Source organism: Pseudopipra pipra, chromosome 1 (genome assembly GCF_036250125.1).
Source record: "Pseudopipra pipra isolate bDixPip1 chromosome 1, bDixPip1.hap1, whole genome shotgun sequence".
NCBI classification, from domain to species: domain Eukaryota; kingdom Metazoa; phylum Chordata; class Aves; order Passeriformes; family Pipridae; genus Pseudopipra; species Pseudopipra pipra.
The window spans coordinates 20,503,712-20,571,367 of NC_087549.1; the positions used below are offsets into that span (position 1 = coordinate 20,503,712).

The following is a 67,656-nucleotide window of genomic DNA, read 5'->3' on the forward strand; positions in this document are numbered from 1 at the left end:
TTTGTGCCTGGGCTTGTTCCATAGCAGAGACAGGAAGAAGACATCACACCACCCGAACTTGATCCACTATGTAGACAAAGATCAGTGGCATTTTTTTTCCTCTTCATTTTTATAAACTTTGATGAGCTTTCACTCCACTAAACTGAGCTCACAATTCTTCTTGTTCAATAAAGGTGTCAGGATAGACCTTTTCTTAACAAATACACTGGCTTGTAACTTTTCCATATGCTGATGATCATATTAAAGCAAAATAAACTGCTTTAATATTTTCTTCCTACTTGCTTCTCACAGGAATAATTTAAACAGTTTTTTTCCCATTTTCCATAACACACTGGCAGGTCACACTGGAATGCTCAGCCAGAGATAACCACTACTTTAACAGAAGAATGTTACTTCTGGACAGAGAAAAGGCAGCAGCTGTTTGACTACCCTGTATTTTAAACTGAGCCTTTCCACTGCATCTCAGATAGAAAAGGAACAGACAAAGCAGAAGGAAAAAACAAAAAAAGCAAAACAAAACAGTCAAACTATCATCTCAGTACTCAGATCACAAGTTTCCATTTTTCTTCCCCAACTAACTGCTAGCAGCATAAGATCATCCGTGGAAAAACTGCTGTATTAGCTGAAAGAACTCAGGCTGCTGAACCTTTAAAACATACAGAATGAGCAAAGTTCACAAAAAAGGTAACTGTTGTCTCAATTATTTTTTGAGATCCACACATAAACATCAAAAGAAGTCAGCTGTACTCCCTAAAGCATCTGCAAGTACTCCTCACCTGCAGTTTTAGTCTAGAAAAACAAAGATGATGCAAAACAAACACACTTCTTAGGAGATGACACAGGGTTTACATACCTTCAAGTCCGGAATGTTGAACTTTGAATTAGTAGAAAGATTGTTGTGTTTTGTAGTTGCTGCATGCAGTTTCTCCCACGTCTGTTGACAGGTTTTTTCCCCAGGAGCAGAAATCAGCCAAAACTCGGTCATTTTTCTGCCTTTATCTTGATGCTTTCTGCTTCTGAAGATAAAGGCAGGACACTAGTAGAAGGAAAGCAAGGGAGAGAAGAAAAAATATCTGCCATTAATGCAGCATTCAAAGCTTGGCCTGAAGAAAAATATCTCATTCCATGTCACTAAAGTGCAGTTCCAATCACTCTAGGAGATTTTACCCAAGAGTACTATGTGGTTTCAAATTCATTTTTCCTATCTTCCAAATCACATCTGCACAGTTGGAAAGTCTTTTTAAACTGCCCATGCTGCAAGTTAAGGTGGGCTGAGTTTGCAACATTAGCATCTTTCAACTGTACTTTCACAGAGAGATTACAAGCAAACAATCTAACTGAAAATAAATCCAAAAAACAGGACCCAAATCATATTTTCACAGCTGCATGTATTTTCCAGCTTCTGTACAACAACTCTTTCAGAACGTATCAGAGAGGAAAAAAAGGAAAAACCAAACAAATTTCAACTCTGACATTATATCTTTTCCAATAATTTTTCAGATTAGGACAGTTTTTTAAAGTAAGTAAATGCCAAAAATTACTTAAGTGCAAAAAAATTTAGTCTATTCTTTCATGCAACTAAGGTTCTCCTGGCAGCTAAAAATTTCAATGAAAAGGGGAACACTTCCTAGCCTTGATGTCTCTGTTGCTATTGTAGACCATCAATAAAGTAACACGTACTGTCATTAGTCAAGAGAGTGTTGGTACTAAACATAAATGATGTTGAGTTACTTTGCAGACAAGTTCAAGAAGTTAGGAGCATATATGTTCTGTGACTAAGAAACATAGGTTGCTGGTTGGCAGCTGCTGGATTTTTTTTAGTAAGGGAGTGAAGAACAAAATCAAAGTGCACCTTGACAGAATCTAAATGTCAAATTTTGATATCTGCAATGTCTTCTGTAGCAGCTTTGAATGAGTGGAGATTAACCTACCTTTCGTGAGCACAGACTACAGCACTCAATCTTTTTGAGGAAGAACAAATCACATATTGCATTTTTAAGAATTAGAATGTGGTAGCAAACTTTGCCCAAAACACCACACATAGGTCTTTCATCCGTGTAATCATTGTAGGGGCAACAAGTTACCAAGTAAAAGGCAGAAGAGCCATAACACAGAAATCCAGAATCCTATTCAGTAAGAGAGATGGAACACTGCATTCTCATGTTTTCCTCAAACATAAATACCCTCTAAAGAATATGTATAAAGTTTCCAGAGATTATACTGGCTAAGGAAACAATTATGTATTTACAATGACACAGTCTCACTCCCTGCATTACAGATTGGGAAAATCAGCTCACCATTAAAATTTTAAATGTCTTTTCCCATGAAAAAAAAAAAAAATAAATTAATAGACCCATTGCAAAGAAAAATTGCTTTCAATAAGTAAAGTTTTCCAACCTTTCAAAGTTAGCTTTCCAAGACCAACTGTTCAGACTTCATATGACTCCAAATCTACCATAAACAAGCCTTAAGTTACAAACACCTAATAGACTTGCAGCAAATCTTTTTTTTATGCTAACATCCCAATGAATTATAGCATTTTATGATTTCTTAATATGTGAGGCAAAAATTAATTGTTCATCTGAATAACCAGGGTCCTTCTCTCCTGCTTAAAGTCACATGGCACAGGTGTAACAGTCGTAGCTCCCAGGAATCATTAACCCAATGAAGTTCCCTTCCTCACCATTTCTGCGTCATTGGTTTTCCTGAAGTTCTGCTCCATTTCTAATAGGCATGGAAAGGAAGATGATTTCCCATTCGAGGTACTTACTCAATGGAGTTTTATCAAATACATACGAAGAAAAAAAGCTTGATAGAAGAGTTTTAAGTGTTTGTTTTATGTGAGAGGGCTTGAAATCAGAACTATGGGGAATACCAAACAAGAAGTGAAGAAAGGAGAAGTGCTACGGAATGGTTAGAAAAACAGAAACAAATGCTGGTTGGACAAAGAATATATATAGACCCAGTATAAAATGAAAGCCAAGAAATTTAAAGAAAGGGACCACAGGATAAAGCAGGAAATACAGAAAAGAATGGATAAGTGAGCTGTTGCTCACACCATGCAACTCTATGACCAGCACTTTTTTGTAACGTACTGAGCAGAACGTGTCATAGCACAGTTCCACCGTCGCTCTTCGCTATTTTTGCTGTTTCAATTGTTTCAGCCATACACACTTTAGAAATATTCACAAATGGATATCCCCACACATAAATGGAATGGCCCACAACACATATATTTCTCAGTTTTAAAACATTCAATATCACAGTACAAGTACAGATAATCAAGCTGATGCTTTCAAGGTGGTGTTTTTTTCCTAAACATTGTCCATTCCATACCCTACCACACTAAAATATTTTGAGTACAAACCATGGTCCTACTTCTGCTGAATGTGGGTAAAGCCACCCATTAATGGGTGCAACTGCTTCCAAGAGGCCACTGTAAGCAATTTCTGGCCAACACCAGCAAAATGAGTTTGCTATATAACCAAAAAAAAAGTTAGGAAAATGAGAAACAAAGTTTACAAGAATCTCTCTACAGACCATGCTGATCCAAAGTTCAGGCCTTCCAGGGACAGGTTCTAGAATTCCAACTTTATGGACAGCACGGAGATAGCTATCTTGATATTTACAGTTCTGCAGGTCATTGAACTATTTTAACACTGAATGATGAAAACTTTCATATCTCAAAACCAAAAATAAATTCAACCTTGCAAGACCAGCAGTGCTCTAACCCATCTCTATCTCATTCAGTACTATTAAAGAATGCAAGTTGTCACTTATAAGGGCTTAAGAAATTGATTACAATACTCTTTTATCATTTTAGATTCAAAAATTAGGCACCATCCCTTGGGGGAGTTTCCCTTGACACTTTCTCAAAAGCATACCCATAAAGTAGCACTGAAGTGTTAACAATTCTTCCATATGCAGTTACAAAGAGACTTCAGTAACATAAACACATCACCAAGATGTTCTACTAGTCAAATAAGCACTACTTGTCTCCAAAATGCTTGCAATGTTTCATCCCTTGAACTTTTCCTCTAAAGTACCTGGCTCTGAATCTTCACTACTCTAATGCCTGAAATGAGTTTGAAATATTATTTAAAATGTATTTTGCATTACTACCCATCATTTATACTGCTTCAGCCCTACGTTATTAGGAAAAATGGACTTCCAAAGAAAAATCTTCCACACAGTATACTACAATCTAAAAGAAAACCTCTCAACAGCTTTTTCAGTGCCGTTACTGGAAAAACATAGTGATGTCAAAACAGAATCTCAGCTAAGGTCCCCAGGGTGAAGCTCGCTCTCAGAAATCACTTCTGACGCTCGGCCTCCACGTTTCACAAACAGAAGCGGCCACAACGAGGAAGCCGGGGAGATTTCGAGATTTCACAAGGAGTCGTCCCCCCGCTCGTGCGGAGGCGATCTGGGCCGGCCTGTGGGCGCTGCCCTCGCTGCCCACGGAGCCGCCGACCTCGATCACCGGGATTAGGTGTCAGCTCCCTTGGCCCCGCAGCCGCCGGTGCTCCCGTGTCACTTGGCCCTGCCCGAGGTGAACCCCCGCAGAGCCGCGGCCGGGCGGCCCCAGGCCCGGCACAGCCCCGGGGGCCGCGGGACCGCCGGGCCCGGCCGGCGCTGCCCTTCGCGCCAGGCCCGGCGCCGGGGGAGGCCGGGGCGCTGCGGCAGCCGCTCAGGGCAGCGTAGGCACCCGTCCTTCCCTCCTTCCCCATTCCCCTTCCGCTCCCGGCCTCGCCCCGCCGTTACCGTCACTGCTCCATCCTCGGCCCGGCCCGGCCCGGCCCCCCCGTTACCGTCACCGCCCCATCCCCCGTCCCCATTCCCGGCCCCCCCGTTACCGTCACTGCCCCACCCCATTCCCCATCCCCTTCCATCCCATTGCCCATCCCATTCCCGGCTCCCCCGTTACCGTCACTGCCCCATGCCCGGCCCGGCCGCGCCGCCCGCACACCCGCCGGCGGGTCACGTGACCCGCGGTCAGCTGACGCCGCCGCAGCGCCGAGCGCGCGCGGGCGGAGCAGCGGGCGGGGCTGTGACGCGGCCGCGCGGGGACTGACGGGCGCGCGGGGGCCGCGGCTCCGAGGCGCGGCTCGGTGTCATCGGCGCTTCCCTTCTGTGCGCCGCGGGCAGCGACTGCCTCAGGGCCCGGCGGGCCCCGCCCGCTTCTGATAAATAAATATGGGCTCGATGAAGGAATTCGTGTAAAAACCGCGTACGGCTGAGGGCGGCCCTGCGGGGAGATGTTGTTGGGGAGGCTCTGTACGATTCTGCAGAGAAGGATGGTCGGGTTTGAAAGAGTGTGTTTGTTCTTGGCTGCGGTCAGTAGATTTTCTTCAGATCACAGAACCACAGAATCGATTAGGTTGGAAAAGACCTCTGAGATCATCGAGTCCAGCCTATGACTGAACACCACCATGTCAACTAGACCATGGCACGAAGTGCCACGTCCAGTCCTTCCTGAAACGCTTCCAGGGATGGTGACTCCACCACCTCCCTGGGCAGCCCATTCCAGTATCTAATCACCCTTCCTGTGAAGAAATTCCTCCTAATGTGCAACCTAAACCTCCCACAGCACAGCTGGAGGCTGTATCCTCTTGTTCTATCACTTGTTAGCTGGGAGAATGCACCAGCCCCACCTGGCTACATCCTCCTTTGAGGGAGTTGTAGAGAGCGGTAAGGTCTCTTCTCTAGGCTAAACAACCCCAGCTTCACACCTTCTCTGGGCCCCCTCCAACACCTCAGTGTCCTTTCTCAACTGAGGGGCCCAGAACTGGACACGGAACTCAAGGTATGGTCTCACCAGTGCCAAGTACAGGGGGAAAGATCACCTCTTGGAAAACACACAGTGTTGGAATATACAGGGGTAGTTCAGGGATCACAACTACGGGAACACGTGTGCTGCAATGCTTTACTGCTGCCAGTCTGCAGTAAAAGGCTTGGGAAAGAAGGACACCTGCGTGCAGGTGACGAGTGGGAAAACATGGACTTGGAAAGAAACTGTTGCGGTGCTATTTTGGCACCAAACCCCATTTGTCTTACTTTGCACTATAAGTGCTGAGTGAAAAAGAGCGGTTGTAAATTGCTCTATTACTAACAAAGTCAGTTGTTTTTATTGTGTGAAACTGCCTGTCATCTTAATTCACAACATTATCTGGAGAAAGCAGGAAATGTACACAAAAAGCAAACTATTTTGGTTTGCTGGTTTTAGGGAACCAAATGGTTTGTTCCTATTTTTCTTAGTTGTTTGATGTTTCTTTTTTGGGGGGAGTGGTTTCAAATATGCAAGAGTTGGGGCCCTCCTGTAGCTGCAGGCAGCTAGTGGGGAACTGTAGCACAGAGGAGGAACAAATGTCATCAGGGATACCAGAAAGGTGGCTTCATATAATTCCAGCCCTGCAAAGAAAGGGGCTTTAGGTCTCTGGGAGCAACTCCAGGCCTCTACTCCAGTGCTTTTCTCCCCCTTAAGTATTTTTAGGTTTAGAAGCTCTGAACTCTGCTTAGTCAAGTTCAAAGTATGAATGTTGTTAAACAACGCCTGATGGGACAGGTTAGTCTTCCTTCAGCCATTTATGTTGTCCTTCAACCACCAGGGGCTGCTGAAAATGTTCCCATTGCTGAACTGCCCACAGCCATTTTTAATACTCTTGACATGCTCCTACTGGTACAATTTTGTTAGAGAAACTTTTCTCATATCAGTATAAAAAAGCTTACCCCAAAAGAATTCAGTAAAATAGAAACTTGCCTACCTTAAAAGTGGGCAAACTTATTTTTAAATACTCACATTAACAATTCCATCAAGAATAATTTCTTAATAGAGGAATTACTAAGTAAGTTTTCAATGAAAATTCTTATAAAACTTCACAATGGGCACATTTTCTCATTATTATTGCAAGCTATTTCCTCCAAATGTGGCAATATATGCCATATGCCAACACTAACCAGCAAATGAAAGACATTATCTATGTTATTTTTGGAACAAGAGAAGATTTTTTTGAGTCATCGTAGCTCCAAGCTATCAGACAGAAATTTGGCATCAACCTCTATAAATAAACAGAGTGGTTAGTAAATGATACTATAAAAGCAGTACTTAAGAGAAGAACAACAAGCATTTCTAACCTGCACAATGACAACAGGCTTGTAGAACTGCAGCAGGGGCTTCTGAGAACAAGGACCTATGAACTGCCATTTAAAGTCCATTGCCTAATGTGGTTGGTTTTGTAATGATATTTGCCATTTGGTTAACTGAGATCAATGAGGTACAAATCAGGCCTGTAGGCAATCTATAACTCTTCACTAGAAAATAGAAAACAACAAACAAACAAAACACCACAAAACAAACAAACAAACAAAAATAACCCCCCGTACATACAAATCAAATAACTGGGATATAAATGTACAGTAACAGTGAGCTGCAACATGGTCTTTAAGCGAGCAGTTGGTGAGAAACTCAAGCCAGGTGTGCAGTAACAATAAATGCTGTCAAGGAGAAAACTGTAAACAGTAACACCTAAAACCACAGCTGCTACAATAGGAGTGGGTATATGGTAGATTAAGCAAATATGTTCACTAATATTTTTATAAATATGCTTTTCTGTACCATTGCCCCATTTGGCCTGACAGGGATATTTTTGTTAAGACTCTGAAGCCTGAAAGAAAAATAGTATATGCTTTTTTTTTTTTCTATATCTTCAGAAATCTATTTGTTAAAATTCCATTCAGGGAGGAGAGAACTGTAATGTGTCTTTTTTATCTCAATTATTTTCTGTTGTAATTTTTGAAAAATAATTGTCTCAAAATCATTGCACAGAAGTTTCATTCTACAATCCGAATATATGTCAAAGATGACTTTTGATCAGCTCTCCACATAGGCCTGAATAGCTTTGAATATCTGAATGACTCATCTTTCTTGATGAATACTCTTCTGCACAGGCTAAACACAGATTGACTTGAGTGTACACTGGGGTGCACAGAGGTGTTTGAGGTAAAACTACTTAGGATTGAGAAAGCTTATGTAGGAGTTAGGAAGAGGTGGCAGGGCGTAGAGTTTTCCTTGGATATGATCTTTTACCAGCTGCATGAAGTGGTTGCTCTTTTAAATTTGGAGAGCGAAACTAAGAACATATGAGATGGGCTATGGAGTATCTGCTGCTGTTTGAAAATCCTGGTGATGAAAGTAACTCTACCCAGGCCTAGAAGGGTCCCACAGGGTTTATATGACCCCAGGCATGTGTGCTGCCCCAGGCAGCAATGGGGAGTCCCCAGTGAGGGAATCCACGCCTGCTGCACAGGAACCTTGGCCAAAAAACCTATTGCAGGCTGCTGTCAGGAGCCATCCAAGGACTGTCCCATGGAGTCCCTCTCCTTGTGAGCCAAGACTGCCATTCCACATTCTTTCACAGCAACAAATGTTTCCAAAATGAACATGGGGAAAGGATTTTAGTTTTTCATTCTAATGCAGTGGCTCTTGACATCTCTGAGCATTTCTGAGGGAAATAGAGATTTTATTTGAATTCTGGTGATTCACCCATTCTATATTTATATAATTGATTTGTAGCCAAATTTTCTTCGACAGTCTCTGCAGAGCTATGTGTTCTTCTTTGACATGTGGATGACATATACAACAGTGTCCTAGTTAGAACAGCTGGGACCAGTTCATCACTGTATGGGTGTAACCCAAAACTGTGTATTCTATAGCCTTCCATGCCATTTCCCAGAAACTGTTATCAATAGACCATTTACACCATCTGCCCAGAGCAGCCCGACTCCTCAGGCTATAAACTGGGTGTTAAGAGGCCTGCAAGATAAGAGGATGCTCCTGTCCTCATACCCATTGTGGAACTCCTCACCCTGGGGGAGGTACTGGGAATTCCTGCCTGAACTGGAGGATATATAATCTTGGGGTCTTGGGACTTTTTAACCACTCGTGAGATCCAGAGGAAGACTGCAGACCACCACTCTCAACCGGACTGCAATCACCACTCTCGACCGGACTGCAATCACCACTCTTGACCGGACTGCACCAGCACTCTCACCAACAGGTTTTCCCCTCTCCTTTTACTTTGGACTCAGGGGGCCCAATGAACACTACTCTGTTCATGCCCCAGGGTGCTGGGTTATACATTTGGGTTTTGTGGGTTAAAACCAATTGTTTGTCTGTATAGTCGTACTTATTGTATTATTTTATTAAATTGTTATTCTAACTTACACTCTTCTCTTTTGAGTTGGGTTCATTTCCCCTGCCAGTTTACCTTTAAACTAGCACAAACAGAGATTGGCAGAGAGGGTACAGATTTCCCTCAATTTTTGGCATCCTCTGAGGCTGTGTTCCTCATATCATCATCATCATGGCTGGGCTTTGCGAACGAAGATTTGGGGAGGGCTCTACCCACGTTTGTTGCAAGCACGTTGGTGGCTAAAAAGGCCAATACGAGATAGACATGACCGGTTGCAGTTCCTCAGATACTATACAAACAAAAGCTGACAAACTGACTTGCTGAAAACAATGGGTATATTATTATTAGTTTTAACATGATCATAATTTTACTCACAGTTTTATTAGTATGTCAATGGGATTTTTTTTATTCTGGTGATAAAGGCTCTAAAATAAAGATTCTATACAATTTGCAGAACTAAAGCCCTAAAATTGGAAAGATATAATTTCTAAAGCTGGAAAATATCTGTAAATCAAAAGAAAGGAAAGAATAATATTGCTATATATATATCCCAGTATCATGTTGCACAGTATTCAAATATCTTAAAAATAAATACAATTAGGTAAGATCATGATGTTCTGTGTAACATGGGTAAACTGCAATATAAGACCCCATCCTGCAGCCTCCATCGGTTTGGATGATAGGAAAATGAGAGAAAAAATATTGTCGTTTACCCAAAGTTATTCAAAGAAAGTGGAGTGAAAAATGAACTTATATTACTTTGTTATTTATTTTTATTTTCCCTGGCAGCTTTTTGGAAGCATTTTAATAAAAGATACCTATCAAAACACATTGCACTTTAATCTTCCTTGATGTTGCCTAGGAGACACAAGCCTTAAGATTGAAATGTAAGTCTTTGAAAAAAAGTGTTTGCAAACTGTAACAAAAATTTTTTTCTTCAGGTGAAGCTTTGTGAAGGAGACAGAATGTTTCTTTCCTAGCTGCTTTTCTGTTTCAAAACTGCATCTCTGACTTTCAACTTCACTTCAAGGACTTGAGGCAAACAATAAATTCGAATTTTACAAAATTTTTTGAATTCCTAAATTACTGCAGTTGACATTGAAGTCCCCATTTGTATGTATTTATGCATATGAGCATTTAATTATTCTATACAATATGGGCGACATGTTCAGGACAGGTGCAGAAAGACTTAAACCATCATGCCTAAAAAGCTTTGGGGCAGGCTGTACTCTGACAGACTTGAAATCCATGTCCAAAGCCTTGTTCTAAATCAAGCTGAGAGAAATCATGAGCAGCATTTGTGATCCCAATTGCACACTCCACATGGACAGCAGAGATCACGGCCTCCACCGTTCCAAACATGACAGGGAGTCCTCAAGTACCCTACTGAGCTGAGCCAAGATATTTGGAAGAGCACCTAATTTATGGAAGGGGGCTCTGGGAAGCTCAGTGTTCTCATGAATCTGTGTTTCAGAGACCCTGATTTAGAGTTCTGATGTAGAGATAAGGCCATGGGGGCTTCCTGTGGGACTCTAGTCCCAGGCTTGCACTGCTCAGAAGGGGCTGGGAAGGCTGTAGCCTGTACAGTCAGCAACACCTGGGGACACATTCAGCCTTGTAGCTGCACAGCACTTCCATCCACGTGCTGCAGTATCCAGGTCTCATGTTAGTCTCACTCTCAAATAACACAAAGTCAGGCAACACAACACACCTGATTCTAAAGCACCTGATTTGGCCAGCACATCTGATTCTAAAGCAGAGCCCAGCTGGCCTGGCTATGACAGCAGAACTTCACAGGGTGCACAGCGAAGCAGTGCACGGTTATGAATTTGTCCAGTGGAAGAAATCTCAAAGTCCAGAGGGGTCTGTCAGGAGAATGGCTAGATGCTTTGGGAGCTGTGGGAGAAGCTATGAATAAGATCTGGGGACACCAGCAATGACAGATGTCACTTTACTGGAGTTAAATGCCTGAACCTCACTGCGAATTCTCACCAAATTAAAATTCAATTTAGTCAATTTCAGTATCATAGAGTAGAATTTAATTGAGTTATATGTCTGTAAATTCTGAAAAAAAGGAAGAAATATATAATCACATCATTAACAGCAATAATGTATTGGCAGCTTAAATTTTATAGCAGATTTTGAAGATGTAGTGACAATAAAGAACCAACTGTTATATTTGGTACCCGGTTCAGGAAGCACTCATTTAACTTAGCATGATGTTCCTTATGCCTTTGTAGATGACACTTTGGAACAGAGAATTTACTGGCTAAAGAAGAGATAATGCAGGATACCACCACAGTGATTTTGACAGGAAAAGGAATATCCCTGTCTCAATCCTGTATAAATTCCGAGACATTTATCCTTTAAAATTATTTTTAAAAAATCAATTTGAATAATTTACTGTATTATCATAAATCCATAGTTTCCTGTCAGTCAAATCCTTTGGTTATAATCCTGGCCAAATATTTTCCTCGTCACAGCATTATATTAGAAAAGGCTTTAGGGCATATTCTGGTAAGATACTACTTGATGTCAGATTACAAAAGTGACTTATAATGTCATCATCTCCCATCTATGTCCTTGCCTGCTGGTCCTGCTCTTCATTACCTCCCCTTTTGCCCAGCACAAGCAGTCTGTGACCACAGTGGACTCACGTGGCTGAAAAAAGACCTTTTTTTCTATCCCCTCTGTTATTTTTCAGCCAAATCAGTTCTTTAACCTAATCTACTCAGTGGCTGAAAATATGTCAGTGCTTGAAGGAGAGACCTGGTGGGAGAGCAAGGGGCTCAGAAGGTACAAGAGCTGTACAGAGCTGTACAGCAGATCCATGCTGCACTTCCACTGAATCTTGGTGTCACATAAATAAAATTATGTATATGTTTATGGTTTATGTGATATGTTTCTTTTGCTAACAACAAAAATAACATCTGCTAAATACAAAACTCATAAATCATGTCAATTTTGTCTTTACTTAAAATTTCTGATAGAGGGCAATGTTAGAACAGCTTATCTTCTGCCCTGGTTTCTCACAGTCTAAAAAGGACGGTATGTCTGGCTCTGCACAGACGTGCAGCAAAGCTAATATTGCACTCAAGGTTCCTGGGAGCTGAAGTCTCACTTTGTCACACGTACCTCCAAGGCAACCACATGGACTATGTGACACATATCACTGCCTATTTATTTTTAATTTGCCAAAAGGGCAGTGATTTACCTGCTGGTAAATTTAGATCTTTGAATATATTCCCTATTTCTTTACCAAAATGAAATGATCTCACAGGAGGCACTGGAGTTTATTGTAGCACTTACTCCTTATTTATGAAGATAAGTGACCAGCTAGAAGTGGCATTTTGGATATTTTATTTTTGAGTCTATTCTACAATTGTATTCCAAAGTTCAGACAAGGAGTACATTTTATTCTCTCTGACACTTGGAATACAGAAACACAATAAACATTTTTCAGTTAATTCCATCACCATCCTTTGCATCTTTTTGCCCTTTGTTTGTTCTGCAGCTAAAAGTATTCAAGGTCTCTCCTTTTACCAGGGCCTTCTGGACTTAGGCTAAATAAGGTACTAGATTCTTCCATGTCAAATTCCTTTGAATCACATTTATTCTACTTGGGTGAATTAGTAATGGGATCAACTGTGTTTCAATTAAACAATGAAGATAGACATGAACTTGCATTGAGTTCCCTGAATTTGGAAAATACAATGTGAAACATGACCTTCTTAAGATAAGGCATGCATTGGGAACAAGAGAGATAGCTGGAAGAACTGTTGATGCTTGTTATGGGATTTTGAAGCTGCGGTAAGATAAGGAGGCATCTTTTCTTGCCTAAAGCACAACTTAGATGGCAAACAACCAAATTTGGTAGATGCAGTTGCAAGTTTCACTTAAGGTAATGCCTAACATATTGCAGGTGAGAAGGAAGATATAAAAGTGTGAATAGTAATGGTAACAACAGCAGCAATATCTCTTTAATACTACTTTCACTCATAAATCTCAAATATATGTCACTCGTATCTTAATTTTATGGATGAGGAGAACAGAGCACTGGGAAGGGATCTGACTTGCTCCCATTAAAGCAGTGTTAGAGCAGAGATTGAACCCAGGCTTCCAGCCCCTAGCCCAGGGTGAGAATGGCCCCACTGTGGCAATTGCTGCCTTCTCCAGGCTTTTCTCATCAACAGCAGAAATCTAGATCTGTATTTGAAATGCACCTCTACTGCTAGGACTGCTGTTTCTTACCATGCAAAGGCTGTCTGAAAGGATGCACTTCCCAGTAAAGAAAGTGAGCACAGTAGAGCTTCAAAAAGGACAAGCTCGGTACAGTTCAGCTTGGGATCATTATATTTGAAATCAACTGTATAAGTGCTGTATTTTACCTGTGTTTCAGGTAAAAATGTGTTCAGAAAGGACATAAATTGCCTATGGGAAATAAATAGCCTTGTCTTTGGCCATGATGTAGGGGAAGGACATCCAGCTGGACAATAATTCTATTGAAAGCCTTTATTCTTCACATTATATATGTGGGAAAAAAGAGACATTTTGGCAGACAGTACTTCTGGCAATGCAGAGCACACCTTGCTCACAGAAGTGTTTGGTGGATCACTTCCCTTCCTCTGCAACTGAATGAGATCCCTATGCTAACTGCAACAACTGCTTTATTTTTTAACTATTATTAGGAAAGTAGCTATTTTTTCCTTTCTTTTATGCATGTTTTATTTCTTCAAGAGCAAGTTAATTGCTCTTGACTTCTTCACTCTCATCTGCCTTTCTTCTTTTTGATATGCTTTTCCTGTTTGCTGGTTCTTCCTCCCATGCTGCACACCAATCTGCTCCTCTCCACCATGAGCCCTCCAAGGCAATGCTGTCCTCTTGTTGCTGTGATGTGGTAGCCCTGATTTGGAGAGGGCTCTTGAGTTTCTTTCACCCCTCCTCTTTGATAGCAACAACTCCTGGGAGCTTTTGGCCCAGAGGCTCACAGGTTTCCAGGGTACTATGAGCAAGAGTTGAGCTTATCCTGATCTGATCTTCTGGTTGCATCGCTGGGTTTAGAGGAGTTACCTGTTAATACCTGGAATCGTATTTATCCAGTAGTTTAGTAGGAGCTACTATATGCTATGGCCATGAGGACAGAGTGTGTTGGGAAAGCCTGGATGTGCCTATAGGTCATCCGTGGATGAGGTGCCGCAGTTGTGTTTCACAGGGGCCAGACCTGCACTGAAACCCCTGGCAAGAACAGGGCAGCCTCACTTTGAGTCCACCTTAACCTCACAGACCAAAGTGCTCAGCATGGACCTACCTCCACTCCTGGTTTCTGAATCCCACTCAGTTATCCAGAGGGAAACACTGAACAATTTAGGTTGGATGAGACCTCTGTGTATCCCTGGTCTGACTCCTCCTCAAACCCAGCATGGGGTGAGATGCAACAGAAGTGAGAGGTCTGGGGATCGGGGCTGGAGGTCTGCAACCCAAGAGTGGGAATTGGAATGCAGTGGCCCTTCAGCAACCTGCACAAATAATTTAGGAAGCACCGTTGTAAAAAACACAGCAGGAACACTTGGGTCTCAGTGCCCTTCATCCAGGGGCTTCACACACAATTAGGCCTGTTTAATAGAAACAATTCTTTTTACGGATATGGTAGAGACAGGGAAAATGAGGCCTTGTCTGAATTACTTAAGTTGCAAAAATCTCACTATTAAAATCTCACATTTTCAAATCAATCTAATTAAAGTAGGGCAGTTTTTCCATTATAGGTGCCCTAGGACAGGGAGGGATTAACATCGCACTTCCCAATGTCTGGAGCATCCATGGCTCCCATTTCCATATTTAGGAATATGAATGCTTAACACGCATGAAAATCTGGCCCTCAGCAATGGGCCTGAGGAGATGTATATTTTCTGCAGCAAACTAGTGTTAGGAAGGAGAGTAGAAATTTGGGATTCAGCAGGGAAGTGGCCAAGGAAAACCATCAAGTGTTTCTGTAGGATGGCTCTTCTCTCCTACCTTCCCTATCCTCCACAGACAGCCACTGCTGGTCATATAAATAGGTATAGCTATACCTCCTAGGGGTGATCAGCTTTGCAGTGCCCTGCTCATGAGTGCAGCAGCATCAGGAGGTATCCAGGAGGCCAGGATTGCTGTCTGGAGTACACACAGCACATCAGCTTGCTTTGCCATGTTGGTTTGCTTCTGATAAAAGCTGTGAAATAAGTAATTTTTAAAAAACCTGTATTATTGCATCTTAGAGATATTCACTCCTTTCTGATGCCACTAACAGTCCACACCTTTGAGTTTTTCTACACAGCCCATGATTTCTTTCCTTTAAAGGACGTGCAGATCCCTTTACTGCAGCATTTGGGCAGAAACCAAAGTAACATCAGGGGCTCTCGCAATCCCTTAGCAAGCGTTGCAACACTGTGTCTGTCTCACCACGTTTGCAGAGGGACCTTTTGCCTTGGTAGCTTGTGTATCCTGTTGGTCTTAATGTCACACTGCCGGTCTGATGGATTAATCCAGACTTTGTGATCTGATAAGAGCTGGTGTTTGTAGGGAAACTGGGGTATTGGAGTGAGATCTAATACTTGATATGTCCTTTGCTGTGTTGGAGATGTGCACAGACTGCTGGCTATTTCTGCTAGTGTGATTATATTTTAAATTTGACTTCTTACTCAAAGTAGGCTGTTTTTACAGAGTCATATATGTAGAAATAGATTTCTTAGAAGTGCCCATTTGTGGAAAGGAAGTGTGCAGAGCTAATTATGATTGAGAATTAGCATATATCTAAGGCCATAACATACCTGTAATCTAAGATATGTATCTGTGTTTTAGGGGAAATGAACAAACACTCCTGGGAACCTTTGTCTCCCACCCAGTCACTAGGTAGTTTGTTCTCTAGATTTGACATTTTTGGGATTTTCATTTTCAAGTTATTAATGAATTTATACAAGAAGTAAAATACACAAATGGCTGAGAAACTCCATAAAAGGAATGCCACTGTCGCCAAGGCTATAAGTATTACAAAGTCACACCGCTCTTTAATGCCACATTCATGTGCATGTCACACCAGCTGTTTTGCTGAGCCATAGGGCTCACATGGTCCTATATACTTTCTCTGACACTATTCAGCAGAGGAAGGGGCAAGAAATGTTCTAATCTTAGTCATTTGAGGATTGGGGTAAACCCTGACTGCTTTCAAAATTGCAAAGTGTTGCAACTCTAAACACTGGTGTTAGTGTCCCTGCCCTTACTGACTCCTACAGAGTTCTAGCCATCAGTAACATCAAGCATCTGGGAGTCCACAGGTGAACTATCCATCATGAGAAAACAACCTAACTCCACATTACTTCCGAATGGGTCACATTTTAATTTCTTCAACTGCCCATTTCTCCTTGCATCAGGAGGAAGAATGGAAATCCATACTACACATTTTCTCTGCCTGGAAATAAGCTGTTGTCAAGCAAGTGTGAAATTGAAGGTCAACACCATTTTGCACAAGCTTTTTGTGTGGCCATCCCTGCTCTGCACTTGGAGGGCTTTTTAAACTGTGTTCCAGATTACTTCTACTGCACACAAGGAGCATGTTGCAAAAGTGCCAGCTTACTCCCTACAGGTCAGATCCTTTCCCACCATACCTCCACAAGCAGGGCAGATGTGCTGAGTGAAGTGCAACTGCACAGCAGTACCATCTGGGCAGGACAACAGTGTCCCCTGGCAAGCTTCACTGCAATTCTTGTGCAAGCAGCCTCTCCGGGAAGTTGTTGATTACCTCCCCCAAAGCCTCCTTTAAGCCCTTCTGACTCTATAGTTCCTCAAATAGGGTGAAGTGCTGTCATTATGTGCGTAGGCATGGCTGGGCACAGTGCAAAAGGAAGAGCAGAGAGGGTTGTAGATAGATCACTTGGCCGCAATTTCACAAATTCTGGGAAATATGATAGATTAGATTTAAAGCAATAAAAAGGAGAAGGTAGGACAGAAGTGTCCCTCCATTTTTCATATCTGCATTTGCTGTGCAGCTACAAACTCTTTGGTGTTCTGGTTCAAGGGGGATTTTATCGTATGGGTGAGTTTGGAGGGAAGCTGGGTGTAATTTCTTAGCTTTTAGAGCAGTAGTATGTCCCAGGTGGGACTCTGCAGAACTATCTGTTTTATTTGTTTGTTGTTGTGTTTTTTGTAATTTACAGATTATCTGAACATTTGAGCTACAAGAGAATGTAGAAATCATTTATTCTGTAAGGACTTTTCCCTTAAAGGCAAGCTCACAGCGCAAAAGGTCTCCCAGGCTCTGTGGAGGGCTGGCAGGAGTTTCTGAGTGACAGCCAAAAATATGTTCTTGCAGCAGTGTTTCCAAGTTGATGGCACTACAACAGAGGCAGCTCCACTAGAGACGAAGCAAGCAAACCCACGCTTTGGCAGGATGGGGAGTTCTGCCTGCCTAGACCTAAGGGTAGCTGTCATCTTTGCAGTTTTATTTGTCTTTGCCTAAGGCAGTGAGAGGAATTAGGTTCGTATGGTAAATAAAAATAGTCTTAGTAAAAATATCCTGGGTCTTTATCCTCTCACTTTTATCTTACCCAAAAGTTATCTGCATCACTTTGGAAAGCTGATACTCTCTGAACACAGCACAAGCCCTATATAGTGTTGGGTGCTGCAACTAATTACTGGGTAGTTGCAAGTGCTGAAAGAGGGTAGAAGAAGACAAACCCCCTGAACTTTCCACTATTTCAGTCTTGCTTTAGCTGCCATGGGTTTAACACTCCTTTCAGCTGGGGCCAAGAAAAGGTTTCAAATGACTTGTGCAAATGGACTAAAATTTCAGGGTAGCACATGCCTGGGAGGACATTCTCTTCTACCTAGCTAATTCCCAAAATATAATCAGCAGGCATCGGCTGAGCTGAGAGAGCCTCTCACATGTACAGTGCTTTACCCTGCTGGTTGACCTAGTTGTTGATGCAGGGATTCACACACAATGCCAAGTCTGTTAGGTGACTGCAGATTTCTTCCACAAACAAGCAAAGAAGAAATTAAAGAAAAGCTTCAGCCATGATGATAAGCTTGTAGAGGCACTTAGAGCTTGTTTGTTTGGTTTGGTATTCAGCTTGGCCTTTCTTTGAACCCAGCTAAGATGGAAAGCTGTAGTAAGCTTCAGTGCAGCACACGAGGCCCGAGGAGGCCAGAGATGGCTGCAGCTCCCTGGCCATTTGGGACTTGCAAGAACCTACACAGAATCAGTCCTGCTCTGTGTCACATTCCCCAATGCCCTGGAAGTGTTTCCTCTGTCATGCTGGTGTCAGAGAGATAAAAGGAAAGACTGAAACTATCTGTGCTGTAACACCCCCAGTCAAAGGCGTCACAAGGTTTCTGCAAGATGAGCAGCTTCAGTGACGTTTCCATGTCTGCCTACCCGTGATTACCATATCACTGAACATTAAAGACACTTTGAGGAACATTGAAGGGACCTGAATTTCAGAGGAAAAGTGCGTAGCAGTTTGTGAGCAGCTGCTCTGTAAGGACTACATTGTCCTTAAAGAATCAGCAATGAACTTACAACTGCTGGTCTAAATCCTTTTCACTCTTAAAAGCACACCAATACAGAAATGCACATGCAGTTTGTACTAGCCACACATGTTTTAGGATTATATTTAGATGTCATGTAAGTATTTTGGGATAGCATTTAAAAATAATTTCAGTAATATTCAGAAAATTATTTTCAGTAATAATTTTTGTTTTCAGCACCCAGCATGGTCCATGAAGGGTAAGAGATTATGGTAATTTATGGTGATGCTGGAGAAGTGAAACTGGCTTCTGGAGGAAGCCCTTGTTTGTAGCCTATAACATGAATATGCAGGAACTGGTTTTATGTTCTATTTTGAAAGATTATTTGTGAACATTTTAAGAACTGAAGACAGGATTTATGATGCACAGTGAGAAGACAGTTCTTTGCTCAGCAGTATTACTGCCCAAAGAGCCAGGCACTTTACTGGGTCATTTGTTGCTCTGACATTTTTCAGAATATTTTCATCAGGTTGTTTTCTTACTTTTAATATACCAGGGCAGGGGGAAGTGACATCATAATTTTGTTTTATTAAAACGTAGGACCATGAATTTTCCTTCTCAGTTTGGCTATACCTATGAGGTTAGTGCTGTGTATGCCCTGTAGAACTGGGTAGAAGACTACAATATATGGATAACATTCAGGGCTGTGATGCTTTAGATGTATAACTGTGATAAGCCAGAGGCAAATTCAGCTGATCTGCATACAAAATATTCTCTTAATGAAAAAACAGATGAAGGAAAGCAGATCTTGCTGTTACAGCTACATTTTTAGTATCCTAAAGAAGATCACAGGCTTTTTCAGCAACATTTTTCATGAGACATGAATGGTCTAGAAACCATTCTTCCTATAAAAGATGCCAGCATGGATGAAACTGTGGAAGTAACCTCCTCATCACCAGCAGTATAAAGGACCCCCAGAGAACTGCTTTTCATTTGACATACATTACACTGCATAAACATTAATGGGCCACAGGTGCTGGAGCCAAACCTTTTGGACCAGATCCAGTGACCAAAGGTGTTACCATGGTAGTGTCTCTACCAGCTTCTAAGCAGACTTCTGCTTGAGCAGCTCCACCATGCTGGCTCATGTTCAGAGCCTGGGGCCTCAGCTCAGTCCCGCAGACTACTTTTCCTACACAACTAATTATTATGGTCTCATACCCTTGCAACACAGTTGCACAACCATAGCAAAGGTTTGCACTCTCCATGACAGTGCTGTCAACAAAAGGTCTCTTTATACGACTTTTGGGCTGAATGCTCAGAGATCTGTACTGGAGCAAGTTCCCAGGGATGTGGACATGGCCCCAGGCCTGTCAGTGGTCACGAAGACTTTGCACAATGCTTTCAGATATGTGGTTTACCTTCTAGGTTGCCCTGTGTGGAGTCAGGAGTTGGATTTAATGATCTTCTAGAGTCCCTCCCAACTCAGCATACTGTGTGATTCTATGTTTCTAGTGTTTTCTACTTTTCCCACTTCCTGATTTGTGACTACAACAATGTTGGGACAACAGTTTGGTGAAAACTCTAAGATCACTGGCTGCAAGAAATAAGAATATAAGAGGATTTAGCCTTTTTTTCTTAGCTTTTAATTATACACAGAATATGAAATAGTGCTGCTCATTTACTATGCAACAGAAGTATTGTCTGTTGGAGAAGGACAAAGAAAGAAGCTACTACGCAAACTCAAGCTGTCCTGAAGTGTGTATTACAATGACTGTAGGATTTTTACAGTCTGCCTCCGCTGCTACTGTCACTTCATCCTGCCATGGAAGTCTCTACTCAGCTGAAAGTGTTAGGAACTGATCAATGGCCTGCTAGAACCTGGATGTGAACCATTTGCAGGATGAGCCCAAAGTGCCAGCAGCAGCAGCTGGCCAAGGGTTTGCAGTAGGAAGAGGTGTCCCTCCATCTGTAAAGAAAATCCTAAGGCATGAATGAATCAAACCAGAGCTATTACACTATATTATGCAATATTTTTAAAGCGGTATTTATTCTAATATGTTGTGAACATGGAAATCTCTTTTTCTCTCCCCATCCCCGAAGATGTGTACTAAAACATATAAAAAAATGGTGGCAGCTTGTATTTTTTTATTTGCAGAGTTCATTCCTAGTGCAGAGTGATTCTCTTCAGTACAAGATCTAACTAGAGGCTACATAACTCTCTGCCTCTAGTGCCAACGAAGGCACTGTTTGATTTATGGGAGGAGGCAATTGCAAGGCTTGGGTTTCTTCCTAACAGCTCAGTAGCCACTTTACAAAAGATCACCACTTATACTGCCCATATTTCCATAGTCTAAACATCACCAAAGTATGTAGGCTGAAAGAATCTGCGCCCAACGGTGTAAGAGAATTTCCTCTGTTTCACTTTTTGCAATGAATAAGAAAAACTCAGTCACGGTAAAATGCTCATTGCTGCAAATTGCATTTTAAGCACAATTAACGTTCCAGGCTCAAATCTGGAAAAAAATTCAAGGAAGGATTTCTGTCCTGGGGTTCTCTGAATTAATCCTTTGTGCTGGTTATCATCATAACCATTAAGTCCTTAGTATTGGTCTTGTATATATATGAAGTTGTGATTGCCTCATTGTGAATCAAAGCAATGTTTTCACACAACATAGAGGATTGAGATGATACTCATTATCACATTGGTAGTGATTGTGGATAACACTGAAATATCTTTTATTAAATCAACCACTTCAGGGAAGAGGTAATATGTCACTGGACTTACCAAAATCATTTATTTATTCAGGGTCTATTTGAAACCTGTTGATTTGCAAGAGATGAAGCTGAAAAATTAGACAAATGTATCTGCAACTAACACCACACCTCTGAAGCATACCTTGTGCTTGGGCTGCCATTATACCTGGAGTTGTTATGACAAGTTTAAAGGATGTGAAGCCTTTTGGGCCAAATCTTATCTTGATAATGTTGATAGTAAAATGAATATACCTGAAGCTTCTGTAAAATTATTCTGCTGAATTTGGGCAGCTAGGATCACCTAAGCTTGAGCAAGAATTTTTTTGGAAAATGTTTCTCTCTCTCCAGGAGCACAAGTATTCCCATTAAATCCAATTGCAAACTTTTCTGTTTGATATTTTTCTCCTAGTGAGCTGTAACTCTCATCTAACTGAATTAACAGGTCTGTGTTTGCAGAGGTCTGGACAGCTTATACCCAATGTTTAGGACTTCTTAACCTAAATCATTGCAAAAGAGAAATTTAAATGTTTCTAGTGTCATCAATTCCAACTGTAATTTCAGATTCAACTGTAATTTCTTTCTCAGCCTACCAAAACATTATGTAGTTCCTTGAAACCTGGTGTGCTTTTTTCCGAAGAGCCCAGCTGGTTGTAAAGGGATATGAATGACTGCTAATGCATTCTCTGCTACATATTTTTTTCTCCTGAAATACTGCATATAATTTGTTGATTTTGCAGTTATTGCAGTGGAGACTAAATACTGTGGTGCTGTGTGTATTATTATTTAAATCATATTATTTTTAATAGTGTTCCAACATATCAAATTCCAAGCACATTCCTGGCAAGGAGCCTCTGTAGTTCATAGCTCCTCCTCTCGAAGCTTAGCTGCTTCAGTTGATGCTGTGACTGCCATTGCAGTGACACTTACAGAGCATCACTCAAACACATTAATACAGCTTTAATTACTGTTATGGTTACTCAGCTGCTATACAAGCACCACTGTATCAACCAGATAATTCTTTGTGGGCATTTATGTTTATGTGTTCACTCACAGACTAAAATCACTTACCCTTTAATAAAGTTTGTTGCTTTATCTCTCTGTACCATGCTCCACACAGTCCTCTCAAAATTTATTCCTCTCAGGTTTAGAAGTCATCACTTCCACTGTCTTATTATGAAAACCTGAACTTCTTATCTGGGCTCGGGGTTGACTTTTTCCTTTTTATTTCCCCCTGCAGCTTTTTTGGAACATCAGGACTCTGATCTGCCTGCAAACCCAAAGGAGTTAAATAAAACTTTGGGCAGCTTTTCTACATAAGGGCATGATTTCGGGTTGCTTGTTATGATAGCCTTGCAATACCAGTTGTTACCTGGCATGGGCGGATGTATAACTCTGTATTTTCATTGGAATCACACTCATGTATTCTCTGCTCAGTGAGTTCTGGAGTACTGGAGGTTTAACATGTCCTTTGCATTCTCTGTGGTATTTCGAAAAATATCAGCTGAATCATTGTAACCCAAGGAAAATAGTTACCTCCCAGATTTGTCTCAAGTTCCCCTCCTATTAGGGCATCCAAACTATGTGAAAACTTCGGTTTTGGCTTGAGCCAAGAGCAGTCGCACATAGAGCTGAACATTAGTGCAAACTAATTACACCATCCTCAGCTTCCCGGCAGTGAAAGAAAAGAGGAGTTATCAGAGGATGAGCCAAGAGAATGACCTGGTTTCCCAACGTTGTGCACAGAGAGAGACATAAGCTGCGGCTGATGAGGAATGCTAATGGCATCGTGCAGCTGGCATCCCGCGCTGGAGGGAGAAGCCGCAGTGACAGCCTGGTACTGCCATCAGAGGAAATCAGCGCCTGTCTAGCGGGAAGCAGAGCTGCATGCTTTCTCATCACTGTCCTGAGGGATTTCACTGCAGCACTTTATTATTACCTTTATTTTATACTTCGCTCATGCGGTCATGAAGAATGACATGTGATTCAAATCTCCCTTATGGGACTCTGGCAAATGGTAACAGTATGTGGGCCCCATGGCTTTGTGGTGTCACCGTCCCACGGAAGCTCCTCTGAGGTGTGGTAGGAGGAGACAATTTGCCCCACGGACAGCAGCAGTAACCACGTCTGCTTCCCATGATTTCTGCCTTATTTTTTGCACTGCAGAAACCCTATCTCACCTTATCCCATCCCCATCTCTCTCCTTCTCTGCAGCCCCAGGTTCCCTCCATATCCCCTTGCCCAGAGTAGCCTGCCAAGGGCTGGCCAGGGAGGAGGCAGTGCGTGCTGAGGCTGGTCCAGGCCATTGCTGTTTGGCTGAACAGAGCAGATGATCACTGAACTCCTGCTGACACTTCATCTCGGTACAAGTAGCCACCCTGCTGCAGAAAAAAATGATAAGCAGAATGTGAGTTTTACCCAGTGCCCTCCCCCAAAAGAAGACAATTCTAGTTACTAAATAAATCCTTTTTACTTGGAAGAAAAAGCAGAAGACAAGACCTGCTGCAGGTGGGTCATTTTAACATGACTCCCTAGAAAAAGTTGACTGCTGCCCTGGAGAATGCAGAAATTTTGGAGTGCTAAAATCACAGAGCTGTGTCTGACCAGAGATGAGTGGAAGGTATAGCAAGTGTGATGGATTGACTTTGCTGCAAGGATAGACTGCTATTATTGGTATCTGCAGTCTTCCCTCAAACTGAAAAAGAAGTAGCATTCTGCCACTTTCTGATATTTCTGTTGGAAAACCAAAGTTTAGAAGCCATGTATCATCTGTCAAAAATCTTTATGAATCTTGCTGTGATAAATGCAGGGGTGATGAATATGTACTCTGGGGTTTTGCGGGGGAGAAGCAGAGCTTGCTGTTTCAGGCAGCCTTAGCCCAGTCATGCAGATTTTGTTGAGGGCTCTTTTATCTACACGGAAAACCTCAAGGGAATGTTATCCCAGCCAAAAGGTTGGCAAGGGACAGGATGTAATCTGGATGATGGGAATATTCTTCTGATCAGAATTTAGAAACCAGACAGTTTACAGTGAAAATAATGAGGCAGACCCTTAGAGAAAAGGGTACCAAACACAGCAGCATCTTAGCTGTGGTCCTGCAAGTGGAATTTCCCATATCTCTCTGTTGTAGCTGCTTTTATTCAAGATTGACAGATTTATGGTGACATCATATGGACAGCAAAATAAGAAGGATGATTTGAATGTCTAGTGTATTTCTTCTTCTCCTCAGGGAAAATGCTAAGATGCTCTCACCTCTCCATTTCTACATAATCCTTGGCAGAAGAGACAATCCATGGTTGTTAATTTTTAAGACTTTACTGAGAATAGTATGATATTTCATGAAACACTGGTATGTTTTCTGAGTTTGCCTTTATCCCTAGTGATCACCTCTTCCTATCATCTTCAGGGAGACTGAGCTGCTGAGAGGAATCCCCTGCACAACAAGGAGCAAGAAAACATGGAGCTCAGAAAATGTGGGAAGGGGGACTAGGATGAGAAAAAAAATCCCTGAGGAATTAGATAAATAGAAAGGAAAAAAAACAGTAGGGAAATGGCAGAAGAGTGTAAGATTTAGAGCTGTGCCTAGTGGGGCTGTAGCCAGGTGCAGGTGGATGGGAAGGGAGGAAGGACTGGGAGAGCAAGGAAGGTTTGGGAGGGGGCAAACAAGTGTGTGGGGAGTGACTGTGGCAGACCACCCTGGCTTGCTGTTATTAAGGTAGCCACAGAAAGGGGAAATAATTGCTTACTTATGTAACCACTGATGTTATGAAAGAATTTTCTCTAATAAAACCCAGAATTTACTGTGCCTGCATTATTTTGAAACCTGGAATAAAAGCAATCAAGGTGTACAGACCTGTCCTTTGATGATAAGAGAAAATTTGAATACAGGTGAAAAATTAGGAAATTGCTTTTGTCTTCTCAAGGACCACACTCTGTTCATTGGTTTTTCAATTACCGTGGTAAGATCCTAATAAGTTCTGGAGGTTAAAAAAAAAAAAATTGTCTTGTTAACAATTAGAAGATGCATTTTGTCAAAAATGCCACAAGAATATTTAAATCTTGACATTTTCCTTAACATTAAATATTCATTAAGTGACTGTATATCACTAAGAGGCAGCATAATTATTTTTTTATTTGTGTAATTATGAGAAATACATACAAAATTCTTACAGTTTAAGATTTCTTTCTGAAAATTATTACTTGGGCATTGACAAGGATTTATTAGATGAAACTCATTCAGGGGATGACTTTTTTTCCAGACTGTACAATCTCAATTTGAAACTTATCAGTTTGCCACTTGTTAACTGGAAGAGTATAATCATTAGCTTTGGATAATAAATGGTCTGTTGTAAGAAATAATTTAGCATATCATCAAAGGAAATAGTAGAACTAATTGCATTCCATTTATCATTGGCCATGTCAAATCTGGTGTGGTGTTTAAAAGCAAACTTTGTCTGAGAATTAAATGGAAGTCATTGACATTGATTACACTTATGATTGTGTTTACATGTGGTAAGACCTGAGAAACACACTCCCCAGATATTATTATAATCATTCCTTTAAACTCTGCTGCTATTACAGAAAATGGTAAACATGCGTTTGGTTTCTCACCGTAAACCTAAGCCCAAAGCCCTGCTCCATAACTAATAACATATTAGGATGTTCTGAGTAAAGGACCATCTGGGAGGTGGTAACCTTAAGTACATGCTGCTTTAGGCATTTCTTTCCCATGATGGATGACACAGGGGCAGCCATCTCTCCCACCAACTCCAGTGGCACCTGAGCTGGTGTGGGCATCCTGCTCAGCCTGGGGACTGCAGCAGCTTCCCAGATGCTGTGTTGGGTCCCCGCCCCACACCTTCTAGCAGCAGAGAAGAAGGGAAACAAATTCTAAATTATGCAAGAAAATTATATATGACAAGAAAGTTGCTTGAGGTTTTTTGGTTTGTTCGTTTTAATTTCAAGATGGAACAGCAATTATCTGCCCCTTTGGAAAACTGTCTTTTATCAAAAAAAACAAATCGCAGTCTAGGAACACCAGGCAAAGTTAATGGCCCAAGTTTACTTTTTCATGAGTAGGTGCAGGGTAAGTAGGCAGGGAGTGGCCACTGCAGTGTGTTTACTGGTACCAGTAATAGCTCCTCAAATAAGACCACCTCCCTGCTCCTTGCAGTGATTGATCTTGCAGGGGTGGGCAGTTTGCTGTCCCCTGGCCTGGGAGCTCTCTATGGAGAGGTGAACAGCAAAGGCACAGGCATGGGAGAACACCATGGCAAGGAGAGGGCTGGGACGCCTGAGCACTGCCCAGAGCTGAAGGCTCAGCTCAGCTCAGAAGCTCTTTGCCCCTTGGCCTTCCTGCTCTGCAGCCACCCTGTGGGACCCCAGCTGCAGCCCCCACTGTCCTGGTGGCTTCCTGACTGCTTGATCCCACTGTCCTGCACAATGTCGTCCTTGGGGTCTAGTCCTGCGGCTTTGGAGGTGTTAAAACTAGATGAGATCTTCTGGGTTAGCACTTTGTCTTCTGATTTGAGTGTGCACACTGGGCCAGTTGCCCTTGCTGCTGAAATGGGGCATGACAAAGGGAATCAGGTGCTAAACATAAGACACTTGCCCCAGCCTTGCCTGATGCTCACCTCAAGTTCAGCTTTCACTTGAATTTCTATCTGGTCAGTTTGGAAGGTACTGACTATTTTGACCAGCTGTGAGGACTGTAATAAAAATAATCCAGCCCTGTTTGCTTTGCTCTGCTAACTTTCCTCTTGCCTCTGCAAATCTGGTTGGAAACATCAAAGCCAGGGGATAGCATTGATACAATATCCTGAGCAGATGATATCCATAGCTCCTGTTTCATGTCCAACAATGTTACATCTGATCCAGGACACGGCCCCACATTCTTGATAACAACAGTGTCTAAAGTGCTAAGCAAGATCAGAGTTCTTAAAGGCGGCAAAATTAAAAAGGGATTTCCTTCCTCATTTTTGAGGAACACAGAAGCCTGAGCCTGGAAAAAGAAATTGCAAGCTACAAATCTTAGCATTAAGGCCTAGTCCCTAGAGAGAAAGAGTGGCAGGTACATGAACACAGTTTCCTCGAGCTGGAGATTAAACTTGATTGAGTGCAATATAGGGACTCAAAAGCATGTTGACAAACAACTTGTTTGGAGGCTCTGAGTACCAGCAGCATCACTACTGCAGTGGTCTGACTACCAAATGCACAGGTCCAGAGCCTGTTTCTTCCTGTATGTAGGTGATGTTGCAGATCCTTCTGTATGGTCTTAACAGTGTTAGAGGGGTAATTATTCCATGCTGGTCACTACTGCCAGCCTGTATCTCTGGGTTTTCTGTTTTTCATGGGGAAGAAAAAAACCCACTTTTTTTAAAAAGTCAACTTCTAAGTGAAAAATGCATGCGTTAAAGAACATTCAAATGCAGAGGGAAGTGAGTAATGCCACATGCTACTCATCTTCCTCTTGTTAACATTAGCAACTCTAATCATGCAAGCAAAGTAAATAGGAGTTACAGGATTCATATAAAATGGGTCAATTTTTCTTTTCAAACCTGTTATTATTTGCTTTTAAAGCAGTGGAAGAGTTTGCTAGGGTTTTGTCTGTCTAGTAATCCTGCCCCTTTCACCCTGGTGGGAAAGGCCTCTGCATTGACTTGTGGTTCTTTCAGCTCCAAAATGTGTGAGGCAACATTGTCAATGAGAGAGAAAATGCAGACACACATTTTGAGGCATCTCTGATGGTGAGGGAGTGCAATCTCAAGAGACCACTTCCCTTCTCACTGCTCTTGGATGACAAGGAGGAGATCATCACCACCTCTTAGAGCCAGGAGGGTGATGAAAGACATTGACAAGTGGGAAGTGCTTCCCCAGGGGTTAGCTGGAAATCTTTCTCCTGAAGACTGTGAGTCTTCACTCTTGACAAAATGCCCTACCAGTCATGAGAAGATCAGCAAAACTGGAGGCTGCCAGGGAACACTGTGTCTAAAAATCACGAGAGGAACATGTGCATGTTCAGAAAACGGGAAGGTGACTGACAAGAACAACTAGCAAGCCGAGCAGCCTGAAAACACTCTTAATCATTGCATAAAGTCAGGACCACATTTGGGGAAGACTACTTACACAAGAACTACAGTGCTGAGAATAAACATCTGGGAACAAAAACGTCTTGGAAATGCAACCAACAACAACAGAGGGAGTATTCATTCCAAAAGAGTTAATAAAAAAGAATTTCCCCATTCAGTAACCACCAGTCACAGCACATGCATATTTTTAACCTCCTTGCATGGTACGCAGACCACTTTTTCCTGCTTTAGTGTTTGGACTGTGTGTTTAGAAGTTGATTTATCGTTCCTGATTAGTTCACTTTTCTGGGAACAACTGCCTCCTGTTCATCCACAGAGGGGAACCCCATGCGCTTCTCTGATCCAGAGATATTTGTAATGAAAAATGATAAATTCCACAGAGACATAAACTTTGGTCTCCAGCTGACCCTTCAGGTATTAGTGATGATCCATGGCACCTGGATAACAGGAACTAGAATGGGTGTAATTAATACACGACTCAATATTTATCACATAAAGAGCCCAAGTAACTTCTAACCTGAACTGGATTTGGACACATTTCCTAAAAGTCCGTATCCTGTTGTAGATACTTAAAACTTTTGAGTTTTCTTTACTAGTTAATGTGTAGTAGGCATGCAGGTAGGTAGACTCTCAAGTAATGCTCATAGCTGAATATTCTCTTAAATAGTCCTTATTTAGTAGCTTAGGTATTGTGCTGGTTTTGGCTGGGGTAGAGTTAATTTTCTCCACAGTGGCTGGTATGGGACTGTGTTTTGGATTTGTGCTGAACACAGGGTTGGTAATATAGTGATGCTTTTGTTATTGCTGAACAGTGCTTCCACAGAGCCAGGGCCTTTTCTGCTTTTCCTACTGCCATGCTGGCGAGGAAGTTGTGGGTGCATGGGAGTCTGAGAGGAGACACAACCAGGACACGTGATTCAAACTGACCAAAAGGATATTCCATATCATATTACATCATGGTCAGTATACAAAGTAGGGGGAAGAAAGAGGAAGAGGGAGATATCTGGAGTGATGGCATTTGTCTTCCCAAGTAACTGTTACACATGTCGGGGCCCTGCTCTCCTGGAGATGGCTGAACACCTGCCTGCCCATGGGACACAGTGAATTAATTCCTTGTTTTGATTTGCTTGTATGTGTGGCTTTTGATTTTCCTATTAAATTGTCTTTATCTCAACGCATGAGTTTTCTAGCTTTTACACTTCTGATTCTCTCCCCAGTCCCATTAGTGGGGGAATGAGTGAGCGGCTGCATGGGGCTTGGTGACTGGCTGAGGTTGAACCACAACAGACTTTCTTCACAGTTCTTTTAGTTTCTGCCAATTCAGTCTAGATTTTTTGGAGATGAAATCATTTTAGCATTGGACTGAAATGAGCTTATGGTATATTGTTGGATACTCCTAAACCAAGACTGACTTTTCTCTTGCTCTTTCCTCCTTTTTCTTTGACTTTGTAAAACAACCTCAATTTAATTTTACTTACCTGTGATGTCTTTATGAAGTATTTTGAGCTGATACTACCACTAACTTCATGTAAACAACTTGGCGTGAGTATGAGATCTAGTCTGTAACTATTCTCCCTAGAAATTACATTCTTCTGAAATGAAAGGAATCTACATTAGAAAGCTGGAATCTTATTTCTACCCCAGTTGTTTTGATCCAGCAAACCAGTGAGTAAATATAGGTGAGAGGTGACTGGTCCCTGTGAGTTAAGGGAGACACGTCTTTCCTACTGTCACCTCTGAGCTTTTAATAATTCTGAATCATCCTCCAGCCGGTTATCAGCATTTCTGTCAACTGGCCTGGAGCAGTCATAGCTCCCAAGTGTGCAGTGATGAAAAAGGTCTGAAGATCAGAGTATCAATTGGTTCTACTTCTACAAGGTCTTACTTATATAGGTTATTTTACTAAAAAGAGGGACTACTGGAGTTGTAGCATTTCTATGGCATTGTGGGCATGAGGGATCCAGAGCTGTCACAGCCTTCATTTCCTTTTGGTGTGCCTCTGCCCTTTGCACAGCCATTCCTGCCCTGAGCTGCACAGACGAAAATGTGGTTTGGACTGATTCTTTCCTCCCACCCCAACAGCCAAGTGCTGCAGCTAGATGGCTACAGATTATTAACTGTACTCAGTGTTATCACAGGTATAGTTAATATACCAATTGCCACTGCATGTAACAGGAGCCAGAACAGGGCTCCTTTTAATAAAAGGAGTTCAAGCATTAAGAAACTGAAGCAGCATTTTCCCTACATCAGAAGGTGGATCATTATTTTAATTTCTCTTCTGTTGTGCTGAGTTTTCAGTAGCTAGGAACATTTTATTCTCAATGGAAGACGAAATTCTTGTGTAATCACATAATTCCTGCACCTGAGGCTTTAAGAAAAAACACTAACCACTGCAAGAGTTGGCAGCAGTAGGGGAAGAGGAAGAGGAGATGGAGGAGGAAATAATCTCATTCTCTCACTGCAGGAGCGGAATCTGACTCCGCTGCTGATGCCTGGTGATAGAGGGTACATCCGAGAGGGAGAGGAAATTGAAGAACCAGAGGAGAAAAAAGGTAGCCTTTAGGAAGACATAAAGAGAAGGAAATACTTGGGATCAGCAAGGAAGGTCATTGGGCTGTGCAGCCTTTAGACATCTGGAGCTCCTGGCCACGGCGTTGCCTCACTAGCGAGTGTTTTTTGCACTCCAAAAGAGGAGGGGGGGAAGGGTGTCTTTCCTGCTCCAGTGTATCTGCGTCAGAGGGATAACACCTGATTTTGTCTACATCCAACTGTGAACCACGCTGAAAAAAAAGAGCGTGGAGGCAAAAAAAAATCCAAAAATGTGGTAGAAGTGCCTCACAGTTGGAAGGGGAACTCAGAGCTGGAGATGCATTTTGTGCTCTGTTGCTTTTCTATCTTTGGAGCAGAAAATGGGAGTTGTTACTCTAGTAATCTACAAAATGTGGGTATGGAGCCATACAAGGTTAGAAATCCAAATATTAAAACTGGATGAAACTAATGAGAGAAATGAGGCAGAAGGAAATTTGATGTTAGCTTTTTTACATTTTGCCTCTCCAGATGAAACAGGACTGCTGTTTTGTGTAGCACTGTACTAAATATATAGACATTGAGCCGCAGCATCAGTTTTCTGGTTCTGCATTAATATCACCTGTGGCAGCAGAAACACTGTATAAAGAATTCATCCATCATTTTTTCCTATTTTGTATAAAGTAACTACATCGTTCAGTCTTGTACTCTTCCAAACAGTGTGCCACTCCTTTTTTTTTTCCAGTAGATTTGAGAGGATGGAGTTTATGTTTCTGTTTTCAAGTGTTGCTTCCTCCATGAGCAGGAAATCCTCCCTCCCTCCATACATTTTAAAAAGAGTTGACAGTGCCTCCAGTTAATTGCATATCAGACTGAAGTTCTTTTTCCTGTCCTACGTGACTGTCCTCTTCTCTTAAATAGTCCATCTGTTTTCTAACTCCCAGTAAGAATATTAAAAACATCCCCTACCTACCACAAAACAAAAACTCTTCTGGGAAGATGAATGTAGATGAGGTGGCAGTAACTGATGTGCCATTTAGATCACCCATATATCACTGGGATATCTTCAGATATTACCATCAAGAGATATCTAAGAATATAGATTTAATGCATAGTAACACCCCCAAACTAGTCAAATCCTTTTCCTAGTTTATACCCCTTCCAAAGATGTGTTTTGAAAAATCTGCCTTTCCAAAGAATATAGCTTTCTGGATTGCTCTTCTGTATATATCACTGCAACCTTTGTCCTCCCCTCTATCCCTTCCTCCTTTCTTTGCCTGTTAATGATTCACATTTATTGTGCCATGACCAAGCTCCGTCTAAATTTCTCTTCCTATCTCTCTACAGTTTTTTCTGGTTTGGGTTTGTTTTGGTTTTGGGGTGTATGTTTGTTTTGTTTGTTTATTTTTTGTTTTTGTTTGGGGTTGTGGAGTTTCTTGTTGTTTTAATAGAATCTGATGACTCCTCCTCCACTTGTATTCTGAAATAGGAGCTCAAACAGGTAAGTCACCTACAAAGGATGTGACACTGAACACACCTGAAAAAACAGCAGTGTAAACCACTCCGTTTTTAGTCCGCAATACAGTGTTTGTTGAAAATGTATGGAAGGGGTCTTCTGACTTCCTAATCAATGTGCCTGCTTTTACTGACTGCATCCATAACTCACTAGCATTGTTATCAGGAAAGAAGAAGCACTGTAATGAGACTGCATATATTTGTCAGTTCACTTCTTCCTCGTTTAAAATTATTTGCTAAAAAGAAGGTGCTAGCAGATGAAAAGAGTAAACAAACTCCATCCTTTTTCTTGTGGTACCTCAGTCCCATTTTTTTCTAAAGAGATGACCAGTGTGTATCTATTCACTGCTTTTCTAAAATCTCTCTGGTATAAAACTAAACAACCCCAAATTTCCTTTGGAAAAAAATATCCAAACTGTACTAACATACCTTTTAAAAAGAAAATAAATGTGCCCTGAGAGGAAGAAGTACTTTCCAGAACAAGTATATCTTTTGGTGGGTCTCAGTGAACTGCATAACTACATATTTTAGTGTTTGGAAAGAATTGTGACTACTGGAATGAGCTTTTAAAAAAGAATCCCTGTGCGATTTGGTAAAATTGACACAGCAGAGCCATGCTGGCAGATCAGGGTTCCTCCTCAGCTCCACTATGGAACAGTTTTGTGACCTTTAACTGAGGGACCTCATCTCCAAATGGCTCTTTTCCACTTGCAGCTGAGCAGCGCTTCCTCACAAGGGTGTTAAGAAAGAACTAAAGGCTTTGGGGTGAGCTGAAAACATTCCAGAGCTTCAGTTAAACTGTGTGTGAATCATAAGGGTCAGGTAAATCCTTCCGTTCATGTATTTACACACAAGGCTCTTGAAGGCCTGAAATTGTTGGAAGACTGAGGGTGCCAGCTATGGAGCATGATTAGTCTGCTCGGGTGAGCGCTATGACCAGTTTATCAATACCCAGGGGACCAGGGCGAGCTGTTAACTCTGTGAAGGCGGTTTCTGGCTGGCTATTAAGCCTTGGGTTCTTTTCACACCTGCTCAAAGCCGTAGCGACACAGGATAGGTCTCTGGCTTGTGGAAGTCATGACAGAAGCACAGACCCCAGATGCCCTATGAAGACACGTGTGGGTAACCGCCTGCCTGGGATCCTGAGGGGACGCCAGCGGTGTCCTTGCCCCGCCTTCTGTCAGGAACTCCCCAGAGACCTGGCCTTTCCCGCAGCAGCCTCGGTGCCGGCCGGGCCGAGCCGCCGCCGAGGACCCAAGAGCCGCGCCGGGGACCCACACCTGCCCCGCGGGGCGGTCGCACCCCGCACCCATCGCGCCCCGGCGGCCGCGGGGGGCGGTGGCGGGTCCCGCCCCCGGTGCGGTGACGCTGTCGCTGGTCCCGCCTCGCCCTCCCGCTCTATAAAAGCGCTGCCGGCGTTGTCCCCTTCTTCTCGCCCTGTCTCGTCGCTCGTTCGACGCTCGCCGACCGCGCTCCCGCCTCCGCCCGCCGCTGCCGCAGCCCCCGGCCCGCTCCGGCTCTGTCTCTCTCCGCCTGTGCCCTCCAGTCCCAGCGCCGCGCTGCGCTTTCCCCGCCGGCCGCCCCCGCAGCCTATGGCCCTGGAAGGCGCCGCTGCCGCCGCCTGTATTTCTGCTGTAGGTTCCCACATCCCTCTTTAAAAATTCCGCCTAAAAAGAGAAGACGATTTACCAAATCTTTCGGGCCGTTATCTCACGTGAGTACCGGAGCGGGGGTCCCGGGGCTCTCGCCGGCCGCGGGGAAGGCGGCGGGAGGGAGGGGGCGGCGGCGACGCCCACCCTGAGCTCCGGAGCGGGCGGGGGCGTCCCTGGACACCGGCGACTGGGGGGAGCGACAGGGGCTTTCCCCTGCCCGCGACCTGGGGCTGGGGGCAGTGCAGGGAGGGAAGGGGAACGGTGGCCGTGGCGCCCGGGGAGGGCAGAGGGGCGCCCGGCGGGCAGCATTGCCGCCTCGGCGGTTCCTGGCGGGGAGCGCTGGGGCTGGGGCCGGTTCCTGCAGCTGCCCTTTCTCCGCCCGGCGGCGTGCGGCGAGACCGGCTGCGACCGGCGGCAGCAGATGGAGAGCGGCAGGATGAGTCAGAGCCGGAGCTCCCCCTGTCCCACGGAGCGCCGGCGGTGCGGGGCCGCAGTGCGGGGGCCGAGCGGGCGGACAGCGGGACCCCCGCGCCCCGGAGGGTGTCGTTGGCGGCGGGCGGAGGGTCAGCGGCCGGCGCGCTAACATGGCGGACAGCGCTGCGTGCGAGCGGCGCCGGGGTAGCAGCGGGGGCCGGGCGCTGGGGCGAGCGCTGCGGCGGCGCCGCCGGCCCCCTTCTCCCGCAGCCCCCGGGACGCGGGAGGCCGGCGGGGCCGCCGGCTCCGCGGGCAGCGGGGGCTTGGCGGCCGCCCTAACATGGCGGATTCCTGCGGAGGGGGGCTGCGCGGTGTCTTCCCCCTCACAGTCGGGGCAGTACCCGCGGCGAGAGACCCGCGCCCGCCGGGTGCTGCTGCCGCTCGCAGGGCGCCCCTGCCTGGGACGGGGATCGAGGGGCGTCCTCGCCTGAACCCCTCAGGGAGGGGGCTGCCCAGTCCCCGGTGCCCTGTGGCAGCTGCTCAGGCTGGGGAGCGCAGGCTGCGGCCCGGGTGCCGGCGGGTCCCTTCCCCGCGGATGACCCGCACGCTGGAAGCTCCCCTGGGCCTGGGGAGAGCGGCCGTATGTGTGACGGGCTTCGGCGCTGCGGTGGGCGACGAGGGCATAGGCTGGAGAGGTGCTGGTGGCATGGCTGCGGCGTCTCCTCGCCTCTTCTCAGGGGCCATGTTGTGCTTCTGTAAGCGAGATTATCCATCCGGGCTCCCGCTGCCGTCCTCCGGTTCCCCCCTCACCTGAGCTGCGCCTGCACGAGGCCTCACCTGTCCCTCTCGGCACTGGGGGACAAGGGGGCACGCCAAGGACCAGGGTGGCAGCCAAGGAGCTGTCAGGGCACCGCGCAAGTTGTAAGGGCATTGCACAAGTGACGCTTTCCGGGACAGACGCTGGGATGATGGGACAAGTCGCCTTCACGCAGAGGGTCTGTGGGGTCCCCCGGCATGCGAAAGTGGAGCCCTTCCTTCCAGTTAGCAGTCTCCTGCATTTGCCAGGGGTGTTTGCTGGTCATCTCAAGGGCTTTCCCCCTTCCCTTGGTCTGTCTGTTAGTGTAGCAGTAGCAGGTTTGGTGCTGCCAGTCTGAGAGGTCTCTTAGTTGAGCCTCAACCTCCTTGGCTTGGCTGCCTCTGCAAGCGCTTTGTCGTCCAGTTGGCCACTGCTGTACCAGTGGCTTTTGGAAAGTATGGAGAAGAGTCCAGTCATTGCTCAGCTGCTGGCTCTGTGTATATCTAGAGTGTGTGCACCGGATAGTGGGGTATCCTGAGTATGTGTGTGTGCTTGCTGCAGTGCTGTTCCCTGCTTGGTAAGAGCTCAGAAGAGGTGTCCATAATTGGTTATAGTGGTGACAGATCAGCAGATGTGTATGTTCCTGGTGGTAGGGGAGCTGAAAGCACGGTGAGAGCCTGGGGGACTCATGCATGTGTAAGGGGGATGGTGCAAGTGCAGGATCATGGGGCAGCTGGCATGGCTGAGGAGAATGCTCTCTACTAAACAGCACTGCAGGTCTTTTTCAGTCATCAGTCTGGGCTTATTCCAAGCCCAAGAAGATGTATATCTTTGCTGGGGGGAACCTGGTTGTGGTGAAGAGAAAAGAAAATGAGCTTGAATCATCTTTCAAGCCTTTCTGAAGTGCATCTCCTGCAGTGCAAAATCCTGCACAGCTGACATATGCCCGTAGGCAGGAGAAGCGCTGCGTTTCAGACCTCTGCAGCCGTCTCTGGTGACTGAGCAGGATTTGATTGTGTAGTCCCAGTCGGTTATAGCCACCCTAAATGAAAACACCGTGTGACGTCCAATAAAGCAACATAGACCTGGCTACACACCTAGTCAGATGCGTGGCTGTGTGTCTTGTGTGGCTGTGGGTTGCAGGGGAGACCTGTCCTACTTCTTCTGCCCTCCCTGGCTGCTGGATTTTTGTCTCAGAGGATATTGCACTTGCCCGCTATTCTTCCCTGGATAAACGTGGGAGGCAGTGGAGCTGGGGAAGAGGTGGGGGTTGTGAATAATGGTGATGGTAGGAGGGGTTTGTTCCAGTCTGGACTGGTCCAGTCTAGTTCTTTCCTTCCTGTCACCGTGTGAACAATGCTGCTGCTGCTGTGGCTGATGCTTGTGACAAGGCAGCCCCCTCCCCGTGTGCCTTGGGCTGTGGTGAGCTCCCTTCCCTGCCTGCTCTGCCTGCTGTGGGCTGAGACCCCCCTGCAGCCAGCCAGCCTGCTGCCCCCCATCCCTCCTGCTGGGCTTTAAGCTCCAGGGAAAGATTGTGAAATCACAGAAAAAGGGGGGAGCGGGGGAGCTCTTGGAGGGAAAGGGTGTTGTTTGGTGGCGAACAGCAGTGGAAATGTTTCTCCTTTGGGGACAGTTTTACTGGAGGCAAGAGGCAGGCTTGCCTTTCAGCACTGCAGCCTGCCCCCGGGCCAGCAGCCTGTGCCTCTCGCTGTTTGTTCCCTGTGCTGGAAGGCTGCTGCAGGTGTGTCATTGCAGCAATGCTGGGCTGTATGCTCTGGAAATGATTCCATCTCTCCAATTAAAGGAGAGACAGAGTGCTCTGGAAGAGAACTAAGACTGTCCCTTCCTGAAAGCGAGGCTTAATTGTGTGATGTGCTAATTTGAGTATAATGATAAATTTCAGTTCTAAATAATGTTGATGTAGTTCAGGAGAAAGAGAGTGGTTGATGAGAATCCCTCGGGGACCTGTTCTTCCTTCAGGACCTGCTCCCCCCTGGGGATTGCCTAGCCACAATGTCCTGTCTCGGATCTGGAAAAGGCTTACTGTAACTCAAAAATACCTGGTTTGGTTTTTTTTGTGGACCAGAGTAACTTTGTTGCCTCCAAGTCTGTCACGTGGTGTGAATGTGCAAGGTCATCATAATTCTAGATTTTTAGGGTTTGGATCGTGGATATTTTAGCTCAGGCCACTAAAGGGTCTCTTTTTCAGAAATGGATGCAGTGATCATTTTTTTTCAAAGAAAATGAATTGATGCCTGGTTTTGTAGGCTGGTCAGCATCAGATAAGGGGGGCTGAGTGGGCCTGTGAACTGGAAAAAGCCTGGCCCTAGCTGGCCTCTTTAATACTCAGGGCTTGCTGTGGGGATGCAGTTGTTGTGGCAAAACTATACACTGTGGACAATGGGGGGTAATTTTTTTTTTTCCCTGGGTTTCCTTGGTTACTACTATTGTTGTTGCTTGAGGTGTAGTCAAACTTGAGGTGCTTGCTAGTAGAGTATACTAAGAGATGATAGATAAATACATGCATGTAGGTGTCACTTGAGTATTAAAAGGCAGAGCTGCCTTGCTGATTATTCCTACAACTCAGAGCTCACTGCTTAGCAAAGAATGCTTTTATACCTGCTTTAAGACCCTTAAGCAATGGATGCTTCATTGCTGCTGATGACATGCAATTCTTGTAAAGCTGGCTTTGTCCTTATGGGTTATGGACATCTAATACACTTCTGGTACTTAAAATGGTAGCCCTGCTCTGCCACAGTACAGCAAACTCCCTCTTTGTGCTGGTTAAAGCAGACTGAAGTGACTGATTGGAAAGGCTCAAATTGCACTATTTTTCTCTGAATGTTTAGAATTGGCAAACCTGCACAAAAGAGAGCAGTCAGACTATTTTGTATATGTTTGTGTAGATCCTTTAGATAAGTAATTCTCATTTAAAAGAAATTCTCAAGGACAATTAGAACTCAGCAGAGCTCATAGTTGTCTGTTGCTACAAAAAATGGTTGGTTTTCATTCCAGCTCCACAGGAGCTTTCGCTGTACACTTTTCTCCTTGGATCATGTGAGAATATTTATTGGAATAATACTGCAGGTGATATTTGGCTAAAGCGTGGCTTCTTAAGTTTTGCACTGAAGGTCATGTGCTCTCCCTAGAAGCACCTGTGTTTAATGACTTGTTTGGCTTGGAAAGTAAATTTAATTCACAGTCATTGGAAAATTTATATAAATTCTTGTGTATAATCAGAACAGCACTGGAAATAGTGGAGCTATTTAGTTAATTTTAAAAACTAGCAACACTTTCCTTTTGTAAAACTGTTGTGTGCATACTCAGAACTAAACGTAGTAACATTTAGTAACTCTTGCTTTAGAAGAATAAAAGGCATATACGTTAATTCTAGCTGGCAAAATTTCTTAATATCTCAATTAATTTTGAAGCATTGAGGTTTATTTTTAGTGCTGTGTGCTACCAAATGCTAATTTATGTGGTAAAGCTGAAAGGACTGCTCTGTGGAGTTGCTGTGAAAGTTACCCTCAAGTTGCATTAATTCTGTTTGTTATTCAGTACTTTATAGAGTGTGCTAGTTTAGTTTTCCAAGAGCAAGAATTAAGTGGAAAAGTACACTTCAGCAGTTTGCTTAACTGATGCAGTTGAGAAGATGATCATTTAGGTCAGGTGATTCCCAGAAGTCAGGTTTTTATAGTCAGTCCATGTAGTATTTAAATAATGAGATGAGCAAAAGTTTAGTTTTACAGTAGATTGGTACATTCCATGTTTCATGCCATATACCACAGTGAATTTGTAGAACCTTTGTTGCATGTTGGATTTGACCAGTTTAGTAGTGTATTTAATTCCATGAAAATTATCTTTCCTTTTAGGAGGAATAACTTCTCAACAGGGTTAATAAATGTTTCCTTTTTATGTTCATATTTGTGTGATTGCTTTACCTGAATTCGAATGAGCTAGCCTTGTACTTTAAAATGCTGCTTCGGTGTTGTGTGTAATAGCCTCTAAGGGCCAGCTGAAATGTTTCCTCATTCCTGAAGGCAAGCATAAGTTTCTTTCTTCTAATGGTCTCGCTCGTTTCTGGATTAGTCTGCGTGGTGTTCAGTTTCACTATATAAAGCACTATTTTTCACCCACATGCTGTGTTCATTCACAGCAGAGGGAGAAAGAACGTGGCAAGGGAATTCTGAAATAGGAATGAAGTGGGGAGGGGAAGTATGCAGTGGTTACAGCGTTAAAAGCACTTCTGGGAGGATAGTCCAGTATTGAGATGTACTACCCTATAGCGGGATCTCTTTGCCATTAATTTTGAAAATTTTCCAGTTCAGACTGTGAAAGATTAGTACAAACAAGCAGTTTCATGTGTTTTAGCAGTTCTTAGTATATCTGACTTGTTGTGGCTCAGAGTTTACATTCACTCTTGAAAAATGTATGCTTGATGTGATTATAAACTTTCATGATGGGGTGTTGCAAGCCTTCTTAAAAGCACTGATAAGGCATTTGTTAAATGTTTTAAGATAAAACTTTTATTCTGTTCTGGCTGTGAAATTTATTTTTGTGTGCACTTTTTTTCCTACAGGGCAAAATCTCTGATCAAGTTTACAACTATCCAGAGGGCTTAGGAGAAGTGCTTTATAGAGAACAGTTCGACTTCAACGCTGAGCCACCTTGGGAACCTAGCTGATGATAGTAGGGTTCCATCTCCTAACTTGTCCATGTAAGTCTCTCTTTGTCTGTATGCAGGGAGGATAAGCACTTCCAAAAATACAGCTTGTATTGGCTTTTTGATAAGCAAGATAACTGTCTGGATGTAGATTATCAAAATTACATGGGGCTTTCATTTGGTGGGGGACTATAAATTTTATTAATCTAACACTTTTCTCAACATAATTATCTGATAAAGTTCTGAGACTTAACCACATGTGAGTAAGTAGGTGAATAGAGTTACTTTTCTGAATTTGGGCTGTTGGCTGCAGAAATCCTAAAATGAAGTGCTGTAAGTTCAGTCTCTCAGTGGTAATTCTGAAGTAACGAATTGGACTGCATGACTTAACATCAAATTATGACTTGCTGAAGATGGTATGATTTCTCAGGGTAGTTTATACTGAAATAGTTAAAATTTGCTCATGTAAACAGTAACTAATGCTGATCATGAAGGGTGTGCCTTCCCAAGTGCTTATCTCTATTATTTGCTAATTAGCATCCACTTTCACAAATAGTTGTAGTTGAGCTATAGTAGAATGTGTAAATTAAAGTTGGATGGAAATTGTGTACTGATTACAAATGCCTTTATATTTTGAAGTGGCAAATAGTTATTAAAGAAGAACCAGACCATGATAACTGAAAACAAATGAGTTCACTTAGCTGATCTTAAGGACCACGGAAGACTTTGGAATGTGTGTGGTTTCATGTTCTGTTAAGTTAAAATAGCTTTATGTAGTTTTTAACAATAGTCTTAAATGCATTTGTAATATTTGAGTTAAGCTGACTTTACAATATTTGTACAGTATTACTTTTTTCCTGTCTAGCTGGAGGCGTTTTTATTTGGCTTAGTACCCATAAATTATATAATGCTTTTTAATGTAGAATTTGAGGATGGTTAAGTACATGTTACTGGGCCAGGTACTTTTTTTACAGACCACAAGGATTCCAAATGCCAGTTGTGTTAGTATGCCTCCTAATAAGGTACTTAATGTAGATAAACTTGCTCTTTGAAAAAAACCGCAGTAGCAGAGGTGAAGTATGAGCTTGGTTTATCATGACTTTTTGCTTTATCTCCAGAGGGTATATTCCTTTTGTTTTGTTTGGAACTTACTGAATTAACTGCATATATCTGGTTGGTTTTAGTCAAATACTCTATTCAAGTGAATTCAGTTAACACTGAAAATTTTCTGAATGTCACTCTTAATTTTTAGGTGTGATTTTTATAAGCAAAATATTGAGAAATTTTTTTCTCCTGTTCAGCTTCTGAGTTTTGGCTCGCTCTTGTATGTGGGTAGAACTCTTGCATGACATTTTGCACTTCAACGGGAATAAAGTAAAGTAGTTAGACAGGAAAGGCAGAAGAATTGTTAGAAAGGAGTGAATAAAGTTGAAAATCGTAATGTACTGTAAATGCATTTTAACCTATAAAGCTATTCTGGAGGGAATTTTGTCCATGACAGAAGTTTTTACTCTTGGAAGAGAAACTGTTCTGATACTTTCATTGAGATATTCCTTCTCTAACTGGTAGTCATGTGCTGTGGCAAATAGTGCAAGGTATAGCTTGTCCTAGAACAGAAATGCCACTGGATTTGCAGTATTTGCAACTGAATGCTGAGATGATGTGTGTTAATTTTGAACTTGGATCTATTATGTGTTCAGTAATAATGTACTGTACACAAGTATGAGTAGATCAGTATTGAGTGTAGTGGTGATGCAGGTAGCAGTAGCGTTTGCCAGGGAATCTGTACATGTTTTGGTGTGCTGAAGCAGAGGTAATTGCCTCAAAAACAGCTAAGATGCAAGTTAGCCATCTGATTGGTACTTTTGAGTCTTGCTCAAATTGCAAAGTGATTTAATGGGAGAAAAGTCAATTGAACTTTTAAATACAACTGTAATGTTATGTTCTGATGGAACTCAAATAAAAATCTTCTGTCTAAAGGTGTACTTACATTCCCATTAATCTTGATTCCTTTTTAAAATTTTCTCTATCCCACTCTTGTCCTTGTATGACACTGGCTAAGGAAGAACTTGGGGTTTAGTTCTGTCTTCCTCTTCATGCACTGACTCCCTGAGCAGTCTAGCAACTGTGGCCTGAAGTCTTGCTCCTTTAAAAATCTGTTTCATGTATTGCCACATCTGGTTTATCAGAAATGATGGGAATTAGCAATGGAAATCTGATCTATTAGCGAGCCAAGTGGAAGCAGTAGCTATCTGGACTGGCTAACCTTTAAAGCTCTCTTGACTTTGTTTAAATGGAGCTGGGTGGCAACTGGGGAACAGGAGAGCTGGGAGTTTGGAGTGTCAGGGTGCAGTGGGGGAGCCCAAATACTAATACTGACTAAGCAAGTAAGAGGAAAGGGTAGGGAAGTGACTGTACTGTTGTGAAAGAGAAGTGGTGGTCTGGTACACCATGGAAATGTATGTACAAGAGTACTCATTTTTTGTAAGCTTTGTGAGCTTATTGGCTCTGAATAATGTATTCAAACTTCAAGAATACAGAAGGTTCCTGAAAGCATGGTTCCTATAGAAGATATAGGATGGGGCATTATTTTTTAGTATCTACCCCCTTTGCTTGCTTACTTCAGCATAATTGCTGTTACATTGCTCATTTAACTGTGTGGAATGCTCCTGAGAGAATGGTAGGATGCAGGTAACCTAAACTGTACAGGTACTCTGTGACCCTCAGTGATTTCTACTGAGAGGTAACTTGAGTAATGCAAAAAGACACCTGTTTCAGCATTTCCATCGGTTGACCTCAGTGGCTTCATTCAGCTAACTGACTTATAGGGATGCAAGTTGGTGAAATGGCATCTTGGAATATTTTTTGAAAAAGATGCTCCCATTATAAATAGGCATTTCCTGCACTGAGAACATAGGACTCATGTTTCTACTTTTCTAGTTTACCTGTTCTGTACTTAATTGCCAGTGTCAGTGACAAAATGCTGCTGCTTCTTTGATCTGCTACCCCTGAAGAACTGGTATTTTAATGAATGTGAGATTAATGTATTTTTACCTCTTTATGATTTTTACATCGGTATAATTGTTAATATTGTAAATATTTATTTTGTTTAATAAGACATGGAGTTGAAAGGTGTTACTGGGAGCCTGTTTGGGATGCAGACTTTGTCATTTGCAGAGGAAATTTTTAATGAAAGAAACAAACCTAAGGGTGTTTGGGATTTTTTTTGTGTTTTTTAGGCCAAAGAGTGTGTAGTTCTGACAATGTAAAGAAAAAAGGAAAATTGTATGTGTTATGTGATATGGATGCTTGCATATGACAAGCATGTGTTTAGTCTATTTTCAGAGCATTTTCATTTTGTTTTATTCCAGATGTCTGCATTAATTGCAGTGTTTAAATATGTACACTTTTATCTTAAGAGTTCTTCATCTGGGAAGTCATTGTGTTAAACCATAAAGAGCCTGAGGATGTAACGCTTACTTCAAAGAAAGCAATTACGTGCCTGTGTAGAAGTCTCATACCACTTGACAGCTTTTGTTTGCCTTAAAATATATGTCCTGGAGCACTGTGCAAACTAACATTTCAGGTGCGAAAATGGGTGGTGTTACCACACCAAGTCTGTCAAATAATGACTTGCAGCAAGTCAGCACTTCCAGCAAGGACTGAACTCTGTACTGTAATGATTTCTGACTCATCTTGCAGACATAAAAAAAAGTCCTAAACCACCCTTTAGATTTCCTTCTGCAAATTTTATCACTGATTCTCCTCCCTCCCCTTCAGGAGGGGTGCCAGTCAGAACAGAATGAGATGACAGCACAGTCCCAAATTGTGCTGTAAGGTATTAACCCCTTAAAAAAACATTTCTCAAATATCCACTCTTTTGTAGTGGTGCTGTAGCAGTGCTCCTAGGAATTTGTTTTTTCTTTGTACAATATTCTTCCTATCCTGTTCTCAACAAGACAGTGTAATTTCTTCCAGAAAGGGAAAATTGGATAGCAGTCATTAGGCTAATGTTAGCTTTTTTACTATATTAATTTCCCTAAATGGAAAAGCTTCTATGTCTTGGATGTGCTTAGAAAAAGCAATTGCCATTTAGCAGCTTGGGAGAGGTTATACCAATTGTTGATGGTTTGTTGCAAGTTATTTCATTAAATTTCTACTAGTATATATTCCTTTTGGTCCCTGCCTCTTGACCCTTAAGATGCTTTTGGATGAACGAACAGGAGACAAGTCTAGTTTAGGAAATAATCTTCATCCAAACTGACTTACTAGACAAGTGTTCTTTTTGGATTTGGTGAGTTAGTGGTAAAGAGCCTCCTCTCCCTACGCTTTACTTAAACCAATTCTCCCTGTCCTTACCCCACACAGTGTCCCCAAAAGTAAAAGGGCAGCTTTTGGAGGAGAGTATTCTTCTACATCATCTCTGTCTGAAAGCTATAGACACCACAGTCATTAACTATGAAAAAAAGCTTTCTTTTAAGAATACTACACAATTAGCTTGAATCTATTCCACTGTAACTCAGATGAACACCCAGAGGAAAAGCATGCAGTTGCTTAGATTGAGCTGCTTGATCTGAAATACAAGGTACAAGCAATTAGCCTGCTGGGTGGATGGGTGTCTGGTGAGCCTGAAAATCTATTCAGTGCTGCAATTGGTTCCAGTGGGTGTTCTGAGACCTTCCAGTAGGGTAGATCAGGATGGAAGGGACTCTTGTCTGTCTGTACACTTTAGAAAGTAGGAAGTGGCTTATAGCATTAAAAAAAAAAATCAGCTGAGTAGCACCCTTGTATGTACAGTAATTCCTTAAAATACTTTAATTTTGCTTGCAGGCTTTTTGACAGGTTTATACAATGTATCGGGGAATTGAGAGCTTATTAATAAGAGATCAGAAACACAGAAATTGTCCAACTTGAATAAACAATGAAAAGCTCAGATGTGAGGCTTCTCCCAGCCCAGTGGCTTCTAACATGCAAACAGTTACAGATACTTAGAATATATGTTGGTCAGGTGTGAGTGGGGAGAGGAAAGAATCCTGTAGATTTAAATGCAGCAGAAAACATATTTGAAAATTTTTCTTTAGCATTGCTCTGTCATGAAAGGATTAAAAAACTTGGGGGTTTTGAATGTTTAACAGATCAACTACTTTTGAATAACCTGCTGAAAATAGAAATCACTTCACTCTTGCATGTGTCCACCATGGTTGTGCTTATTCCTCTCCTTAGTATTACTATTTTTGCAAGAAGACAGTAAAAGAATTGTTATTGTTGTTATTGTTCTTGTAGAAGGAAAGTTTAAGGTGTTTATTACACAACCAACAAGTTCCTAAGGGTGCATAAAGTACTTTAAAGTGTCTTTAAGCATTAGACTGTTTAGGTCATAGTATAAAAAAAAAAAGGTAAAATAATTAAACTCTGCTGTTAGGCTTTTTCTTCTTTGTATCTTCATGGTTTGAATATTCCAGAGCTCTACCAAATTATCAGTAAAATGCTGATGCCAGCCTTTCTTTCCTGGGGAAAAAATATCTAAACCTATCTAAACCTACTTCTGAAAATCATGGATATTTTATGAACATGACTGCAGTGCTCATGTTTGTTTCACTGATTTTAAGTGAAACTTAGTTCACAAGCTTGTCTTTTGTTTGGTGGTCTTATTTTTAAGGAATTTTAGCTGTTACTCTCACACTGAGATATGACCGTCTAAAGAATTTTTTCTTGTTATTATAGTGTCTGCCAGCTAGCCATTGTTTTTGTAACTGTAATTAAATCCTTACATCAATGTGATAATTATCTTGCTCTTTTGTGATTGTTTTGGATCTCCAGGATTCTCTTAAATAAGCATATGACTCATTATACCTGTGAGACGAGTATTTCTTACCCAGCATACTTTTCTTTATCATTCAGCTTCTGAGTAGAACTGAAGATTCTTGCTGCCACTAAATTCAATTCACCCGGCAGCAAATTCCTCACTTAAGAAACATAGGGGGCATGTTTGAGTTGTGCAGAAAGCACATAAAACCCTGATGGCTCCTTTCCCATTATTTGGTGTAATAAAAAGCAGGAGCAACTGCTGCTTAGTTATCTTAGTACTAGCTTGAGCAAAAGTAACTTTGTTCATATTGTTGACAACATTAACCAAACTTAATGTTACAAATTGTGGATTTTTTTAACTGTCTAGAGGTGGTAGATGAAATATGAGACGGAATTAATACTGTGGCCTTGTGACCATTTGAAGCCAAAATTCTCTTCTTAACTAATGAACTGCTTTTGACTTTCAGCTTTAATGTTTCTGGTTTCTATCAACACTTCTAATTAGAAAAATAGTTCTATTTTAAAGCCAAGCGCATGTGGCTTATCCTTATCCCTGGCAAATGGAGGGTGAACAGAGTAAAAAAATATTTGGTTTTTTGTAGAGGGTGTGTGTGTTCCTGTTTGTAGGACATCAGATGTAGAAAGCTCTAATTTTTAAATAGTGGCCTAGTATGCTTTGTGCCTGGTTTTCCACTGACTTTTGTTTTCTTTGTACAGTTTGTTGCATAATTTAAGGACCCGGATATAAGGCTTGGAAGCCCATCCCTTGTGTTTCTTGGTTTATGACTGTCGGCTTTGTGGAATACGGCTGAGATGAAAGGATTTCTTGAGGATGCAAATTACTCCATTGGTCTGTTGGATGAAGGAGCAACTCTTGCAGATGTTATTGACAACTGTATTTATGAACATACTCATGTAAGTTGGCTTTCCAAATTTTCTGGTTCAGTTCCATAAGTCTTCAAAGTAGGCCAAGGCATTTAGGACTGGTGAACTGACAGCAACAGAGGAAGAGTCAGCTAAGCTTCACTCACCTTATAAAGTGGTTTGCTCTTCTAATTCTGCTTCTTTGCTGTTTGCTTGCTTTGGGCAGAATTCTGTTGGGGAAACTTGGGCAACAACTCCCTGAGCATGGCTAGCAGGAAAGTAATCTTGCTGTTGTAGTTAAATACGGGTTCCCATCTCTTTGTTTCAAGAGCTTTTATACCAATGGGTTTTAGACTAGAACGTGAAATTGGGCAAGTGGATATATTGAGTTAGAACCCTTTTTGTTGTTTTTGTTCTTTCTCTGAAAATATGGCAAAGTTCAGACAAATATGTATGCTGAGCCAGTTTAAAGCCACGTTTAAAAGTTCTGTGGGCCATTGTGGTTTATAGTTATACATCTTCCCATTAGCCTTCTCCCCATTGGAAACTTGGGTATGAGCACATTGTGAGGTGCTACCTTTCAAGACAAACTAGTCTAAAAGCTACTAAGGTTTAGCAACCAACTGGAAAGAAATTTGAATAATTCTGTGATTACAATAATTCTATTGAATCAGGCTTCACTCATTTCTTAGGAGGCAGGAAGATGTAGCCTTTGTTTTGTAGATGAGGTTGTAGAAAGAGCAAGCTTTAAAAAAAGTTTCATTAAGCAAATACTGTATCCTTAGTATGCCATACCTAGAGTTGTTCACTTTTCCCTTGGTTTATCAGGACTAATGTTCAAGTGCAAGTGCTCAACTATAGTACAGCAAATAGCTAAATTCCATGGCCTTCTGAACTCAGGTGTAGGATTCCCAAATCCTGATTCCTAATATTCTTTTTCTGTCTAGCAAATAAATAGGTAAACTACTGGCAACATGTCATGTCTCCAACCACTGGCTGGCTCACAGAGGATAGCTGCCTCCTGCTGCTTTCATTTACTCCTTTAGCTCAAGGGGTAGAGGCCTGTGCCATGGATCTAAAGCTCCAGATCCCATTCCTGCTGGTGACCCGTACAGGGGGTCAGTATGCTTCCACCCGATGGAATTTCTATTTGTGTTTTTTAAACAGAAAAAGACTTTGTATACAATAAGCCACAACATACATAGTTTCATATCTGTGAAAGTCAAGTGCTAGAATTAACATTTGATGTACAGTCTTAATTCAGATCAGTCATATATTTTGTAATGGTCCTTAATAGATATGCAGTAGGCCATTCGTTTACAGGAATTTTACTGAGTGCACATTATAAGAGTAATCTGTTTGGATTTTGATCCACTATACACACATCATGACTTGATATTGAGAAAGACTGTATATAACAGGTGCACAAGAGGGACTTGACAGTTCCAGAAGAGTGTCTGTGCATTTTCTTAAAGGTTATGTACTTGATTCTGCAACCTTTAGTACAATGAGTTTAGTTCTTAAAATCCTGTTGGAACTAAATGCTTCACAAGATGTGGAGAACAGTCTCAAACTTGACTTCCTGAACTAAAATACTACCAAACAAATTTTCAGGAAAATGAGCTATTAGCTAGATGCTAAAATAATGTTAGTGCATTAGATTTTATTCCTTGTATAATAAGCTATAAATTATGTTGAGACTGTGGAAGCTTTTATTGCAGTGGATTTTTTTCCTCTAAATAGTTGCAGACTTTTGAAAATAAAAAGTTGGAAGAGATTTGTATTTTTAGATAAAATGAGCATTTGGCATTTAAGTAGAATCTTTTATTCAGGAATCTCAGAATATTGTCTAAATAGCATTCATAATATCTCTGAAGTGGTAGGTATTCCCTCTGATTTTTTTTCTCTTTTTTTAAATAGTTCAAATTACTAGGTGAAAGTAAAAACAAAAGCAACATTCAAGGTCAAATCTAAAAGTTAAGAGCAGGGTAAAAAGGTACATAATCCTTTAAGACTTTGGGTTGTTTGTTTGGCAGCAAACCCACAATTTCAGACATTTTATTTTCCTATTCTTCCTTTTTCAGACTGGAAAAAAGGCATTTTATGTTGGTGATCTTGGAAAGCTTGTAAGGAATAACATACAATGGCAGAACGTGATGGCACCAATAAAGCCATTTTATCCTGTAAGATGCAATTCTACTCCAGGTGTACTCGAAATTCTGGGAACCCTTGGCATTGGTTTTGCATGTTCCAGTAAAGTAAGTTTTTCTTGCCTGTGTGCCTTACTTTCTTCCATATGCTTGCTATTTTAAAATCATCTTTTTGGTGTTAAGTGCCATGATTATAAATAATATAATTTGTGAACTCCTTTGTAACTGGCCATTGAAAATCTATGCTTCTGCCCTGGAAACAGTGGATAGTTTTTTCTTTGTGGAATAGTAGAGGACATCTAATAAAAATTCAGGAAAGATAATGCACTGGACTTTGTCAAGCTCTGGTATTCTCCCGTTTTTTCAGTCTGAAATGGCATTGGTACAAGACTTGGGCATTTCTCCTGAAAACATCATATATACAAATCCTTGCAAGCAAGCTTCTCAGCTCAAGTATGCAGCCAAAGCTGGGATAAACATCATGACTTGTGACAATGATATTGAGCTGAAGAAAATTTCACGTAATCATCCAAATGCCAAGTAAGTGTCAATTCTGGCTTTGCTTTTAATGTGGGGGAGACTTAATTTTGCCTACATTCTGGGTTGTTTGATTTGCAAGCAAGTACATGGCTTCTTTAATATAAATCACTTGTATCTGGTTTTCTCCTCTCTTTGTCTCCTTTGAAGGTAGCTTTTTTGCAGCTTTCCCTACTGGGTCTCAACTTCCTCATATAATAGTAAGGCCCTTGTTTTGGGAGAAATCTTGGGAGAAACTGATTTCATAGGGCAACCTTGATGTAAAGGTTTCAGTGATTAAAGTTGAGAAGTCTGGCATTTCATCATCTGCAAGTACATCTTCCTCCTGCTCTGTTGTGTCTTCACTGTTATTTTTCAAGAAGTTCTGTTTGGATAGCAGTGGCTCCAACTGAAGTCAGGGCTGAGACTATCAGCAAATGCCCATGTGCTCCAAATCCTATCTTGGGTTTGGGTACACTCTGCAAGTCTATTAAATACACCTGTGGGTATTTCTGCACCACTAAAGCAGTGAGAAATTTGACTCCAGTTCTATTTTCAGTCACTTCAGTATTAGCTCAGCTGTCTTCTGTAAAGAAGTGATCAAAGCTGATATTCTAGTTGTTAAATATGAGAATTTTATTGCTGCCGATGTGTCATGGTCTCTTGGACTGATAGGCACTGCAGTCATTAAACATCACAGCCCTCACATGAATACTTTGGCTATGGACCATACCTTTAAGTAATTTGGAGTCAGAGCCCAAGTGAATGTTACAGTCCTTTCCAGTGATTAATGGGGTATAGCTTCCCACAAATATCATTGGAGAAACTGAATTCCTGACATCCTTTACAAAGCCCTTGGTTCTAAACAGTCATTATTAAACTGTTATGTCTTCTCCCAAAACTGAGACCATAGCTGTAGAATTGGGAAGATTCTACTAAATTCAGAATCTGAAGACTCTGTCATCTCACTAGTTGTTTTTTTGGGGGGGTGTGGGGTTGGAGTGGGTTTTTGGGGTGGGGGGGAGGGAGGACAGGGTGTTTATTTGAGGGAGTTTCGGTTGTTCAAGGCTACCTCAAGATTTAATATTGCTGTTAATATTGCTATTGGTAGTGATTACATTTAAACCTCATGGAAACCTGTCAGTGCTTTGCATACTGGAGAGGACTTCCTGTGCAAAGAATGTTAAATGTATGATAAATATTTTTTTCTGTAAAGTGCTGGTCTTGGCATACTTAGTGCATTTGAAAGCCTTGGCAATGCTAAAGCTGACTCTTACATTGTTAGTGCTTTACCAGTTATTCACTGGTGCCTTTAGTGTTTTGTTAGTTTTCATGTTGATTTATTTCCATGATTCTAACAGCTGACTTCAGACAACCTTGTCTGTGGTAACATCCACAGCAAGAGAAGTTAGGATACCTACTTTTCTTGAGCCAGAGCAACTGTAAAATGGGGAGGCAGAACAGAGAAATTTCATAAGCTACAGAAAAACAACAAACTCTTTACTTCTTTTCAAAGAGCCTATAGTCTAATACTTGCAAAAATTCCCATTTAACAAGGACAAGAAGCTCAATTTCTATAAAAGAACTGCAATTTGCTGTCATAAATTTCCTAGAGGTCTGATTTCTCACTGGACAGAAGTGCTTTTTTTCTCATTTTATTAGAATTACCTTATTCAGGTCACTTAAATGTTGATGCTGAAGTGACAATGAGTTTTCTTTCTCTTCCTTGGCATAGCTCAAAAAGTCAAAGCCACTGTATAGCCTTGTTCTTCCTGTGTGTGGTTCTTAGAGCTGAATTATGCTTGCATAGATGAAGCCAATACACTTTGGCTGAGGAAAGATGTGATTCTCCTTCTCACTTTCTTAAAATCTGTAACTTTGCACTAAAGTTGGTAAATGGGTGGGTCTTCTTTTGTAATTGATGTTTCTGCCTTTCGAAGTCTTAGTCACGGGAATGACTGCAATTTTGTTTTTTAAAGGAAGAAGAGATGGCAGAAAGGAGTGCTTAGCATTGCATTTCTTTATACCTTTAGGTTTTTTTCCGGGCAAAGTTTAACTGATAAGGTTCTTGCTGTCCTGAGAGCTTCAGTAGAGGCAAGGCTGATAAAAGAAAATTCTTCCTTAAAAAATAAAAAACCCCAAACCCTAAACATATCACCCTCTAGCCCTGCTCTGACTGGCTGAAACCCAGGAAGAAGAATCCTACTAGATTTCTAGAAGTCAGAATTACTTTTTTTTCAGTGGTTTGCACTAAAAAAGTACCTTGATTCACTTATAGTGCTGCCATAACCATTAATCAATGAAATTTAACATTGGATGTCTTTTTAAAAAGGGATTTTGACTAATCTTAATGTGAGGTTACAAACCATAGTATTATGGACTCTTTTTTTTTTTTTTTTTTTTTTTTTTTTACATTTCAAGAAGTTAAACTCTTTAACTTGAATTGTCTGTGCTAGTGGAGAAGTAGGAAATGAAAGGCTAGTCACAGTTTCCCAAGATGAAATGGTATAAATTAAAATTAACAAGGATTGCTGGGCAACCAGTGTGAGAATTTAGGACTTTGTTGCTGTTTACAAAATGCATTTTAAACACCTTATAAGACATTTGGAAAGTACTTGTAGAAGTCTTGGGTAGCTGTTAGGCCAACATGTGTTCTGCAGTGGCTAGGCTGAGTTCTGTTTGTTTCATGTCTTAAAAAGAGCTATTTCCCTTTGGCTGCAGAGCTTCTGCTGCTTGTTTGTGCTCCCCACCCTGGTTAACTGCTCTGTGCAGTCTGTCATGTGTGCATGTATGTCATGACAACTTCACTTTACTGCATGACTAACTAATTGATCTTTTGGGGGTGTGGGGGTGACTGCCTTAGTGGACAGCAGTTTGAATTGGTGAGTTTTGGGGGGTATACCTCTAGAGGTTTTGATGCAGACATGCCTTTGCCACTCAAGAGTTAATTTAACATAGACAACTGTCAACACTGGCACTGCAGTTTGCCAGACATACCCAGGATGAGGCTTTCACTGGAGGGAGGAAGATGTCTCACTGCATAAGAATGTAAGAGATGGTACTTGCTTCCTCTCTGCTCCACAGTGTCCTGGAAGAAGGGGCAGGGAGTGGACTGACATCCCTACCCCATCCCCAGTCCATGTGCTCAGTCAGAAGAGGAGGTGGAGGGATATGGCTGGGATATGCTTTCAGTTTGTCAGCCTGGTGTTCTCCAGATGCTGAATTAAACTAAATCTGATACGTGGCTGACCTAAGGGTAATCTCCACATTCTCCTCTTGGCTAGGAAGGAGGTCAGAGATGGGAAAAAATCATATTACAGTCTTACTGGTTTTATGAGGAACTATATTAGAAGGTAACATTCTCTTTTATTACAGCACTCAACAGACTCTTGCTGCTACTAGAGTCTTAATTGCTGCATTTCGAAATCCCTTGTCCTTGTTGGCTCCATGTTTTAGCCCCTAATTGCTAGTTTTTTCTCTGTACAGGATTGTTTTTATTAGGTTTCCTTGATTCATCCATCGATGGAGCTGGAGTATTGACAACATAATCAACACACTTCTGACAGTCTTCAGGCTTCACATGTGCTGATGATGTAAACCAACTGCCCCAATCATCTTCCCCTTCTCTTAGGCTCTTACTGCACATTGCCACAGAAGACATTACTGCTGATGAGGAGATGAATATGAAGTTTGGCACCACCCTGAAGAACTGTAGGCACCTCATGGAATGTGCTAAGGAGCTGGGAGTCCAAATAATTGGTGTCAAGTGAGTAACTTCTTTGTTCTCTGCTGGCTGAGCAGATGTTTGTACAATGTACTCAAGATGTAGAATAGAAAATAATTTTTTCCCTCTTTGACACTGTTTTCCAGGGTTAAAATAAAAGGCAACAAAACCCCCAAACAACAACAAACTAACTTTGAATCATGAATTTTTGCTTGCAAGCAAAGTGCTAATATAAAAGCAAAAACTAGTATTAAACAAAGTAACTTTTACAGACACCAAAGCAGTTTTAAATGGCGCATCAGAAATCCTCTGTCAGCATGAAAACTAACTTTAGAAGCCTCTCCTATTCTCTGACTGTACTCTTGAATTTCTGTGGTAATTTGATTTGTATTTTTCCAGCAATAAACAGCATATAGGATAAGAGCTAGTATAGCATGGAATAGGTTGGACAGAGTTTGAACAAGATCAACATGGGGTTGGATTTTCTAAGAGTTAGGGTCCTCTGTCACTCTGATCATATCAAGGCAAAATACCTAAGTTTTTGACTTGCTCGTGGCAGGAATGAATCCTAGTGTTCCGAGATCTTTCAAATGATCTGTGATATTTTAGTTGGAATTTTGACAGATATTTTACTATATGGAAGAAAAATACATGCATTGTTCTGTCTGCCCTCAGCTACTAATGTATCAAATACTCAATGTTTTAGGAAAGCAACCAAATGAATAAAACTGGGTGGGTCATTGAGACAGTAAAAAAAGAAAATTTAAGCCAGATCTTGATGACTTAAACCACAATTGTTTTGATGTGTATCTGCTTGAAACTGATGTTAAAGCATAAACATACAATAATCATTACAAATGACAAATGTAAACTAAAATATTAGAGGATCCTACTGAGAAAATGTGCCGCCTCTTATAATGCCTTAACCAACTTTAACAAAAATCATATGGCTCTTGTGTGTTATTTTTAAAGAAATGTGGATTCATCCAAATAAGTTTGAAAACGGACCTTTGCCTTAAAAATGGTATTCCTTAGAGGAGTAGACTTGGAGTAGTGAGCATTGTGGTACAGATGGATGTGTTTGTGGTCTGTCAAGAACCAGTTAGCCATGTTCCTCTTGAGGAAGCTCATGGGGCATGTTGGCACTAGTTTTAGCATCTCAGTGACTAACTACGTATGGCAGTACTTAAACCTTTTGGGCATGGAACCAGAGGGGATTCAGGAGCTTGTGGGAGGCATCAGGACTTCTCTGTGGCGTTGGCACCCACTGAAGAACAAGTTTTAGCCACTTTGGTAGTGAAGACTGAAAAGTTCAGTAAATGTTGTTTCCTAAAGATGAGAATATTGTGGGACATTCTTATACATTAAGAGTGAGACAGGTCTCAAGTAGAAATCCAGTGGCATAGAAGGCAATAGTTCCTGAGCTTATTCTTTGCACAGTTGCTCTATTATCATGCAAGCTTATTTTGAGCCACTTGGGAATCAATTGCTTCCATTGCTGTTTTACATGGTGAAACAATTTGGTCTGAAAGCTATATGGTTCAGTGTATTAATTGTGGTTTTATTTCTTTCAGATTTCATGTTTCAGGCTCTTGCAAGGATCTGCAAACGTACATTCATGCTATATCTGATGCCCGGTGTGTGTTTGACATGGCTGTAAGTAGATCTATACACAAATGCAATTGCTACAGTAGAAGACCCCTTCTAATCATATTAGCAAACCAACTATATTGTTTTCAAAATAAATCCACAGTAGGAGATGGAACTTGTAGTAAGGGACCAAATACTCCATTTTGAGATGTGGTAAAGGTAAAACAAATTTTATGTACTAATTTTGGACAAAAGTTAAGGAATACTCCCCACTGACAGGCAGTAGCCTTGTGTGCTGTTTTCAAATAAAAAATTAGTTTCCCAGTTTTGGTAAAGGCTTTTTAACATTCAAATCTGTCCTGCAAATATGTAGCTGACATTTTTGTTAGGCTAAAATATTGAACAATTGTATGCTGGCATTTACTGTGGTATGAGAAGCTTGTAAACTAAACAGAGAAGACTGGGAGTCTTTTTACTCCTATTACTGCAGTTAGTGCATTAGCTGTGACTGGTAATGCACAGATGGGGGCAATAAAATTGAGGATCTTGCTGATCTTTGTGCAAATTCACAGATTACATGACAAGACTGCTACACTGAATTCCTAAAACAGTCTTTTGTCAGAATGCACCACCCTGTTCAGCAAATACTGTCTGAATATAACAAAAGCCACAAGATGGGAGTTGATGTTGCTGTTGGACTTGCAGAGAATTGTGTAACCAGCCACTCTTGACATCCCAATGCTGTTGCTATGAGATTTAATGGAGCTGTACTATACCCTTATTCTCTCACTAGACATACTCTGCTAAATATGTTCAAAAGTATAAATACATAGAAAACAACCACAGTAAGGAGCAACAAATATTTTTGCAGTTAGTTGTTCGTGTACTTACATTCTGCTTATGCATTTTAGGAAGAATTTGGCTTTAAGATGAACATGTTGGATATTGGTGGCGGCTTCACAGGCTCAGAACTTCAGCTGGAAGAGGTATGCAATATTTTGGAAGTTGAAACTTAATTTTGAAGAAGTGTTTACCTTCAAACTGCAACTAACATTGATAGCTGAAACCTAATCTAAATTCCATGTTACACTGTACTTCATAAGATCCAAATAGTTGGGTTTGTATTCTTTATCACGGATAGTGTAATCAGTCCTTGCAGGTGATTATTTCTTTTAATCCTGTTCACACTGGGTTAATGCTGATTTAAGCATGTTGCAGATTAAGTTACTATCTAAAGCAACCTTAGCAGTAGTAATTCAAGTTTTTTGGCAGCTGACTGTGGTTGTCCAACTGATGACTGCTGCATGGTTTGGACCAGGGTAGCTTAGCATGCTTTGGATCATAAACCCTGTTTCTACTGGATGAAAACTTGTGATATTTTTTGCTTTAGAACTGAAGGCTAAAGGTCTTGGTTTTGTCTTTGCTTTGGGTAGCCTCTGATTTGGCCTAAATGCCATCTTTAGTATGCAATGGCACATAAAACAGTTTTCACTGCTATGTTGTCTTAGAGACAAACTCCTTGAAGGCAGGACAGTGGAAGTGATGCAGTGAGAAGTTACTAATAGCAAACAGGGCCTTTCTTTCTTAGTTCTCACAGTTCTGTTACTTGTCTAAAATACCTCCTATTTTCCAATATGTGGCTTAAGATATGAGCATCAGTATTAGATAATGAATTCTGTTTCTAATGTGACACTGTTTGGAACTGATCACGGAAAGACCCTTTCCTTGTTGTTCTGGGTTCATATGTAATTTTACATTATCTGTTGTGCTGGACAGATGTTGAAATTACTGCTGCAGTCTTGAGTGTACCACAGCTTGACCTTTGGTGGGGAGGAGGGACTGTCATACTCAGACTCATGGCACTCAATCTTCAGTGTTTAGCAGAATGACCAGTTTTCTTAAATCTTTTTCATATATTGTGGACCTCCAGTAAAGACAGTTCTCAGAGAATAGAGGACCAGAGTAACCATTTGGTGTGCTGTCTGGAAGTGACAGTTGCTGACTGAAAGTGGTTGTGTATCTGATATATCCATAAGCTGAGTTCATTGGTCTTACCTCTGACTTCAATTTCCTAGGTTAATCATGTCATCAGGCCATTGCTGGATGTCTACTTTCCTAAGGAATCTGGTGTTAATGTGATTGCAGAGCCTGGATGTTACTATGTTTCATCTGCATTTACGCTGGCAGTGAACATCATTGCAAAGAAGACTGTTGAGTATGATAAACTTCTTCCTTCTGGAGGTAAGGGTTGGATTTATAGTGTCTGTTATGAATCAGTACGTGTAACTGCCCACTACTAGTTGGGACAGACTGGTTTGTCTCAGCGTATATTTAATGCATTCCCTTATCCTTCTGCCTTCCAGGTTCTGACCATATGTTATCTGTGTATATCACTGTTATATTTTTATGTGGTGGTACTTGTATTCTTACTGGGTTTGGCTTCTCAGTGGTTAAACCTCTATTGGGTGCTTCACAGGTGGTGTGTTAGAAGGTTGTGTATTAGAAGAACATAAGAAAACCCATGTCACTGAGCAAGCTGCTTCTCTAGGCTTGTATTCTTAGCAGTGGTTATTACTGAAAGCATTAATTTTATTAAGCCTCACATTTAAAGTTATAACTGAATTTATAATCTAGTTTCATACAGATTTATTATACTTGTAATTCTCCCATTCCAGTGTATATGGAACCCCTTGTCAGGAAAAAGCAGCTGACTTAAGTTAGATTGCAAAAGGACTACTTATGCATGCAAGACAACTTCTTTTTTTACTTCCAGTGGAGCAAACCAGGAATGATGATGAACCAGTATTTACATATTACATAAATGATGGTGTTTATGGTTCTTTTGCGAGTAAATTGTCTGAGAAACTGAATACTATCCCAGAGGTTCACAAGGTGAGTCTTTCCATGTTCTTCAGAGATAGTCCTTATCCTTGTCTATTTAATATATATGTAAAACTTTGTACATATATAATTACATATTACTTACTAAATTATCCTTCTCTGTATTTGAAAATTTTCTTATTAAATAAACTGAAGCCTGAATTAACTTGATCATTTCCATACAGAAATACAAGGATGATGAGCCTCTCTTTGCAAGCAGCCTTTGGGGTCCATCCTGTGATGAGCTTGATCAAATTGTGGAAAACTGTCTTCTTCCTGAGTTGAGCGTTGGAGATTGGCTGATCTTCGATAATATGGGTTCTGGTACCTTAGGTGAACAGTCGACCTTTAACGACTATCAGAGGCCACTGATTTACTACATGATGTCTTTCAGTGACTGGTAAGAAAACTGTCTTGGTAGTGTTGAGATTGCTTTTTCTTCCTTCAGGAGTGTATACTTACAGCCAAATATCAATTCTATTCAATGGCAAATGCAGGAAAATGCAAGAATGTGCCTTTTTAGCTTGTGGATTTTTTTTGTCTCTATTTTCTGACTTTCCTAAGACCAAACTGAGAGCTGTGATAAAACCTACTTTGCTTTAAGGATTACAAAGGAAAGCAAAATACCTAATCTCTCCTGTGAGTTCAGTGGTAGCTGTAAAGCCTTTTCCTGTTTGACATCAACCTTTGAGCTTTCCTAGCACCAGTAACTGCAGCTTGTGTATGATATTGGCACCATCGCTGCAGGCAGAAAGGGCAGTAATGCTGTTGTGGTGATGGTGAGTTTGGTAGCCTGTTTCTGGGCCGAGGTAGGCAGGAACCTGTGCTGTGCCCGTGGAGGGTGGGGGCATTTCTGTGTCTGCCAAGCACTGGCACAGCTGGTCTCCCTCCTGACAAGGCTCGGGCCAAGCTGTGCAGGGGCACTTGGCTTCAAGTGCTGTATTGAGGCTGGTTTCTGATGTGAAGTTGTACCTGAAAATGTTATTACAACTCGCAACCTTCTCTGCTGCAGGGATGAGATGCAAGACGCTGGAATTGCTTCAGACACATTGATGAAGAATTTCTTCTTTGTGCCTTCTTGCATTCAGCTGAGCCCGGAAGACCGCTTTTCCACTGCAGCTTAAACAGGCATTAACGCTTCATTTAGACCTGCAGTTGCAAGTCTGTAGTTTGTCTGGTCAACATTCCAGTGTGGAAGAAATGGAACAATCTTGAATTCAATTCATTCTCTTCAAAACTTGAAAAAATAGTAATAGCTAATGGGGACCAGGCAAAACAAGCTACAGCTACAATTCAGTGGGGGGTGGGAGGGTTAGATAATGGCGTCCAAATTTAAAATCAAGTTCATTCAACCCCTGAGCGTTAAATATGCAACAAAATGGATGACTTAGTGGAGATGGAAACCCATCACTTGGGTTCTTCAACAGTTTACATACAAGTACACAGTTTTTATACTAAGGATTCCTGTTAGAAAAGTCTTGTAAAGTTATTGTCTTTCGCCCAGATATATCAAATGTCAGTGGGAGACCAGTGTGACTTCATTAGATGTTTTAGTGTATTTAGAATGTGTAAATTTGTGCTTTGAACTGTAGTTTAATAAATGTAAAATTGCATCATAGTATTTGTTGTATTTGACCCTTGATGTATCCCTTGTATGATTGCAATAAAACTTTGTGTAGATTTTACTGGTTTTCAGGCTAACTTTGGGAGGGACTAGGCAGGTAGCTATAAAATAGATGTATACGTGATTGCATTGAGAAGCCTTCTTTTCTCTAGGTTCAGCTTTTTGTTAAACAGTAAAATTCTAAGATTGATAAATCTGTATGAGGTGAAAGTCATGTAAGTTGCTGGAAGGCTAAAATGCAATTTGTGGTGTTTTTAGAGCATGACCTTAGATTCAGTTCTTAACACCAAACATTAAACCTGCACTAGGCATGGGTGTGCACAGAAGAGGTTTAGTCTCTTAGCTCGTGTGCATGCAGTGCCCTGAGTCAGCATGGGTTAGTCCAACTCTGCACGTTGTCACAGAACCTTTGGCTCCTTTTTTTTAAATGGTGTTTATTTGAAAAATCTTAACTTTCAACTTCAGCTAGTTCTGTATAGTGCTGACTCCTAAAGGAATGGCTGCACAAGTCTTCAGAAACCTCAATGCTTTCTTGCACTGGATTCCATTTAGATACATCCACAATGTAAAGGTAGAGCAGACTGCTGCAAGTACATGTGCCAACTGCATCGAGTAACGAACTGGTCATAAGTTCTGTATTGCGTTACTGGAGCCTCTTGATTTCTTCAAGGTCCTTACTTTCTTGTCTTAACTTCTTGAAAACTGGGGGAAGGAGGAGGAGGATTGTCAGAAACGATGCATTGAGGTCTGGATCCTGAGGTCAGACTTTTTAAAACCTTTTAGTTGGAGGAAAAATTTCTGCCCTTGGGTTGCAAGTGTATCTTACAGAAGTGCCAGCTGGTAGGAAACTTTAACTTCTGTTAAAAAGATTTTTATAAAACTTGATGAGCTTTTACTTGAAAGTAAAGAAAATTCTCAATTTGGACTTGTGAGAACAGTTTTCAGGCCAGCTGAGATGTACAAAATGGCTTATGTTTTTGAAGATGCAGTCTAAGAAATATTTATTACTGTATTTAAATGTGGAAGTAGGAAAGGGAGTAAATAATAGTGGGGAAACCTGTGTTTTGGGTTGGTTTTCTGTTTGTTTGTTTTTAACCTGAGGTTACTAACTGTCCCTATGTGTCAAGAAAGTGGTATGGACTGCAGTCTACCTGTTGAGGTTTTTCTCTAGACAAGACAGACTGCTGCATGGTTTTCAAATAAATACAAGTTACAGTTGCCTAAGATGAGAACTCAACAGGATTCTGTCATGCAGTCTTAAGGAGAGTTATTTTATGTTAACTTACAGATCAATTGAAAAAAGTTTCTCTCTAAATGATGTGGTCAGAGCAGAAATACTCGCTGTACTTGAAGACAGTCTGCCATTAAAGCCAACCTGGAGTCTGAACACAGTATGTATTTCAGTTTGATTTGCTAAGTGCTACTGTTCATATTGTAACTGCAGTTCGGAATTTTTACAAAATATGAAAGCTGGATGATTTCTATGTAGTACTTGGAACTAATGTAGCTCTGTTGTGCTCCCTAGACAGCTCCAGCCCCTCCTGTTTGCCATTGCTGGTTGTGCATGGCAAACACCCCCCAGCTGCTTTTGGCCTGAAAGCTTCCCTAAGACAGCCCTTCAGCCTGCCTTGTTTCCTGAGGAAGATCCAGGGTTGTGGCCCCAGACTGGTGGTACTGGTGGTGTCAGTTACTTGTCAGGAATGGGAAAATGGTTCCAGCTTTTTGTTGTGCCTGAGCAGCTGCACAGCTGGCTTGCGTTTGGATCAGAATAAAAGTGGGTGCCCTGGATCCATCACTGGATGTGTTGCCACTTCCTATGTATTCTTCATTCTGCTTTTTTGGTTTTTGTTTTTGGTTTTTTTGGGTGTTTGTTTTTTTTTTTAGGTGGGGTGGAGATGTTTGTCAGTATGTTTCAGGTTTGAAGCCTGCCTTTTTTTTTTTCTTTTCTAAAAAAACCCTCAAAACTTACCATGTGAGGAAAAAACCCCACAACCTTTTAATCCTTGATAGCTGGGTAACTGCCTTTGCTGACCAGGGACTATACCTTGAGTCTCCTCTTCTATGAGGAGGGGGGGATGCTCTTGGGGCTTTGCCAAGGCTTTGGACAACAGCTGGAAAGCAAATGCGGCCTTGAGGAGCAGCGGGCTGGCAGGGGCTGCCCAAAGGAGGGGATCTGTTGTGCTCTACCCACCATGGGTGCTGGCTGCAAGGAGCCAGGAGAAGGAACAGGGTATGTGCCAAAGATAGTTTACCTGACCTGATCATAACCAAAGGAAAAAATTGTTTCTGTGACTGCTATATGTGCTACAGAAGGGTATTAGACATCACACATTTAATTTTTCCTTGGGCTTCTAGCTCATTCTCTGAGCTCTTATTTCCTCCCTTTATTAAACTTTCAAGGAAGTAGTGGCATGTAATTCACTACAACAGTTTACTACTATTTATGGCTTTAATATGTGAGTGTTGTGTGCATCAAGTACTTGCCCTGAGGTTTAGGGAGAAGCATAATCCATTACTGCCAGCAGCCCCCACCCCACAGGATATGCTGCTGAGGGGAGTGGAGGGATCTGTGGCACTGGGGCTGCCCGGGGAAGGCAGGTGAAGGTCTCTAATCCAGGGCTGTTCCCCAAGAACCTGTCTGCTCTGCAGGGGTGGGACTGGTGGGGACCTACCCTATTACAGGCCCTATTATACTTGGAGTAACAAGCTTTCTCTCTACATTTTCAGCTTTTTGCAGCTGCACAGTCTTTGAGCTGAATTAGGGACATTAATAGGATTACCCTGTTGGCTTTGTAGGGCAAAGCCAGCCTGAACTGGGATGTGGCAGCAGGAGCTGGTCCCCACCCCCTTCAATCTGATCTGCTGCTTCCTATAAGTTCAGTTGAACATAGTATTTTATTTTAATGTTCTCTGATTGAAATGCTGCAGTGGGCAGTAGTGCAGATACACACGGTGGTGTGTATCACGTAATAATGCAACTCCTACTGTACTATGTCAACTAGGGCAGCTACTTGGTTTCAGTCAAAAATGGGAGGGAAAACTGTCAGGCTCAAGAATTTGATTTACTGAGTTATCTGCATGATTTTAGATCCCAATTGTAGTATTTTGCTCAACTGCACAGCCTCTGACCATGCCCCTTCTTCATCCCATTAAGAAAACTACTCATCTCTTTGTGTCACAAGTTTATTACACCTCTCTAATGGCAATCCCTGCTGTGAAGGTGGGAGCTGTGCAGTACAGGTCACTCGTCCCTCGCTCGCTGCAGCCAGTTGGGGAATGCAGAGGCGGCAGAGGGCTGTGCCGGGCAGCAGCGTAGATGTGAGCAGAAGTGATGGGCTCCAGCACTGTGGTCTGACACTGACACCCTCCTCCCAGTAATTCCCCATTGGAACAACAGGAATAGGAATACTGAGTGAGCCCCACCGTGGGTATTGCTGCTTGGAAGCAGCGACGCCGCCTCAGCTGCTCCCGCTTCCTCAGGCGGCCGCCGGAGCTGTGGCAGCGCCGGGCGGTCCCGCGGCCAGCAGGGAGCTCCAGCGCCCGCCCGAGGCCTCTGCGGCGGGGGCGGAGGGGAAGCCCTGCCCCGTTCTCCGCTCCCTTCCCCGCCCCATCCCGGGGCCGTGTCCCGGTCCCGTGTCCCGGCGCGGGGACTCGCGGCCTCAAGGGACACGGCCCGAGCCGCCACGTCACCGCCCAACGCGCTCCTCGAATGCCCCTGGAAATGCAGGCGGGGGAAGCCGCCCGGATGCGTTAGGCCTGTGCAGACAGGCTGTCGGGATCCTTTCCCGCAGGCTTTTCCAGCCCCGACGGAATGAAGACCTGGACAGCCCGGTCTGACCTAATGGCTGAACCTGCCCGGAGCCAGTGGCTGGACCGGAGGCCTCCCGGGGCCCCTTTCCCACAGAATTATCCTGTGATCCTGTGACACCGGATTACAAACCCTCCTTCCAGTTTGAGCTGTGCCACCACCCTGGCTGGGTGCTGCTGGAGCTCTGTTAGCAGGTGACATGAGCAGGACTGGCTGAAAAAGCCATTCCTCTTTGAGCTGTCTGGGGATCCAAGACCTTCCTGTTCCACATGGGGATGGGGACGGGGATTAACCTACCCATTCTAGTAGCAGCTGGGGGGGCAGAGGTGGGAGACAGACTCTGAGACATATGACCAGGGGACTCGGTCTCCCCACAGACACATGAACATTCCCATTGAAAGTTTCAATTTCAACAAAATACTGGTATTTGCCAACAACAAACGCCTCAACGGCAAGTTCCCAGCCAGCTCTCAGTCCCAAAGTGCACGTCCCTGGGACACCGGCACTGACGGGAAGGCTGAGGAGCCACCTCCTCCTCCAGCTGTGCCTGACCCCGAGGTGCTCTCTCCCGCCGGCTCCATCCCGCAGTCCCTGGCACGAGGTGAGCTGCCCTGGCACGGTTTCAAGGCCAGTGCTCAAGGCCTGTGCCGTCAGCAGGGCTGGTGACACGCTTCATGTTATTCCTGCAGGACGGGGATTGGCTCCGTCAGCCACCGCACCCAACATTCCTGCCGCTACACCCCGTCCATGGGCTGCACCGAGAGGAGTGACTGCAGCCAGGGGACTGGGGACAAGACGGACAGACAGCCCTCAACATCCAGATAGCTGGGGACTGGAAGGTGTAACAGCGGCGGCAGCTGCCACGCTGCTTTAAGGCTGGGTACCCCCTGCGCTCCCCTGAGTTCAGGTTTCCTTTCTCCCTGTGGAGCCGCTGCCAGCCCCAGCCCTGCCCGCGTGGCAGGCACGGGTGCGTGCGGAGCCGGCCGGCCCTCCCTGCTGCAGAGCCAGCGGCAGCTGGGCCTCACCTCCCTTAACCCCGCCAGCCGAAATCAGTACAGCTGAAATTTTCCACTTGAGACGCACACAAGACCAGAATAGATTTCCAGGGTATTCTTTTTTTCCCCCCACTAGCTAGAGGAAGACCGGGACACACTTTGTAATGTTTGCTTTTAGAACACCCTCCAGAAGGCTTTAGGGAGTCCCCACAGCATGGACAGCCCCACAGGGAGAGCCCCTGAGGCTCCAGGGTGTCAAGGCTGGGGGCACTGGCTTGGCCACTACTGGCTTGGCCACTACTGCCTTGGCAGTCTCAGCCCTTCATCCCTTGGGACCATTGACCCAAGTTCTATGGAGACACAGTGAATTTTTCCACAGTGCTGCTGCAGCAGCTGTGGGGGCCATGTGAGATCCTGCAAGGGGTATGGACAAGTTGGGGGTGCCTGGGCTGCCACAGGCTGGGGAAAGGCAGGAACAGAAGAGGGATTCCCAGCTTCAGCTCAGCCCCCAAAGCAGCGTTTTATTTGGTGGCTTGTGATTAAAAAAAAAAACCCAATCTGCAGAGCAAAGCTGGTTTAGCTTAGCGCATTTAGCACGCTGTGCTTCTGCTTCTGCCAAATCCATTTTGCAACCTCCCTGGAGCAGGGGCTCTCCCACTGCTGGTGCTGCCAAACGGCTGGAGCCTCTTTCCAGTGGTGGCAGGCAGCCCACAGCCCCAGCCCTGCTGTGCCCATGGCACACACTCACCTCCGTGGGCTGCTGCTGCTCTGCCTGCATGGTTGGGGTGCAGCTGCTGTCCACTGAGCCTGAAGGCCTTGAAGGATGACACCTGCTCGGGCATTCCTGTGGGGTTCAGTCATTTCAAACCTCCAACAAGGCTGTTAGCAAGTCAAGACGAGTCACTTGCAGCCTGGAATCAAAAGGGCAGGCACATAAAGCCCTGCAGCCCACTGCTCACACATAGGTCTGGCTCCAGACCTCAGTGCTCAGGACTCAACCTGCAGGTGCCATTCCCCTGGGGGCAGGCACATAGGGCTGTGGCTCTGGGCACCAGCCCTGCACAGCCATACAAAGCTGCTCCTGGCCCAAGCAGTCACTGGCATCCACAGTGGATGCAGTTTGAGCAGGAACAAAGTCCTGGCCCCTGTGTCTGGAGGATGCCAGAGCTAGGGAAGTTTCAGAGGAGGTACCTCTGTCTCATGTGCCAAGGGCCCCAACATGCACTCACTGAAGACTAAAGCCCCCAGGATGAGATGGTGCAGGAATTCAGGCAGCCACATGCCGGGGCCCAGCACCGCAGCCACAGCCAAGCAGCCCAGCCATCCAGGCACCCGTGTCCTCCACACCCACCAGCCAGAGCCATGCACCTGCCAGGGCACAGCAGGAGACCACTTAGGACATGACAGGGACAGCAGGAAGAGGAAAGAGGGGATGTGGTGCCACTGGAGTACCCTGTCACACCACAGCCTCCCACAGTTCATTATGGCACCTTCCCCACCAGCAGCACTGGGTTTCCCAGTGGCACAGGCTCCCTGTGCCATGGACAACCTGTCTGCCTGGCATGCTGCTCTGGGCACGGAGAGGGCATGGCTGGGCTCACTACACCTGCCTGTTCCCATATGATCACATTTTATTTCTATCTGTGAGCTTCTTTTGCCTTTCCAGTGACTACTTACAATCCACCAAACTCAGACTGATGTTGTGCCTTCAAGCTCCTGGGGTTTGTCTCATACTGTAGCAACTTCACCTTAAAACATGTTATCTTGAAAGCTCTCTATTTGCACCTGTGTTTTATGCACACAGTGCTGGGCTTTGGGACACTTCTGCAGCATATGTCTAGAACATTCAATAAATAACTTATTTCTTTACCCAGTACAGTTCCCAGCTTCACGCTGACTGTTGCCACAAATGAGATCAATGATTTGTTTCACTTTTAATTCCAAATGAATGACTGCACGTCCCAGGAGGAGGGTTTCAGTTAAGGTGCACAATGGAAGGGTGAAGCTGAGGACATGCACCATGACATATAAAGCAGCCTGGTCTGGAATAAGCTCACTCAAACCAGCTCTGACAACGAGTCAGAAGGCATTGTTTCAGCATTAAGTAGTTTGTTAATACTTTTCAAAGAAATTCAGTTTCTGCACAAGGATCTCTTGCCTGGTTCAGCAAACTGGTAAAAACAAGGAGCAGAACTGTAATGCTCCAGATGGAAGCACAGTATTTGGCTTGGTACCTAGTCCGTAATTCACATAGGGTGTCTATGCTGTCTATAACCGGCAGGATAGGATGAGCAGAGACAGGCCTGTTGAATGATTCCAGCTTCTGTTGGATGTTTTAAAATCAGTGATCATGGGTTTTCACAACAAATTTCTAAAAGGCCCTTTTGCCGTGGTTCACAGTCTGTCCTGTGCCCAAAGGAGGAAGGTGACATGGTGGTTTGCTCTCTCCCTGTCAAGGGAACTTTCCTGTCTGACCATTCAGGAGCCACTCTGGGAGTCTCGCTCGCATCACCCCAAACTTCAACTGCTGAAACTGAAGCCCCTTTGCAGTGAGTGGCTCCAGTGAGACGATGAGTGCCCCCCTTGACTCCCTACACACACCACTCTCACACAGTTTCTGTCTGGACCCTGGGTTTCCCATAACAGAATCTCAAACATCTGGTTCCTTGAAGCATCTTAATCATGGTACAGCAACAACAGCTTGAGACGGTATCTGTGGGGAGGGACCCCCAGCAAAGAGATCCTTGGGCTTTTCTACCTTCACAGTCTACCCACCCCCTCTTCACATGCCTTGCACACACCTCTTGGTCCAATGGTGATATTTGGTCTGGGGTCTTGTTGTTCACTGGGCCCTTTGGAGTCTCTGGGTGACCGTCCACCCCCACCCAGTTGATGCCGCAGTGCCCTGTGCAGGGAAAGGGTCAGCACCCATTCACAGCTCAACTCCTGTGAGCAATTTACCCCCACCCAGGGCACAATGAGCAGCATGCACACCCAGCTACTGGCACTAGGTGTATTCTTCAACATCCTTCAGGCCCCTACAGAGCTGGCATGAGTTATAGATGAGTAACCACGCTTGCCAGCGCTCCTGAAGGATGATGGATGCAGCCACGAGCTGTCCCTCCCTCCACGTGCGGTAGGTGCTTTCAGCCCACAGCAGAGACTTGTCACAGTATCACAGAATATTCCAAGCTGGAAGGGACTCACAAGGATCATCGAGTCCAACTCTTAAGTGAATGCTCCATATGGGGATTGAACCCTCCACCTTGTTATTAGCACCCTGTCCTAACCAACTGAGCTAGTGTCAGGGTTCTCCCACCCATAGTGGAGCTGCTGCACACTCTCCTCCGGCAGAATGCAGGGCTGGTCTTGTGGTGGGCACAGAAGGAGCAGGGCCCTGGGAAGGGATGATGCCTCCAGGCTACTCCATGGCCACTTCTGTTCAACTAAAGTTAAACCAGAGCATGTCTGTGAGCATGCAATGGGAGCATGTCCTCAGCCTGGCAGTGCAAGCCCTGCCCTGTTTACACCCACAGCAGGGACCACAGACACCCAGGACAGCCACAGGCTCCTCTCCTGAGCATCACTGGGGCCACG

General features: G+C 43.0%; 2 protein-coding genes and 2 long non-coding RNA genes across 6 annotated transcripts in view; 3 read left to right on the plus strand and 1 right to left on the minus strand.

Moving 5' to 3' along the window:
- ATP6V1C1 (ATPase H+ transporting V1 subunit C1) overlaps positions 1–5,038 on the minus strand; it is a 19,811-nt gene extending 14,773 nt beyond the window's left edge. Inside the window, exons 1-2 of one of the 2 annotated variants that reach the window (XM_064647246.1) lie at positions 4,928–5,038; positions 854–1,036 (exon numbers count right to left, since the gene is read on the minus strand). In XM_064647246.1, coding sequence (XP_064503316.1) covers positions 854–985 — 132 coding nt within the window. In that variant the 5' untranslated portion in view covers positions 986–1,036; positions 4,928–5,038. Of the gene's footprint in view, positions 1–853; positions 1,037–2,397; positions 2,414–4,927 lie in introns of those variants that run through there. The other variant, XM_064647255.1, reaches the window with a different exon arrangement.
- A 17,653-nt stretch (positions 5,039–22,691) lies between these two features.
- LOC135410503 (uncharacterized) lies at positions 22,692–25,268 on the plus strand. The gene is made up of 3 exons (XR_010428709.1): positions 22,692–23,853; positions 23,927–24,066; positions 24,853–25,268. It is a non-coding gene; the product is annotated as an uncharacterized LOC135410503 (long non-coding RNA).
- Positions 25,269–34,150: 8,882 nt separating this feature from the next.
- AZIN1 (antizyme inhibitor 1) lies at positions 34,151–60,643 on the plus strand. 2 transcript variants are annotated; one of them, XM_064647273.1, is made up of 12 exons: positions 34,151–34,289; positions 40,017–40,154; positions 46,626–46,823; positions 48,857–49,030; positions 49,290–49,462; positions 53,070–53,204; positions 54,737–54,818; positions 55,664–55,738; positions 56,828–56,993; positions 57,526–57,644; positions 57,818–58,032; positions 58,645–60,643. In XM_064647273.1, exons 3-12 carry the CDS (start codon positions 46,722–46,724, stop codon positions 58,754–58,756), a joined length of 1,353 nt encoding a protein of 450 aa, XP_064503343.1. In that variant the 5' UTR covers positions 34,151–34,289; positions 40,017–40,154; positions 46,626–46,721; the 3' UTR covers positions 58,757–60,643. The 2 variants fall into 2 exon arrangements, with proteins under 2 accessions (XP_064503343.1, XP_064503352.1); XM_064647282.1 differs by lacking the exons at positions 34,151–34,289; positions 40,017–40,154; positions 46,626–46,823 and adding an exon at positions 47,756–47,890 and having other exon boundaries at positions 58,645–59,317.
- A 1,979-nt stretch (positions 60,644–62,622) lies between these two features.
- Positions 62,623–65,832, plus strand: LOC135410523 (uncharacterized). Its single transcript, XR_010428718.1, has 2 exons — positions 62,623–63,665; positions 63,754–65,832. It is a non-coding gene; the product is annotated as an uncharacterized LOC135410523 (long non-coding RNA).
- Positions 65,833–67,656: the final 1,824 nt, after the last annotated feature.

What these genes read in the sequence shown, in the direction of transcription:
- AZIN1 (XM_064647273.1), top strand. Translation starts at nt 46,722, where the DNA reads ATGAAAGGATTTCTTGAGGATGCAAATTACTCCATTGGTCTGTTGGAT. An exon ending in GTTTTGCATGTTCCAGTAAA is followed by an intron (nt 49,031 to 49,289) that starts GTAAGTTTTTCT and finishes CCGTTTTTTCAG; the next exon opens with TCTGAAATGGCATTGGTACA. An exon ending in GGTGTGTGTTTGACATGGCT is followed by an intron (nt 54,819 to 55,663) that starts GTAAGTAGATCT and finishes TATGCATTTTAG; the next exon opens with GAAGAATTTGGCTTTAAGAT.